We start from the raw sequence: 72089 nt of genomic DNA, 5'->3' as shown, positions 1-72089 counted from the left end.
AAGAGTTCAAAAACTACTTGAAGCACAAACACAAGGAAATGAAGTTAGAAGACTTGATTGTCCGATTACGGATTGAGGAAGATAATCGTGATGCAGAAAAGAAAAGAAACCCGGGATTTATTTTCAAAGCAAAGGCTGACATATTGGAGCAAGGACAAAAAAGAGAAAAAGAGACAGCGTCCTATGCAAAACTCTAAACAAAATACTGGTCAGAGTTTTAAGATTGGATCTATAAAGTTCAAGGGGAAGTGCTTTGTGTGCAATAAGGTAGGACATCGAGCCAAAGATTGTCGGAATCGCAAAGATTAACAAGGTCCTTCCAAAAAGACAATATATGAACAGGCACACATAACTGAATTAGAGACTTTGTCTGATGGAGTGACTGAGATGAACCTTGCAACAGTTGTGTCTGAAGTAAATCTGATGGGATCAAACTCCAAGGAATGGTGGGTAGACATCGGGGCAACACGACATGTGTATGCAGATAAGAAAATGTTTACTACCTATCAACAAATTAAGGATGACGAGCAGCTCTTCATGGGAAACTCCTCTATTGCAAAAGTTGAAGAACAAGGGAAGATTATGCTCAAGATGACTTCGGGCAAGGAGCTAACGCTTAACAATGTTTTGTATGTTCCAGAAATTCGGAAAAACTTGGTGTCTAGATCATTGTTAAGCAAGAATGGTTTTAAATTGGTTTTTGTTTCTGATAAATTCGTTCTATGTAAGGATAGTGTTTATGTAGGGAAGGGATACCTGTGTGACGGGGTATTCAAAATGAATGTACTGATTGTAATTCCTAGTATTAATAAAAACACCACATCTTTTGCTTATTTGTTTAAGTCTTCTCATTTATGGCATGGTAGATTAGGAAATGTTAACTATGATTCGTTGCGTAGATTAATTCACTTTGACTATCTACCTAATTTTTCTATTAACTCAAATCATAAATGTGAACATGTGTATTGAGGCAAAATTGACTAAGGCACCATTTAATTCCGTTGAAAGAAGTACTGAGCCACTGGATTTAATTCACAGTGATATTTGTGATTTGAAATTTGTTCAAACACGATGGGGCAAGAAGTACTTCATCGCTTTTATTGATGATAGCACGAGATACCGCTATGTATATTTATTACAAAGCAAGGATGAAGCCTTAGAAAAATTCATTGAATATAAATCTGAGGTTGAAAATCAACTTGGCAAGAAGATTAAGGCATTAAGAAGTGATCGAGGTGATGAATATGATGCTCCTTTTGGAACATTATGTTCACAACTTGGAATCATTAATCAAACTACTGCGCCTTATGCACCACAGCAAAATTGAGTTGTTGAGCGAAAAATCGTACATTGAAAGAAATGATGAATGCAATGTTGATTAGCTCAGGTTTACCCCATAACTTGTGGGGGGGAAGCAATTCTTTCCACAAATTATATTTTGAATAAAATACCTCACAGGAAGATTCTTAAAACTCCATATAAAGTATGGAAAGGTCGAGATCCTTCTTTCAAATATTTGAAAGTGTGGGGGTGTTTAGCTAAGGTGGCCATTCTCGATCCTAAAAGGGTCAAAATAGGACCTAAAACTATTGATTGCATATTCATAGGATATGCACATAATAGTAGTGCTTATCGATTTTTAGTATACAAAAGTGATAATCCAGATGTGCATGTCAATACTATAATCGAGTCAAGAAATGTATCTTTCTTTGAACATATATTTCCTTGCAAATCAATACATGAGTCAAATTCTCTTAAACGTTCTTATGAAAGTACAATTGATCATAGTCAAGGACAGATTAAGGAAAATCAAGAAAGAACAAATGAGGAAGAGCCTAGATGTAGTAAGAGAGCTAGGACTAGTAAATCCTTCGGTTCTGACTTCTTGACATATCTACTAGAAAATGAGCCTCGAACATTTAAGGAAGCCATGTCTACGCTAGAAGCTCCTTTATAGAAGGAAGCTATTAATAGTGAAATTGATTCCATCTTGCAGAATCATACTTGGGAATTGGCGGATCTTCCACCATGATGTAAGCCTCTTGGATATAAATGGATATTTAAGAGAAAAATGAAACCTGATAGATCAATTGAGAAATACAAGGCAAGACTTGTAATTAAAGGTTATAGGCAAACAGAGGGAATAGATTATTTTGACACTTATTCGCCTATAACAAGAATAACATCCATTAGAATGTTAATTGCTATAGCGACATATACAATCTAGAAATACATCAAATGGATGTTAAGACTGCATTTTTAAATGGAGATCTTAATGAAGAAATCCACATGGAACAACCAGAAGGTTTTGCAGTTCCAGGGCAAGAAAAGAAAGTGTGCAAGCTTGTAAAATTTCTTTATGGTTTAAAGCAAGCTCCAAAACAATGGCATGAAAAATTTGACAATGTTATGATGTCAAATGGATTCAAAATAAATGAATGTGACAAATGTATTTATATGAAAGACACAGAAAAGGGATATGTCATTGTTTGCCTATATGTAGATGATAAGCTTATTATTGGTAGTAATAATGAAATTATAAAAACTAAGAGAATGTTGAACACTAGGTTTGACATGAAAGACTTGGAGTAGCAGATGTAATTTTAGGAATTAAAATTACTAGAACTTCTGATGGATATGCTCTATCTCAAGGTCATTATGTGGAAAAAATTCTTGAGAAATTTAATAAACATGATGACCGTCTTTCAAAAACCCCTGTGGATGCTAGTCTTCATTTAATGAAGAACAAGGGTGAAGGTGTATCACAACTAGAGTACTCCCGAATAGTTGGAAGTTCAATATACCTCATGAATTGCACACATCCTGATATAGCATATGCTGTCAGTAAATTGAGCAGGTACATGAGTAATCCAGGGAAAGATCATTGGACAACCATAATTAGAGTCCTTAGATATCTAAGATATACTTGTAATTATGGATTGAACTATACAAGATATCCAGCAATACTGGAAGGGTACAATGGCGCTAATTGGATATCTAACACTAAAGACTCTAAGTTTACTAGTGGCTATGTCTTTACCTTGGGAAGTGCAGCAGTCTTTTGGAAATCACTCAAACAGGTGTGAATTGCCAGGTCCACAATGGAATCTGAGTTTATTGCATTAGATAAAACAGGAGAAGAAGCAGAATAGCTTCGAAATTTCTTATAAGATATTCCAATGTGGCCCAACACATGTGCCCGCAATTTGCATCCATTGCGATAGCCAAACAGCTATGGCTAGGGCACAAAATAATATTTATAACGGTAAGTCTCGTCATATACGTCGTAGACATAATACCGTTAAGCAACTGCTCTCAAGTGGAACTATTTCCATTGAATATATAAAGTCAAGAGATAACATTGCGGATTCGCTAACAAAAGGTTTGACGAGAGAGCAAGTTATGAGATCATCGAGGGGAATGGGATTAAAGCCTACCAATTAAGAATCGACTTAATGGCAACCCAACCTAGCTGACTGGAGATCCCAAGATCTAGGTTCAAACGGACAATCGAATTAAGTATAATTCCCGAACATCACTAAGGAGGTAAATCTCTTACCCATTTCTATGATAACAAGTGATGTCTGCAACGAGAATTAGGATAAGTTTTACTTTTAATGAAGTTTATATCTTGGAAAACCAAGTGGGGTATAGCAGAATACTCTTAATGAGCATCACCTATATGAGTACGAACTGGGCCGGTTCTATGAGAATGCCAAGGCTACATTCTCTAAGCACTCATGAAAACCAAGTACTGCCCAGGACCAAAACGGGCACAACCGAAAGAACCAAGTTGTGTATGAAAACAAAACTGTGTGAAAGCTGTTGTCTTGGTTTACACTAACGGCAGAACAGTTGAAGATATCATGTTCACTGATCAACCAGTAAACCTGATAGTTTCTCACAAGGAAAGGTTCAAGGCCAAAAGCTGCCTATCCTATGTAGGATGTTTTCAGTTTTGTACTTTCTCAGGTTGCATGTTGTTGCATGTCCTTTTCGTCAATTTCATTCATGTGGAGGATTGTTGGAAAAAATGGTTTCAATGCTAATTTTTCAGAAACTTTATGCTAATAATTTTTTAGAACCCATAAGTCGGTTTGAAGGGTCCAAGTAGCAATGTGTTCGTTGCCATGTGCTGAACAAGATTATGAAATTAGTGAGTCAAAACCATTTATAGGTGAATGGGAAATTGACTCCAAAGTGAGGTTCATGAACATTAAGTCATTCCTCAAAATGGTGTTGATTGTTCTTGTCCCACATAGGAAAGTTAGGAAAAATATTCTCCAACATACGACAATAGATCATAATTAAATATCATAATAATTATAACAAAAACATATGATACACACTTTAAAAGGAGTGTGTATCTTAAAATTTTCTAAATATATTAGCCTCCCTTCCAACCCAAAACCAATGGGAAAAAAATGCACACGTGTATAGGTTGAAGAAATAAATAAGGGACAATTAGTTAACAGAGGGGACACGAAGAAAATATCACAAATCAGTGAGGAATATTTTAAAATTTCATCAGCAGTGGCAAGTGTAACAATAATACCAAGACATGGTTTGTTTGTCTTTTTCCTCTCCTCACGTCACACTTTCTCTGTCATCTCTCTCTCTCTCATTTGACACACATCTACACATATATACACCCATATTCATACATATATAGTAGTGTTTTGAAAAGTTGGTAAAAAATTAATTTTTGGACTTTTTGGTGTAAAAAAGTCAAAAAAAAGGTCAAAAAAACTGACTTTTTTAACAACTTTTCAAAAGACCCCCATACACATTACAAATCACATTCGCATCCATCTCATTTTTAATTTAAAAAAATATATATATATATATTATTTTACTTTAAAAATAATATATTTGTATGGTTGTCTCTGTTAAATACAAAAGGGTTTTTTATTGATAAGTCACATTTAGAGATGTTCTAACCCAATAAGTCCACTAAAAAAAATTATAACTTAATTAGTTTCATATATTTATACTTTTATTCCATGTGATTCTTTTTTCCTTATTTATATTTGTTGGATTATTATGCCCTTATGTCTATTATTGATATACATTACATAGAAAAAAGATATACAAATTCTTTTTTGTTACTACCTCTATTTTGGTAGTTACCATTATTCACAATTTTCTTTATTGATTAGTTTCATTCACATTTATGTTATTGTTTCATTGTGCTAGGGATTCGAAACTCTCTATTTGATAGATTTTAGAAACTCTAGTTTACACATGGTGGTGAAATAATATTATGTTCCTTTGTTATTGCAGTGAAGTTTTGTGTTCCTCCATTGTCACTTTTGTTCAAAATTTTGTGTTCGTCCAGATAATGAATATACTGATTTGGGCTTAGACCCAATCCATTTATTGCTTTTGAGTCCGGGAAACCATATTCGTGATGGTCATTCTTTTCTCTTCATATTTGGTTTTGGCTTCGGGGTTGACACCGCCCTTGTTAGGGTCGACATTACCCTCTTTTCTTTACTTTTCCTCCCTCAACATCTTCAACCAGTGACGTTGTTTATATAAAGGTATCTACCACTCAAAGAAGAGGCATCTATTGGTGTCCTTTGTTGGAATTTATACCATATCCCGTCAATGCAAATGGAAGCACACAATGCACACACCAAAGAGAAAAACAATCACACACAGATTTACGTAGTTCAAACCAAATTAACTACATCCACATGAGAGAGAGGGAGGGAGAGATTTCACTATAAATAAAATAGAGAATATATATGAGATGAACAAAATACTCAAAACATACACTACTAACCGAACTTCACAATCAAGGGTAGTTGAGCCGTATGTTTTCTCTTGCCCTTTACATCTCTATTTTTCTCCCACCACTCTCTTAATCCCTCTCAAAAAAACCTTAGTGTACACATGACTATTTATAATAGTCTACCCATGATAATCCTAGTGATAGATGTAGGTCAGCTTGGTTTGTTGTAACTCTAAAATGCCGGTGATGAAGCAAATAGGGTGTGACAACATTCAGACCTCTTTGAGTTCCATACAATTAGGAAAATAATCCTACACATATTAGATTTTTTAGTAGATTATGGATTCCACTATCCTAACCCAAATAGATGTATAAATAACATAATAACTGTATAAAACTTATATTTATCACATGGGTGGATTAATTCTACCAATCACTCAAATGTTAGATACGCACCTCCAACCTGGATGCCCGATTTACTTGACATACTCCACCTTTACCTAAGGAGAAAATGAAAACTTGTTTTAAAAACCAGTAAAAACAACTTTTTTATGTTTTTAAAAGATTTGAAAATTTTGAAATCAATTTTATTTTTTCTGAAAACGAAAACAATACAATAAAGATGTTTTCGTTTTCAATTAAGAAACTAAAAATGAAAACAAAAAACAAGAAACAAAAATGTTAACAAACAACTCTCAGTGTTTCCAAAAATTTTGAAATCAATTTTATTTTTTTGAAAACGAAAACAATATATACCAAACAATTTTAAATTTTTGTTTTCAGTTTTGAATTTTCAGAAAGAAAAAAAAAATGAAAACATAAATTGAAAACAAGAAACAAAAACGTTAACAAATGACTCCAAATTGATAAAATTAAAAACTCTTAATTTATTGAAAAATTTGATGAAAAATCCATTTTAAAAATGGTGTAAGGCGTTATGGGTAAATTTTTTTTTTTTTTTTGGTGAGAAATATACTTTTTATAAAATATTGTGGTGAGAAGTACAATTTGTTATTTTAGAGGACATTTTATTTTCAATTTCACCTTTTAACCTATCTGTTGAAATCTTTTTTAACATTTCAGTTCAAATTTGTATCTATCTGTTCGTCCTATCTATTCAATTATTTTTTCCCTATCTGTTGAAATTCAAGCTTATTTTTTCTTATCTGTTGTAATTCAACAAGAATATTTTCTCTATCTATTGAATTTCATAAGTCTATTTTTTTCTATCTGTTTAATTTTTTATTTTTATCTGTTTAAATTGTGATATATACACACACATACATATATATATAGAGAGAGAGAGAGGAGAGAGAGACTGATCTGTTCAAAAAAAAATTTATCTGTTCACTCTTAAATTTTTTTATTTGTTCATTGCTTGAAGAATAATCAAAATACAACCTGTAATTCCATGGTGAATTTCGGCAATTAGAGCACATCATAATATAATTTCAAAGAGAGAGATTTTCAATCGTTTATAACTGTCGAATAGAGAGATGAATTGATAAGCGATTTTGTTTCATCGATAGGTTTTATTTCCTCATTTCCTGATGAATTTGTGTGCCCTAGTTTCTTCATTTTTCCCAACTCTCACCACAACTCTTTCTCTTCCTTACACCGTTATTGCGCCGCCACCACCACAACCACTACAACCATTGATCACCATAGCCACATTCGCTACACTGGTAAGTTAGTGGTCTCTCGTTCTTAGTCTTCTTTTTCTTTCATCTTCTCTCATCTCTATCTTTTTCCCCTTTAGAAACCCTTCTCAACATCTCTTCTCTCTTTTGAAACTCCTTCATGAAATTTTCCCTTCATTTAGACTATTTCTGTTCTCCAAGACATGAATCTGAAGCACTTCTTTCCAAATAGATAATCAACAACATTTCAAGGACAACAATTGCCAGGCGTTTCGAAAAACTCCAGTTGGTTGAGAAACGAACCAGAGGATGATTCCGGTGGCGATGCAAGTTTGAATAATACTCTAGAGAATGATTTCGGTTCTTAGGAGGCAGTTAAGGAATTGAACACCAACGACATTATAGACCTTGTGAATGGAAGCATAATCGTACTTGTTATAGAATTCCGTAACGAAAATAAAACCAGCAAGGCTTTGCTCGTCTCTCTCTCTTCATTAGCTTCAAGCAATCTTCAAGAGAGATAGATTTATGGTATGAGTAGGGTGAACTAGTAGAGAGAGAGAGATAGTAAAAAGAGAAAGATATGGAAACATGAAATAGAATGGTGATTTTGAACAGATATAGGCATGGTTCTAAATAAATAAAAACCCGCGTGGATTTTTGGATTAAAAGTAATAAGAGTATTTTGGTTGTTTTGTCTAAGTATGTATATAGAATTTTGGACAAATAAAATTTGAATTTAGATTTATCAACCAAGTATTCTAATTATTTTACTACAAAACTCAAACTTTAATAATAAATAATTTTTTAATTATCCATTTATTTATTTATTAAAAAGAAAACTCACTAAATTCCCAAACAGACCCAAGTAGTGCACTTGTTAGAAACCCTAGTTAGTGGGACGGTGGGTGGTAATATAAATTGCTCATTGGTGGTTCTTGTCCCATTGGCTGCTAGAGTGAAACCCTAAAGGAGTCTCAGCTAAGCCAAATCCAAAGCCATGTCTGACGAAGAGCATCAGTTCGAATCCAAGGCCGACGCCGGAGCCTCCAAAACCTACCCTCAACAAGCCGGTACTGTCCGCAAGAACGGCTATCTCGTTATCAAAAACCGTCCATGTAAGGTATATGGGATTGATCTGTATTTTAATTTTTTTTGGTTTTTTGTAAATAGTATAGTTGGGTTTGGTTTTAGATTTATGTTTGAAATTTCTGCAATTGATGTGGGTTAGATTATTTTGAGTTCTGTATTTTATTTATTTGGATTACTACTTGAACTTAAAAGTTGTAATTACAGGCATGCCTGCGTGTATATTTGCTTATCCTGATTTCATTGAACCATCTAATAAATTTTTTTTTTTTGTTAAGTGATTGGTGGATAAGGTTATGCATATGGGTTTTGATGTTTCTGTTGATTTCATCATATATTTTTTATGATATTCTTTTTGGATGATTCAATTATGAGTAATGACATACAGATAAGAAATTGTTACGGAATGATATGGCTCAATGTGTACATTTCACTTTAAAATGAAATACCATGGAGATGCTTTCATTTAGAAAAATAACATTAGCACATCACTCTTGTGGGTTTTTTTATATATGTGTATATATATATATAAATCTTCTATATGGGTAGAGTTTTCCTTTAATTTGCCAACAGAAAAGGTGATATAATATTTATTTAGTTATTCAGTGTCATTAGTTATTTGTAATTCTTGGATAATCCAGTACCCAGCCTTGTTGAAAAGATCTTGAGTGGTTGGTTTTGATTTTTTATGATTCTTTAGTTATTAGTTATTTCTCTTTTTATTGTGTTTGGTTTATGGATTTGGTAAAGGGGGAAGGGAATTCTTATCATCTTTGGATAAAATAGAGAAATTATATCTTGAATGGTCTTGATTTTTTCTTAACATGAGAATGTGAGAAATTTTTAGTCCCGAATCTTATTATTCTCCTTCTATAAGCGGACTGGGAAGGGTACACTTAAATTATAATTGTCTCAATCTATGTTTTTCATGTATGCGGAGAGGATAAGTTTAAATTGAATGAGCAAGGGATTTGTAATGTTTGTAATTGGATATTATTGAGGTATCATGTAAAAAGCTTATGTGATGAACTAAAATAGAGCTTTGTTTATATTTGTGACCAAGGATGAGTGGAACATGCAATCTAGGATCTGCATTGAAGATAATCTGTTGTCTATGTCTGTTTTTGGGCTTCTTGAAGACAAGACATATCCCTTGAGGTGCTCTTTGCACTTTGGTGCAGGTTTTATAAAAATATTATTAGTGCTTACGATAGAAAAAGTAAAATTGTTTGCAATGGTAAAATATGGGACATACTTAAATTAAAAGGGTATATTAAACGGACCTCCCATGGTAGATGACAAAAGTACATCTGCCTCCATTGTATGAGATAATTACACTGCACTCCACTCAAACAAGATAGACATTTATGGAGTTAACAGGAGAGGTAAATGGAGTTAACATGAGAGTTAACCGGAGGAACTCTAGTGGAAGGTGGTGTTGTGAGGGAAAGGTAGGGGAGGGCAGTTGTGGGAGGAGATAGAAGATTGATTTGTAGGAGAGAGGAATGCAAAGAGAGAAGAGAGAAGGCTTGGGACTGGGATCTAGGATGGATTATCGTGGGTGGTGGGCAGTGTTTTTAAAGGCTCAAGGCGCACTGAGGCGCTGAAGGTCTCTCGGGGCCTAGGCGCAAGGCGAGGCGTGGGCTTCATTGAAGCAAGGCGCACAGTCTAAATAAAAAATAAAAAAATTAACATAGACTAATCATTCATAGTACTAAGGCCAAGTTTTGCTACTACAAAATAATCCATCTTTTTATCTTTTTTCCATCACATCACCTCTCTACTTTTCTGCACATCTTTTCGTAAAAAGACAAAAAGTGCACTTATTTAGGTCATCCCAAACAACCCCTAAGACAATTTTTTTAAAAATAAAAAGTAATCAAGATTCAAGACAAAATATAAAATAATTCTCAAAGCCATGAAAGTGCATATTACATGACATTCCAGTTTTCAAAGATAAAATAATCCACATTCAATAAAATAAAAATAAAAACAAAAACATAATCCAATTTTCAAAGATGAATTAATTATTTGTAATTTTTTTTCCCTAACAGATAAAGGGAAAAAAAAGACCAATAGCACATTGTATTAATTAATTATTTGTGAATAATTAATTATTTGTAACTTTTTTTTCTATGTATTTTTTTTAGTTAATTAATCAGAATTAGAATCTATTTTTTTCCCCTAACAAATAAAGGAAAAAAAAGACTAGTAACACATTGTATTAATTAATTATTTGTGAATAATTATTTATTTGTAATTTTTTTTTCAGTGTATTTTTTTTAGTTAATTAATCAGAATCAAAATCTATTTTTTTTCCCTAACAGATAAAGGAAAAAAAAAAGGCATAATTGAAAGGCATAATCTATTTCAATTAGAATCAGAATCTATTTTTTTTAGTCTATATTTTTTTAGTTAATTATTTTGTATTTGTATTTTTTTTTTCTAACAGACTCAGGCATAATTGAAAAAAAAAAAAAAAAAAAAAGAAAAAGAAAAAGGGCAAAGTTGAAGAAGTCGAAGTAGAAGAGTCAAAGTCGAAGAAGTCGAAGAGAGAGAAGTCGAAGCCAAAAAAAAAAAAAACAGAACCGAAGACGAAGTCAAGCAGCAGCCCAGAAGAGGAGAAGAAGAAGTAGAATAAGATGGTGAACATACCTGCGAAGTCGAAGAAGTCGAGCAGCCCAGTCGAAGTCCAAGGCGAGACGAGAGAGGAAGAGACGACACAGAGTAGGGTTCATTTGAGTCGTATTTGCGTCGTATTGTACATGAGCTGTAATCCTCTGTGGTTAAGCGCCATTCGAACACACCCCCGCAGCCGTTAGATCAAATCTGTGGTTAAGAGTCATTCGAAAAATCAAGCGCGCTTGGTCGTGTGCCTTGCGCCTCTATCACCTGGTTCGAGTCGCGTCTAAGGCGCGCGCCTAACTCAACTCGCCTCGCCTGGGACCTGTCCAGGCGCAAACACTGCGCTTCGACTGGCCTTGCGCCTAGGCGCGCTTTTCACAACACTGGTGGTGGGGAAAAGGGTTGGTAGGGTTCATTGAAGGTGGTGAAAAGTGTTTTTTTGGTTGATAGTTGTTGTAAAGAATTAGTTTGGAAATAAGGGTAATTGGTTTTTGAGAATGAACAAAAGAGCAGTTATTTTGACATTTTAGTTCAATAGTTGATGATATCATCATATTTCATCCAATGGATAAATAGTAGACTAATGGGAGGATGATAAGTGTTACGCAACTCTAAACCTCAAGGGAGGTTGGTGTAATTATCTCATACTAATGGGTTAGGTTTATTTTCCAACTATTAGGGAAGGTGCATGTAGTTTACCTAAATTAAAAAATAAATGTTAAAGTTGGAGCGCGAAGTGTGATACTATGGTTTGTTCCAAGGAGCAACTTCTTTGCGCAACTAATGTAAGATTAGGTCTTTATCAAATGTTTACACTTCCCAACACCCTTAATTGACGTGGACATGAAGTGCATGCCATTCTTTTTGGTTTGACTTTTGAGGTTTTGTTTGCTGTCTCTCTCTTGAAGTGATAGATTGGATCGAAAAACCTCTGCCTACTAGTGCTTTCAAAGGAAGCCAGTCACTGGTGGCGTCGAAGTTACCATACCTAGGATTGTAGAGTGTTACATTTAACTTGAGTCGCTAGTAAATGTTTGATATGATTATGCCTCATGGTTGATAATTGGCATTTGTATGTCATTGTTGGTCTTACCCTTGATGATGTTGGTAATAGTTTAGGGTGCACTATTGCAACATGAGATTGGTTTTTTTTTGTTTTGAGCTAGTAGTTAGACGTTTCTCGACATCCTAATTGGAAAGATTGTTGAATGTGTAGAAAAGGCATTGTAGGGCATATTTGGAAGAACAATTGCCCTTGTTTGTAATTCTTTAGGTTAACGGCCATACTAAGAATCTAGGCTAGATGTTTTTTTTTTAAGGGATCAAGAGGTAATTTGGCTTCCAAAGTGAAGCTTAAAGTAAAGGCATGCTCTCCTATAATAAAATGCAAACAATATGTCCAACTTGCTTGTGCTCAATGATAACTTGTCCGAAGCATTGGATTTGTCCAAAGGTGTTAAAATGCAATAGGTCATCCTTTTCTTATTTTAATAAATTGGAGCTCTAAGTTTAGTTCAAGTTTGTGATTTCTTCTAAATTATGAGGAAATGTGTTGTGTGATGCAGAAATTTTCTAATTAAATCTAGAGAACTTGAAAGAGAAATTTGGATTAGCAAGGAAAAAAGTTTGTAATTGATGTTGTGTGTGCCATCTACATCATAAATAAATTCGGAAAATGTATGTTTATGACTATATCCATCCTCAACATCTAAATGGTGTTTGGAAGTGAATACAGTCTCAGTAAAGCTTTTGAGAATTCTAAACATGAGATAATGAATGAAGTTCAACTATGCTTCTTTTGAGTCTTCTAAAAACACTTTTTAAAAAATTCTTTTCTTATTTTTCATATTTTTTTGTTTTTGGTGAATTTTTTTAATATTTTAAGCAATTTTTAAAATTTTTAGACACACCTAACATAAATACACTTAAAAGTATAATTCTTGTGAAAAAAATCTTTAAAAAATTCACTAAATACCAAAAATACAACAAAAAAAAAAAATGAAAATTCAATACATTTTTCGTATTTCTGTGTATTTATTAATTTTTTAAAATATTTTTTCACAAATATTTTACTTTTTAGACACATCTAAGTAAGATGCATCTAAAAAAGTAAAAAAAAATACTTAAAATTTTAAAAATATTCACTAAAAACAAAAAAAGAAATGACAAATAAAAAACTCAATTTTCAAAAAACTTAATTCAAAAAACTCAAACCAAACACACTGATTGGTATTTAGTATTGAACTACAAACTACTAATAAAGGAAAATTACTTGATTCTCACACAAAATCATAATTTAATTATAATTTTGATACATATCTTAGCAAAAATTAAGAAATAAATTGATAGGTATAATATTTAGTAGTTTACCAATTGGATTGAGAAAAACTTGCTTCAGGTAGATAAGCTGTTGACAAGATCTGATATTGTTCTTTCAATGCTACACTATTTATCCAATATTCTCTTCAATTTTGCTGCATTTGTTGAATCAGACTAAGATCAGTTATTTTTCTGCTGATGATCTCTTTGGGTGAATTGTTGAACAGGTTGTTGAGGTTTCTACCTCGAAAACAGGCAAGCATGGACATGCCAAGTGTCACTTTGTAGCCATTGATATATTCAATGGCAAGAAACTCGAAGACATCGTCCCATCATCCCACAACTGTGATGTGAGAGAGCCGGCCAGCCTTTTTCAGATTCTTCTCTTTTCCTTCCGGATATCTGCTAATGCTCTGAAATGGCACACATGCATAATCATAGCTTTTGACTCCTTTATATTCTTTTACAGGTTCCTCATGTTAATCGTACTGATTATCAGCTGATTGATATTTCTGAGGATGGTTTTGTAAGTGGTTTCTTGTGAAAGCTTTGATTTTTTGCAATGTGAAACATGTTTTACTACTAATGGACCACAATGGATTTATCATTGGCGAATAAGAGTACAATGAAATGTTATCTGCTATTTGGTTAACTGGAATGAGATGGAAGGGTCATTTCTTAGTCTTCCCTATGGAATGATCTTTCCGTTACAATGGTAAATGATATTCCATTTGCAATGCATTTATTATTATTTTTTTAGTCAATCAAATATGGGAGTGGATATTTTGATGGAATGATAATTCCCTTTCACTTTATTTTAATGAACTAAACACTACCCTATTGTGTCGCCTTTGGAAATTTAGACTTGCTACGACTATTATTATTATGAATATATTTGAGAATGGGTAGGAGTAATATCAATAGAAGATAAGTTGAGAGAGAATAGATTGAGATGACTTAGTCTTATACAACGGAGACTAACAGAGGTAGTAGTGAAGAGATGCGATACAATGGCGGTAGATGGAAGTATTAGGGGAAGGGGTAGACCTAGATTAACGTGGATTAGTGTTGTAAATAGAGATATGAATCTCCTTAACTTGACTAATGAAATGACCTTGGATAGAGTCGAGTGGAGAAGAAGGATTCATGTACCTGACCCCATTTGATGGGACATAAAGCTTGGCTTGGTTTGGTTTAAGTAATGTTAACACTTAGATAGTGTTTGGTTCATTGGAATGAACCGGAATGGAATGAACATTCCATCAAAATGTTTATTCCCATGTTTGGTTAGACTAAAAATATAATGACAAATGCATTACAAATGGAATCTTCTTTTACTATGTTAAGGAAATGATCATTCCATAAGAAAACTTAAGGAATAATCATGCCATTTCACATCTCATTCCAATGAACCAAATAGTGTTTGTAATTCTGAAAATTTCCCTGGTTTTACTAGTGCATTGGCCAAGAACTATTTGTGCTTGTTAGAAATATGTAAGATTTGGAGTCAGGTTTTTTAAGGTTTTGGTCACGTTTTTATAAATTGTAATCTAACTAAATTTTGATCTGCAGGTGAGTCTTTTGACTGAGAATGGTAACACCAAGGATGATTTGAAGCTTCCCACTGATGATAATCTGCTGAGCCAGGTGCATTATTTATAATCATGTCTCATGCCACTGCGCAAATTGCATTTGCTTAGGAATGTGGTGGTTGTAAAATTATGGATTTACCACACCCGCAACCTAGCCCCCCATATTTACTGGTGCTTGTTGAAAGTTAGAGAAAGTCATGTGCATAGTTGTCAAATCGATAATCGTATCTTGATTCAAAATCTTAATTGTACAAATCATGAATCATATCGAATCGACAAATCTTAATATTTCTGTTATTCTCAACAATTCTTAATATTTTTATTATTAGAATCTTATGATTCACGATTCGATTTGCATTTTTTACAAAATCAATACGAATCTATTTTGGAAGTGAATCTCTAATGAATCACACAATGTACAATCGATTCACGATTCAATACACTTTTTACGATTCATGCAATTCCTGAAACTATCATATCTGATATATTTCGATTATTTTTTTCTCCATTTTTTTGTTGTTGTTGTTGTTGTTGTTGTTGTTTAAATGACATAATACAATTTGATATGATAGCCTAATTTGCATTCCTGGCGTAAAAAGGAATATTTTGCGTATGGTCTAATACAATGCATGGGAGTAAAAGTGGCTTGTGAAATTTATTAGTGCAGTGCAATTGTTATTAGAAGGGACACTTGCTTATTTCATGACGGTTATTGTGTTCTTAACTTATTTATTTGTCTTGTGGTTTGTGTGGTCAGATTAAAGATGGGTTTGCTGAAGGGAAAGACCTTGTTGTGACAGTTATGTCAGCTATGGGAGAAGAACAGATCTGCGCCCTGAAGGACATTGGCCCGAAGAACTAAAATTATTGGGTTCTGTTGTGTAATGTCTGCTTACAGCATGCATGGGATGAGCTCACCACAAATATGTTGCGTGGTGCCCTCAATTGCATAGTTGAAGTTATGGGTATGAACCTCCATGATTTTTAATTTCTGGAGATTTGGTTGGGGTCTCTAGACAGAGTGCCATATTACTATATGGTGTGCTTAAGTAGTTATTTATTTTAATTTTTTTGGGGTTGTGTGTAAGATACTGGTTTCATTTTGGTGGTGTGTGTTTTTCTTGACACAAGTTACATTTTCCGTGCAACTGAATTGAATTTTAGAATATGAACTGTGAAATCTCAATTTTCTTGGCAAATTGTCTGGTCAAAGAGAAATGATGTGAAGGGCGGCAGACATTAGAACAAGGGGAAATTGCTTAACAGGTTATTTTTATTAAAATAATTATAGATTAGTGAAAAACTTTATCAATATTAAGAATTAGAATCATAAGTTTTTCAATGATTTTGTAATTATTTTTCTGACATTCTGCTGTTTTGTAATTTTCCCTTAGATTGTTTGAAGGAGATTTGTGAAGATCATAGAATGTTTATACCACTTTTGAAGTCTTAGACCTCTTGCACAGGTGGCTAGTTTGAAATAACATTGGCTAGAAGAATATTGCAAATCATGCAACCCTACTATTTTAGTAAATTTTAGATGACAATATGTAGGGGATTCGGTGGTGGATCAGCTGGGCTTTGAAGTATATAGAATTAGCTAGATCGTCTGAAGCATGAACAGAATCGCCTTTGTTCCAAAGGCCTAGTGAGTTAAGCGAGATCCTTTTTTTTTTTTTCAAAGGCATTCTTTTTTTTTTTTTTCCCCAAAGGCATTCCTTTTCTTTCCCCGGACCAATGACTCGCTTATTCATGGGGACTATATTTCATCGAAGGCACATCCGTTTGTAGTTTTATTGTCCTTTTTTTAAGCCACTAAGCCTCTGACTTTTGTATCTTTATTGTCTTTTTTTTAAGCCACTAAGCCTCTGACTTTTGTATCTGCTTTTCAAGCCTCTTTTTCCGCTCCTCTAAAGAAAAGAAGTGAGTGATTAAAAGGATCAGTATGGAACCGTTTGTCCCTTGTTTCCCGAGTTAAGGTCTGTACAGATTCATTGAAGTTGGCTGCTGAAAGACTGGTCAATCAATTACTAAGTCGGTAGCAGCTAAACGCCTAAGTAGTAGCCGGGCAACAAGTACCCTTTACAAACAAGGAAGCCAGTCGTTAGGGTAGCTAGAGTGGCTAGCATCTAAGGAGTCTATTATCTCAGGTAGCCAATAAGAAAGAGTCTGTAGCTAGATTCAATAGAGGGACTTTCATTCTCTACTGCTTCTCCGGTTGGTGCTTCTATCGAGGTTGGCCTCGAAGTCATTGCCTTTCCAGGCACTGGGAGACAAAGAAAAGAAGGCTCACTTTGGTTAGAGGTGAGTGGATAGGTGGGGAGTAGGAGGAATCAAAGAAAAGAAGGCTCACTTTGGTTAGAGGTGAGTGGATAGGTGGGGAGTAGGAGGAATCAGTGAAGTGCATTACTCCTGCCCCTGAGGATGGAATAGATGTACAAGAGGAGAGCCTTGAGTGCTTCCGAACTGGAAGATTATAATTTTATTACCTGCTAATTGGGACCTATAAGAAGTGGACTTTCCTTGCTTTCTTTCATCACAGTAGTTGGAAAAAGTCAAAGCAGCAGACCAGTAGGCCGATTCTTACCAAGCTCTTTATTAATTGTGGTTTTGTTGGGGGACCTGTGTTTTAGCGATGCATGGCATTAACCAACACAAGCTGATCATAGGTTCTAGCTTTGTCACAAGTGATGTACACTGCCCTTGGCTTAAGGTACATCTGGAAGGCCTCCACACAAACTTGGATGGATCATTATGTTCGGGAGGAGATTGTTGTTCGTGGGCAGGTATAGCCCGTGTTAAGCGTAGCAATTGATCAATTGTCCCTAGTTTGTACCTATGTTGAAGTTGGATAGAGGAGTTTGTTGGCGATAGGACATCTTTATTTCTATCTCCTCTACCTTTTTGGTTTTAAACGTGTTTTACTAATCTGCAGCAGCCTCGCCTCCATTGACAGACTACAGCCTCTCTTGAATTTTCTAGTACACCGGTTGATGATATTTTACTGCATCTTTCCATCTTCTACTTGGTCCATTCCTCGTTTGTGTTGACTTTTCTTATATTCTTGTTTACTTGATTCTTGGAAGAACAAATTATTGAGAGAGGAAGGGATTGATCCAAGGGGGTTTGTAAGTTTATATTTCTACATTTCAGAGAGTTGGACTTCCAATTCCACCTATGGTTTGGGTGTCTGGAAAGAGTAATCAGTCTGTCAAGGAGTTTTTGTGTGGTGACTTGTGTATTATTCTGCTACTACTGCATTGGCCTACTGCTGCTTGCATAGAGGCTTTGAATGTTACCAGACTTCGTGTTGAGACCAAAAATGCTTGTACAAAAATTCTTTCAATTTGATCCCTCATCTAAATTTCGTCAATAGAGGCTGCTAAAATCAACTATAAATGTGTATTTTGAAGATTAAAATTAAAATTTTAAGAGAGGTTTTATTTAAATGACACATACATAAGTGTAATTTTTTTAGTGGATTTTAACATTTATCACTAATTTTAACGTCTTTTGACGAGGTTAGTTTAGTGGATTAAAATGAAATATTCCTAAATTACACTGATTTCTCTTGAGATTTGAAATATATATAGTAAATTTTACAAGTTTGGCATAACTATATTGAACTCTCATAAAGTTTTAATTCATATAACATTTAGTTTCTTTTTCATAAAAAATTTGGTAGTCTTACAAATGAAAAAATTATTTTATCATTCTTTTTACGTTGAAATATATATTTACCATGTGTATCTTTGTGTTTTCGTATCAGCATTATTTTGATCTCTTTAATCTTACCTTACTAAAAGGAATGTCAAAATTGAGGAACTTGTATTTTCTCCAAACCTCAAAAGAGGTCAGTGTATAATCTACCCTCTTTTTTTATTTATTTATATATATTGAGGCCAAATTAAAATATTTTTATGCATTGAGAATTAAATTATAACAATTTAAACATTTGAAATCAAAAATACATGAATTTTATTATTTAAAAACTAAAAATCTAATTGAAAATAGTCCTCTCCAAACTCAATTTAATAAAATAAAATACGATAAATTAATATTGATGATGCAGTTCGTCCTGGGTGGATGGATCGGGCTGGTCCAAGCTCTTTAAGTTCCGATTCAGGCGAGTGATCCCACCAGATGACCTGCAAGCAAGTCCAAAGGGGAACGGGGTAGTCCCCCAGTGAACCCTCCAGCGAGCGAATTAGTAGAGAAAGAAGGAAATATATAGAGAGAGAGAGATAGAAAAGCTTAACCTTCCCCTTGTCTTCGATTCTTGCTTATATCCTTTGGTAATCATTTCACTGTCCCTTGTGACGTGCCCCCTTCCGCCGAAAGCCTGTGCCGTAGCTTACCTTGTTCAGGGTGAGGGGGCTCTGTTCCGACGGGGAGGTGTTGTCGTAATAAATGCTGTGATGGGCTGCATTAATGGTGATGTGTTATGGCAATAACTCTGCAGATCTTTGTCTGCTGATGTGGCCTGTGTTTCACCTGCCATGTGCCCGAATGTCATTGGCCCTCCATGGCCAGATGGCCTCCAGCTGTCCTGGGCTTTTCCAACCGGGTTATGCTATGGGTCCCAAGCGATGGGTTTGGGGTTGTTTGTTGTGGGCTGTAAGCCTTATGAGCCTATCCATGTCAGTAGTCCCCCATTTCCGAGTGCAGCTTTAGTCCAACGAAGGGAATAGTAATAAGGAAGAGAAGTGCGAACCGGGTGGAGAGGCCGACCGGTAGGCGTGCCGACCGCAGGGGTGGCCGAGCGGGAGGGATCGACCGTTAGGTGTGCCGACCGCAGGGATGGCCGAACGGGAGGAGCTGACCGTGAGCGTGGCCGAGCGGGAGGGGTCGACCGTTAAGTGGGTTGACCGCAGGGGTGGCCGAGCGGGAGGGATCGACCGTTAGGCGTGCCGACCGCAGGGGTGGCCGAGCGGGAGGGGTCGACCATTAGGCGTGCCGACCGCAGGGATGGCCGAGTGGGAGGGGTCGACCGTTAAGCGTGCTGACCAGGATGGCGCGGGGCTCAAAAAAAAAAAAGGGGGGGCGTGCCATGTGATGATGTGAAATGGAAAGGATAGGGTAAGGGGAGGGGACAGTGCATCGTGGCCATACACGTGGCAATATCGTAGGGGAAGTGAAGCGTTGGAGCAGAAATGAAACGATAGGTCACGAGGGGGGGCTTTGAAAAGGCGGTTTTGGCGGTTGATTTGAAAGGTTTTTAAACGGGCGAAAATTAATGTGGATCCATGGAATACGGGTAAACCGTGGGTTTTTGGTATAATTCGTTTCATCTACCTTTGTACAAAAACTCAAAATACCCAAGTGTTAATTCCTTCATTGCGTACGACACACCTGTGCAAAATTTTCTCAACTTCCTTGCTCCTGTGTCAGAAGTGATTCGTAAGCAAACCCTAGAAATGGCACAAGAAGAAGTGGTGAATGTGAGGATGGACCCTTTGGGAGACGATGATGCAGATGAGCTAGCAGCGCGATATAGGGCGGAGACACGAATGGTGGGGGTGGGGGAACCGGTGGGACAATCGCAGGCGGCTGCCCTGATATTGGCTCCAAGGCCAATAAGCTAGGTAGAGCCGGATCAGTGGCACACGAAGGCTGACAAATCCACAATTACTGCGGCGGATTTGGAGGCTATCAGGGAAAAATACCAGATTCTGGCTGAGGTGGAGTTATTGCTGCCAACATCAAGGGAAAGGTCGTCTGATGCCAGGCCAGGAGAGTTTTCCCTTTACGAGGAGGCGCTAAAAGGTGGACTGAGGTTGCCACTGCCCCAAGTAGTGGTTGACGTACTGAACCGTCTGGAGGTAGCGCCGGGGCAATTGATGCCCAATGCATGGAAGATTCTGCTGGCCTGTGCTAGCGCGTGGTCCAAGGCGAATGGAGGAGAAGCCATGGCGGTAGACGAGTTCTTTTCCTATTATAAGGCGTCGGGGTAGCAAAAGACGTGGGTCACCCTACAGGCAGTGATGGGGAGGGGATTGGTGGTGGGGCTGCCGACATCGATCAAGGGGTGGTGGCTACGGTGGTTCTACGTGTCTGCCAATGGGGGATTGGGAGTGCGCACCGTCTAGAAGGTGCCCATTAGGTCGATGGAGTCAAGACTGGGGGCGGCGGCGGAAGAGAGGGTGAAGAAGGTGAAGGAGTGGAGGGAGAGAGAGACGGCCAAATGGGACGAGATTGTTCAACCGTCCGCATTGTTTGAAGCAGGGTTGAGACCGCAGCCGAGGGCTGGGGACCTCGACTGAGCAGAATTGGAGGCGAGAAGAGAAGTGCAGGAAGCAGAGGATCAGGCCATACTTGCCAAAGCCACGAAATTGAAGGAAACGCGAGGAGACCGACCGCCTCAATCGATCGCGCGGGAGAGGATCCGACCGCGCCCAAGGCCGCTAGGGGGGAAGGACTTAAGCAGTTTTGAGCCACGACCGCCCCCAGTAGATCCTGTAAAAGAACAGGCCAGAAAGGAGGGGGGGCTCTGAAGAAGAAGGAAAAAAAGAAGAGGAGTGCCTCAGAGGGAGCTGCAGATGAGTTTGGGGCCAAGAGGGCTAAGGTGGCCCCAACTAAGGTGGAGGCCCCCGTGGCCAAGGATACCCCAGAGGTGGTGGGGGACACCCCCGCACTAGAGGCTGTGGAGACTGCCCCAACGGTACAAGTAGGAGTTGGGTTGACTGAGGCTGAGCCGAGCAGGATGGAGCAGACCCAAAAAGGCCCTGCCGCCTAGGAAGGAAGGGTCCATCTGGCTACGGCAATCTATCACGCTCGCGCGGTAGCTGGAAGGTTGGAGGGAGAAGAAGGCCCAGCCAGGGCAGGGGCAGACCGCTTGGTGAAGATTGTGGAGGAGACAGCCCTGCGCTCGGCATTGAGATTCAATGAGGCTGACCTGCTGAGGAGGTTATGCTCCACCCAAATGGAGGTAACCACCTTGGCAGGGGCCCTTCTAAGGAAAGCAGGGGCTGCCAAGTTAAAGGCTGAAGAGGTCAAGGCCCAATTGGCCAAGTTGAAGATAAAGAGTGCCGACTGGAAGACTGCCCATTCTGAGCTGCAAGCAGTCAAGTTGGAGCTGGAGGACACACGCCGTAAGGTCGTGTCGCTCGAGTTTTAACTGGCTGGCGAACAGAAAAAGTTGGAGGAGTCTGAAAGAGCCTGCGCCGTTGCGATCGAGCGGCATGAAGAGGCCATGAGCAGCAATGAAGAGCTGGTCAGGCAAAAAGATGAGGCAGATGTCAGAATTAGAGATCTGTTGAAGGAGTTGGAGGAGGAGCGCGTCAAAGCAGAGGAGGAGAAGGGGAGGTTGGTGAGGGAGTTGGAAACAGAGAAGGCGATGGCGGAGATGGAGAGTCTGAGGAAGGGAGTGGAAGAGGAAAGGGCGACAGCGGTTGCTGAAAGGGGGGCCTTGCAGAGAGAGCTGGACGAGGAGAGGACGAAGGCGGCTTCTGAGAGGGCAGCCTACCCCGATCTGTGCGTCGCAGCAGTGGAGCAATACAAAGGGTCGTCTGAGTTTCAGATGGCGGTAGATGCCGCAGTCACCAGGAGTCTGGCTGGTCAAGAATCTGGGGGGGTGGGCCCATCAAGGACGACTGTTGGAGGTAGGACGGAGGCAGAAGTTATTGAGAGCTTCCAGCAGTCAGACTTCTACAAGCACGAAATGGCTGAGTTCTGGGACAGCGGTTGGAAGATGTTCAAACGCAGAGCTGAAGAGCTGTTCCCAGACTTGGACCTGAGTAGTGTAACGATTGGTGAAGATGATGTGGCCCAGACCCCCCTGGATGAGAGCATTGAAGAAGAAGAGCTTGTATCCAGCGAGGAGGAATAACCAAGATAGAATAAGAGCCCCCTCTCTGTGTTTGTTTTTGTTTTGTTTTTTGTTTTATTGTAATGAACTTGTGTACACATTGTAAATGAATAAAATTTCGTTTATGTTGTCAATTGACTTGTGTTGGCCTGTACTGGCTAAAATGTATTATGTCTTGTTATAAAAACTGGTCATAAAAATTGTGCAATAAAAATTTGTATGAAAATTAAAAAGTATTAAGTTAAAAGTTCCTCCCTGCAGAGTGAGATTGGATTTGTATGAAATTTGAAAGGATGATAGTGGTTTATTGAAAAATTGGATTATGAAATTGTAGAACATAATATTCGAATGGGGTTAGTACTTCCAGTTTAATGAGGACGAATGAAGAATCCATGAATAAGGACAGAGAAGTAGGTTGCAAATCGTAACTAAACAGCCAATTGTAAACTTGTAGAGAAGGGATTGGAGAAACAAACTGGGTGGGGTAGGAGATAATCTGATTAGCAAGTGGAATACGTGAGAGCATCTTTGGAATCTAACTAAGTAAAAATGTGGTTCTGGAATTGTGAATAAGCTTCAAAATGTGACTAAGTGTTAAAAATGTGGTCCTGCTTGGCTTTGAAGTGCTCAGTCTGGCTGAGGCTTCGAGTGCTCGGTCTAGCCGAGGCTTTGGAGTGCTCAGACTGGCTGAGGCTTTGAAGTGCTCGGTCTGGCCGAGGCTTTGAAGTGCTCAGATTGGCTGAGGCTTTGAAGTGCTCAGACTGGCTGAGGCTTTGAAGTGCTCAGTCTGGCTAAGGCTTCGAGTGCTCAGTCTGGCCGAGGCTTTGGAGTGCTCGGACTGGCCGAGGCTTTGGAGTGCTCGGACTGGCCGAGGCTTTGGAGTGCTCAGTCTGGCCGAGGCTTTGGAGTGCTCAGACTGGCTGAGGCTTTGGAGTGCTCGGTCTGGCCGAGGCTTTGAAGTGCTCAGACTGGCTGAGGCTTTGGAGTGCTCGGTCTGGCCGAGGCTTTGAAGTGCTCAAACTGGCTGAGGCTTTGAAGTGCTCAGTCTGGCTGAGGCTTCGAGTGCTTGGTCTAGCCGAGGCTTTGGAGTGCTCAGACTGGCTGAGGCTTTGAAGTGCTCGGTCTGGCCGAGGCTTTGAAGTGCTGCAAGTGAAAGTGTCATGGGAGCGACATACAGACAGTTGAATTATAAAAGCTGAAAACTTCAGTCGGAATGTGCATTATGCATTAAAGAGGGAAATACAATAATGTTGACAATTCAAAAGTGTGAACTTATTGGTAGTAACGCTTCAAATGTTCCGCATTCCAGGGAAGGGGAAGGTCTCGGCCTTCCATATCTTGAAGTCGGTAAGTGCCTGGCCGTGGTCGAGCTCTCACAACGTAGGGTCCCTCCCATTTGGCTGCCAGTTTGCCCTCAGTTGGATTCTTTGTGGCAAGGGTCGCTTCTCTCAAGACAAGGTCACCTATAGAGAACTCTCGTGGTCGAACTCTGCGGTTGTAGTGTGTTCTCATTTTCTGCTGGTACGAAGCCAATCTGACGGCAGCAGTCTCTCTGAGCTCTTTGATAAGGTCCAGGTCTGTTCGATGGAGCTCTTCGGTTGAGGCGAGGTCCGGATGTAAAACCCTGGGGGTGGGCAGACCGACTTCTACCGGAATAACCGCCTCAGCGCCATATGTTAAGCGAAAGGGGGTTTCCCCAGTGGGAGTGCGAGCAGTGGTTCGGTAAGCCTAGAGTACACTTGGTAGTTCCTCAGCCCAAAGGCCTTTAGCAGCTTCGAGCTTAGTTTTAATGATTTTTAGAAGAGAACGGTTGGTGACTTCAACTTGGCCATTTGCTTGGGGATGACCGGGGGAAAAGAAGCATGGTTGAATCTGGAGATCTGCACAAAATTTTCTGTACTTCGCGTTGTCGAATTGTTTGCCGTTGTCGGAGATGATGGCTTGGGGGATGCCAAATCGGCAAACGATCGATTGCCAGATAAACCTGGTGGTGTTCCGCTCGGTGATTGTGGCAAGGGGTTCGGCCTCGACCCACTTGGTGAAGTAATCAATGGCGACAATCGCGAACTTGGTCTGGCCTCGACCGGTGGGAAGTGGACCAACCAAGTCGATCCCCCATTTGGCAAACGGATAAGGGCTGCAGAGTGTGATTAACTCTGTAGGAGGAGCATGGGGGATATTGGCGAAACGTTGACATTTATCGCATTTGAGCACGAAGTCGGTTGCATCCTGATTAAGAGTTGGCCAAAAATACCCAGTACGGAGTATCTTGTGGGCAAGGGACCTGCCGCCTGAATGATTACCACAAATTCCCTCATGGATCTCCTGCATTACATAAGTTGCTTGAGCTGGATTGAGGCACCGTAGATATGGCCGGAAAAAACCGCGCTTGTACAATATACCATCGACAATGATGTAATTGGATGCTCGGGATCGGGCTTTGGCTGCCTACTGTTGGTCATCTGGTAGTGTCCTTGTGGTCAAGAATAGGAGAATGTCGGATGCCCAAGGAATGGGTTCATTTTGGATGAACTGTACAGCTTGCAGGTCGGGTGAAATGGCCGGGTGGTGTAGATATTCGAGACGGATATCATGGCTGAGATTAGGATGGTCAGCAGAGGCCAGTTGAGCCATCTCATCTGCTTTGGAGTTTTCCGCCCGAGGTATGTGCCTGATGTGGAAGGTATTGAAGAGGTGAGCGAGGGAGAGTGCCATATCCCTGTAAGCTCGCATTGTGTCTTCCTTGGCGTCGAAGTCCCCCGTCATTTGACCGACGACGAGCTGGGAGTCGCTGAATACTCGAAGGTGGCTGACCCTAATGTCCTTGGCAAGTCGGAGTCCTGCTATCAATGCCTCATACTCAGCCTCATTGTTGCTTGCTTCAAACAAGAAACGGAGGGCACATTTGAAATAGCCGCCCTCGGGAGAGGTGAGGATGAGGCCGGCCCCACTTCCTTCTTTGCGAGACGAACCATCGACATTGAGAGTCCAAGAATGAGGATCTTCTGGCTTTGTTGGAGTTGGTGGGAGTGGTGGGGTAGTGGTCGAGGCCGGGTTGGTGAACTCCAGGATGAAGTCAGCTACAGCTTGCCCCTTGATTGTTGTCCGAGGGCGGTAGGAGATGTTGAACTGGCTGAGTTCTACGGACCACTGCATTAGTCTGCCTGAGAGTTCTGGTTGCTGCATGATCTTTTTCAGGGGCTGGTCGGTGAGGACCACTATGGAGTGGGCTTGAAAGTATAGGCGGAGTCGTCTGGAGGCGATAACCAAGGCCAGGGACAGTTTTTCTAATAAGGGGTAGTTCTGCTCTGCTCCCCTGAGAGCCCGACTGATGTAATAGACCGGCCGTTGGATTGAGCCATCTTCTCTGAGGAGGGCTGCACTGACTGCGGTGCTCGACACTGCTAAGTAGAGGAAAAGGGGCTCGTCCGTGATTGCCTGTGAAAGAAGGGGAGGATTGGCCATGCATTGCTTTAACTGTTGGAAGGCCTCTTCGGATTCAGCTGTCCATTCAAAAGTCTGCCGAAGAACTTTGAAGAATGGTAGGCACTTATCTGTTGCGCGGGAAATGAAGCGGTTGAGGGCCGCCACTCGGCCGGTCAGTCTTTGAACTTCTTTGACAGTCCTAGGGAACTGCATCTCAATCAAGGCCTTGATCTTCTCAGGGTTAGCTTCAATGCCGCGCTGACTGACCATAAAACGCAAAAACTTCCCAGATCCTACGCCGAAGGCGCACTTCTCTGGGTTGAGCTTCATCTGGTACTTGCGCAAGGTGGCGAAGGTCTCTCGTAGGTCAGTGAGGTGATCGGAGGAATATTTGCTTTTGACTTGCATGTCGTCGACGTAGACTTCTATATTCCGGCCTATTTGGTGATGGAAAATGGTATTAACCAGCCGTTGATATGTGGCCCCAGCATTCTTTAATCCGAACGACATTACACAATAGCGGTAGGTACCTCGGTCGGTAATGAATTATGTGTGTTCCCGATCAGATGTGTGCATCAGGATTTGGTTGTACCCCGAGAAGGCATCCATGAAGCTGAGCATTTGATAACCGGCCGTGGTGTCGACCAGTAGATCTATACGGGGAAGAGGGTAGCTGTCTTTGGGGCAAGCTCGGTTCAGGTCAGAGTAATCGACACAGAGTCGCCATTTGCCATTGTGTTTGTGGACGAGGACCACGTTGGACAGCCATCTAGGGTAGTCCACATTTTTGATGAATTGGGCCTCGAGGAGCTTGTCAACTTCTGCGGCTATAAGAGTGTTGCGCTCCGGATGGAAAATGCGTTGCTTCTGGCGGTGGGGTCGAAAGTGGGGCTCGATGCTGAGGCGATGGGTTATGAAGGAGGGGTCAATGCCTGGCATGTTTGAATGGGTCCAGGCGAATACATCTCTGTGCTCGGTCAAGAGAGCGGTAAGGTCGGCCTTGTCTTGGGAAAGTAGTTGGCTACTGATTTTGGCAGTTTTGAGTGGGTTGGTGGGATCGATATTAACTTCAACAAGTTCCTCCACGGGTTCTCCTCTGACCAGCTCGTCCTCGTCTCGGACGTCAAGCCCTTCGATGATCATGGCCTCTTTTAGCTTGACTTCTTTGAGTGACGCGACATAACACTCCCGGGCCACGGTCTGTTCTCCTTTGACAGTTCCGACGCCGAGATCGGTAGGAAATTTGATGGCAAGGTGGTAGGTGGATGTGATGGCTTGGAAGGCGTTTAGGGCTGTGCGGCCAAGGATGATGTTGTAAGCTGAGGAGCAGTCGACCACAAGGAAGGTGAGCAACTTAGTGGTCTGCCACGGGTGTTCGCCAATGGTTATAGGTAGATCAATGGAGCCGATGGAGGTTACACGGTCGCCGGTGAAATCGACCAGAGGGGTTTGGAGGGGAGACAAGCTTTCTTCCCCAATCTTGAGCTAGCGGAAGCAATTGAGGAAGATGATGTCTGAAGAGCTGCCGTTGTCTATGAGGACTCGTCTGACCTTGTAGTTAGAGAGGATGGCGGAAATGACAAGGAGGTCATCATGTGGGTAGCGGATTCCTACACAGTCGGTGTCCATGAAGGTGATGGGTTCGATCCACTGTTTTGACTGTTTGGAAGGTCGGTCCACTGTCGCCACTGCTTTGTCTGAGCCCTGCCTTATTTTTCTGAGCTCTGCCTTCTGAGCCGAGCGAGATGGTCCCTCGCAAGCAAGGCCGCCTGAAATGACTCTGATTTCTCCGACTGGTGGAGGGGGATTGCCTGGAGGTCGAGGCTGTGGCGGTGGGCGATCATGGCCTTGGTTAGGTGGGGCTTGGTTCCGGGGTGGTGTATGCCGGCGGTTGTTCCCGGGGAGGTCGGTTCTTTGCCTCTGCTGAGGGCGGGTGTCTGTGAATCGGCTGAGGCGGCCCTGACGTATAAAGGTCTCGATCTGATCTTTGAGGTTAATACACTCGTCGGTGGTATGGCCATGGTCTTGGTGGAAACGGCAGTATTTGGACTGATCTTTCTGATTGGAAGGGTTTCGTGAAGGCAGGGGCCACTTGAGGGGGTAGTCCCGCTGAATCTGATTGAGGACGTGTTCCATGGGGGAGTTGAGTGGTGTGTACTGCTCGAACCGACAGGGCGGTTGGGTCGGAGCCGACCGGTCGGCTCGGTGGGGTTGGTCATGATAGTGGGGTGTTTGGCTATTATACTGGGCGGTCCTGGGTTCCGAGTCTTTCCTCTTGTCTCTGGGGATCGGATTTTTAGTGATTGGCTCCTGCCAAGCGGCCAGGGAATCTTCAGCATTCATGTACTTCTGGGCTTTGGATAGTAGGGCTGCTATGGTGGTTGGAGGGTTTTTGGAGAGGGAGAAAAGAAAATCGAACGACCGCAGGCCGGCCATGAAGGCCGTGAGGATGATCTTGTCGTCGTTCTCCGTTACTTGAAGGGCTTCGGTATTGAATCGGGTGACGAAGCTGCGGAGCGACTCCCCCTTGGTCTGACGAATGTTAAGGAGTTTGGTGGCTGGGCGTCTCTAACGCTGGGCTCCGATAAAATGGCTCAGGAAAGAGTCACTGAGGTGTTGAAAGGTGGAGACAGAGTCTGCTGGGAGCTGGCTAAACCACAACCGAGCTGATCCCTTCAGTGTCACGGGGAAAGCTCGGTACATGATCTCGTCAGGGAAAGCATGGAGGATCATGAGGGTGCGGTAGGTTTCCAGATGGTCGACTGGGTTCGTCGTGCCATCGAAGGAGTCAATGGTGGGCATTTTGAACTTGGCGGGCAATGGTTTGTCCCGGATGGAGGCAACAAAGGGCGAGTTGGCGGTGACCGAGGGCTTGTGCTGGATGTTCTGCATGACCCCTTGTAGTTGGAGCTTCATAGCTCGAAGTTCAGCGTCCCAGAGGGGAATGTTATCGCCATGGTCGGTCAACGGAGGTTGGACGCTGCTGGCTTCCCCCTCAGGGGCTAGTGCCACGACTGACGGGCGTGGAGGTGGAGGTGGTAGGCTCATATGTGGAGGAGGAGGAGGTTGAAAACCTTCTGGGTTGAGCAGAGGGGGTTGTGGAGCAGTGTGGACCGGGGTTCTTTCTTGGTTGGATGGAATATCTGGAGGTGGAGCGAGAAGGTTTCTTTGGAGCAAAGCACTGATCAGGGCCTGGTTTTGCTCGGCCATGCGGTTAATGCTATTAGTAAGTTTGATGATGTATTGTGGTGGGTTGTTTGGATGGGAAGGGTCTATTTGATGATCGGTGGTATTATGGTGAGAAGCCATGGATCTAGTCGTGACCATACACTTAGACGGGTGAGAGGAAAAGGTAACGGTGAGAAAGGGGGGGCTCCGGCGGTAGTGAACACAACTAGCGCACAAATAAACCACAATTTCCCATAGACGGCGCCAACTGATGATGCAGTTCGTCCTGGGTGGATGGATCGGGCTGGTCCAAGCTCTTTAAGTTCTGATTCAGGCGAGTGATCCCACCAGATGACCTGCAAGCAAGTCCAAAGGGGAACGGGGTAGTCCCCCAGTGAACCCTTCGGCGAGCGAATCAGTAGAGGAAGAAGGAAATATAGAGAGAGAGAGAGATAGAAAAGTTTAACCTTCCTCTTGTCTTCGATTCTTGCTTATATCATTTGGTAATCATTTCACTGTCCCTTGTGACGTGCCCCCTTCCACCGAAAGCCTGTGCCGTAGCTTACCTTGTTCAGGGTGAGGGGGCTCTGTTCCGACGGGAAGGTGTTGTCGTAATAAATGCTGTGATGGGCTGCATTAATGGTGATGTGTTGTGGTAATAACTCTGTAGATCTTTGTCTGCTGATGTGGCCTGTGTTTCACCTGCCATGTGCCCGAATGTCATTGGCCCTCCATGGCTAGATGGCCTCCAGATGGCCTCCAGCTGTCCTGGGCTTTTCCAACCGGGTTATGCTATGGGTCCCAAGCGATGGGTTTAGGGTTGTTTGCTGTGAGCTGTAAGCCTTATGGGCCTATTCATGTCTAATATAATTATCCATATCTAATTAAATTAATTTTTTATGCAAGATAAATTGTTCAAAAATGAGATCAACAAAATAAAATCTTGAACAGTATGGGGAGATGGCTGCCGTTTGGCAGGTGAGTTGCCTTTGAGTTGGGACTGAAAAAGCATTAATAAATAAATAAATAACTAAATAAGTTAATAAGATAAATGTTCGTTTTGGCAATAAAATCAAAAATTTTTTTTTTTTTGATCTATCTTGTTGAAATGAATCTAAAAAGTATATTTTTTTTTGAAAAATATACTAAAGACGAAAATAAGCTTAAAAAATTTCTTATTTTGACTTATTTTTGTCTTTTCTGGATATTTTTAAAACAAATTATAATTTTTCGATTTGTTTTGTTGAACTAAATCTAAAAATTTAAAACCTTTTGAAATTTTTTTATAAAAATAATCACTAAAGACGAAAATAAGTAAAAAGAAAAAAGTCAAAAAAAGCTCTTCTTTAAACACTTTAAAATATTACATCTAAATCATAATTATTTTTTTACAAAAATATAAAAAATTAAAAATTCTTATTAAACGAAACTACCTAATTAAATTAGTAAAAAAGTCAAACAATTCAACTAAAATAGTTTTTCCCAACTGAACCCATAGAGATATGGAAAAGAGTTGATCCCAATATACTTCGAGATTGTTTAGAATAATTTAAATAAATATATTTTTTAAGTTTTTATAATATATATATATATATAAAAAGAGATAGTCTGATTTAAAAAAATAAAAAATGTATAATTTTAGTACATCCGAATCAAAATCAAGATCATCTTCTTCATTTCTCTCTTTAACTTCCTACTTGTTAAGTTATTGGGCTTATTTTTTGATCCAAATTCGATGATCCAAACCGTTCACATTTTAAGATTTGTTGAGTATATCATACTTGTAAAAAATCAAGTTAATCGGATAACAAAAATTACTTATTCGCATCATCGAACTATAAACTATTTGTTAAAAAATTTAATAAATAATTTTCTAAACACATATTATCTGATATCCAATTAATTTAATTTTTTACAATTATAATATATTTAACAAATCTTAAAATATGAATATTTCGAATCATTAAAATTAGATTAAAAAATAGGACATGGCTTCTGTCCAGTCCTTAATCGGACTGGACCGTACTGTTGGGCCCGTGGGGGCTTATCACGGGTCCCGTTTTGATAATCCGAACCGTTCAATGTGTAGAACTCGTCGAGTACTATATGTTTGTAAAAAATCACGTTAATTGAATATCGATAGTTATGTGATCAAATCAGTTTTTTATAAAAAATTAGACGGTGAATAAATTAACGGTTGACAAAAATCTGTTTTGATTACATAGCTATCGATATCTGATTAACGTAATTTTTTACAGACATATAGTACTCGACGAGTTCTACACATTTTAAACAGTTCAAATTATCAAAATAAAAGCCATGATGAATCTCTATAAATTCAACAGTATGATCCAATTCAATTAATGACTAGACAGGAACCATTCCCTAAAAAATAAAACCAATAACTTAGCAAATAAGGAGTTTAAGGAGGGAGAGAGATCTTGGCTCCTTCTGAAATGATACCTACCCAGGCATGTGAAAGGATAGTGTGTGGGGACCGCGTTGTGCGTGAGCGTTACGGCGGGAAAAGCAAACCGTACACGGCAGGAGGAGGCGCCCAAATTTCTCATTGAACAATGCTGTAGATCATTAATTTATCATCACTAATATCACTATTATTGAGATGATAATTAAAAAAAGAAAGAAAAAACACAACACACAAAATACAATAAAAATGCTTTAGAGCTTTAATATAAAAGCTCTAATAGAAAGGTGAGTCCTACCCTCATGTGATATTTATTTATTTATTTATTTATTTTTTCACTTTGACATATCATTAAAGCTCAAATTAGAACAGAACTCTATATTTAGAGCTCTCTATCATTCCCCCAAAACACAACGCGGCCGTGGGTGACCCACCACAAAACACAATGTGGCCGTGGGTGACCCACCACACCACTAGTTAGTTAGTGGTGTAAAGCATTTTTGATTTCCCATTTCCCACTTTTCTGCGATTTGTTTGGCTCCTTCTGTTTCTTTCCTTCACATTCAAGTGTTTTGCAAGGACAATTGAACCCACCCACCCAATTTCCCCAAATAAATTCATTCCATCTACTTCTTCATCATCATCTCTTCCTTCCTTCATTCTCTTGATTCCATCATCATCTTCTTCTTCTTCTTCATCTCTTCCTTCCTTCATTCTCTCTCTCTCTCTCTCTCTCTCTCTCTCTCTCTCTCTCTATATATATATATATAATTTAATTTAATTTCAATGGAGAAGGTAGCTAATACTAGTGATTCAGATAATAATGGTTTGACGCTTGAATCTGTGAGACAGAGTCTGATACGCCAAGAAGACACCATCATTTTTTCCCTGATAGAGAGGGCTAAATACCCTTTCAATTCTCCTCTGTACGATCATGATTCTCTTGTTTCGCCTTCTATGGTCGAGTCCATTGTTAAGGACTCTGAAGCTCTTCAAGCCAAGGTCTGTTCTTTTTTCTTTTCTTTTATTTTTATTTGAATTATTCTTGCATTTTTTATTTTTTTTTAAGGTAGATTACAATTTAAGAGTTCGCAGCTCCCCATTGGGCGCAACCCAATGTCTTATTCCTGCAATTTACTAGCCCTTTTATGTTTTGTGTTTTCCCATACAAATAAATGAGTTTAGTTTTGTCCTTTTCATTTTTATTGTGTTTGTTGCCAGGTTATAAAATTTATATTTTATTTGAAGGAGACTGTAGATTGGGCCAGGCCAGACCCTTCTGTTTTTTTTTTTTTTTTGTTTTAATTTATTGACTTTGGTTATAAAAATTCTTAAATTTATACTTCAAAATTGTATGGAAAAAAAGATTCAACCCTACTGGAATGAGCAAATGAGTACAGTTGAGGTCAACACTGGTGAACTTTTCCAATGACCTTCAACCATAAACATGCGAGTCCTTGATGCTCAAGTCAGCAGGTGAAACTCTTAGTATAGTGTAATTACTAGCTTTAAACGAGTACAGTTGCGCCGTTTTTGCTGCCCATTGACTCCCTTTGGATTCATTATGGCGCGACAATTCTTGTCACGACCTTATTCCACCACAAAACATAGAGTAGTGACTGGCCAGTAATCGTAGACTACCAAGTCCTAGCTAAAATCAATTGGTAGTACTGTTGTAGTTTACTTTGATTAGGTACTGGGAACATTTAATTCTCCTTAACCTGATTATCCCACAAGCATCCATTCAGAGTAAGTGTTTAAGTAAATTACAAGTTTACAACCATCCCAGGCTTTAGTTATCGAAGGAGTACAAAAATTTATATGAAAGAGAACAAGCTGTTCGTTTCAAACCAAGTCTTTCTACCAACAATTAGGCATATAGGTCACCACATATGCATATGTGCATAGCTTGAAATCCTTGGCTATCGAACCTCACCATCATTACCTACATATAGGGAAGAAGGTTGAGTCAAACCTTAATGAATAGTGATATATCAAAATTGTTTGAAAACAAACATGGATATCTCCATTTTGCTTATCATAGCTAAACAAAAAGCTTAAAGAAACTTAATTCGTATTGGAATCAAACTAATACATATGCATTTTCGTTTCCAATATGATGATAATATCCATCTCCGGCTACGTCAAAACCACCATACATGGTAAGAGTTCTTCACAACAAAACTATTAGTACATTTTACATCCCCTAATAGTATCTGAGACCAAAACCATAGATGGCATCTTTATGCATTGAGCGTAACAAACTTATGATATCCTTGAATGAAAACATTTCATAGTCAAGGAACGTATCATGAGTTTGAATTCCTAAAATTTTTTTACAAAAAATAAACTAAGATATAGCACCACTCATGTCTTCCTCTTGAGGGTAGATTAGTTCCACAAGATAAATCAACATACATAGCCTTGAAAATACAATACATTGTTGATTCTTGCTCTAAATTTAGTGAGTGGCTTTTCATTTTTATCATAAACTTTTCCAAGAGAGGAAAGAGTCAACTATTAAAAGAACTAAAAAACCAAAAAAATTGCTAAAAAACAATTCCAATTAAGCTGACTTACACTTTTAAAAAAATTTAAATTAGGGTAAATTACATTGACTTGAGGTTTCTGACAGTTACAATCTCCCCTTAAAATGGAAATATTGCACCATGCTCTGTTAATGTTTACAATTGCATTACCTTTACATCCATGCCATTAAGAAAGCGTTAGTCTTTTTTTGGGCTAACCATGAGGTCAACAAAAAATGCATTGAATATTACCCTTAATTGACCAAAATTGAATATACAAAGTAGTATGTATATATATAACAACATTGTCTTTGACTAAAATGCCCATAAATGACATTTCATATGCATTTCACAGTTCCTCTTTGATTCCTACTCCCTTTCTACATAGTCAAACCAACCCATCCCAATCGCCACCATGGCACCTCTACTCCATTCTCTATCGGCATAACGATGGTGATTGTGAAGGTTGAGGTCTATGAAACACGGGTACAAGTATGATTACTAGTACTGATATAATACGGTAAAATCCAAAAAAAGTAGAGTACGAGTACGAGTACGGCTTGGGCTTGGTACATTTGTAAAAAAAAATATTTATTTTTAATATAGAGTAATGCAAAAATTGATTAAATGGTTTAATTTGTTAAAATCCAACCTACAATTAATATTTAATGCCAAAAGTAAAGATATAAATCAAAATTAAATGTCAATATATTAACAACTTCCAAACCATAACTTAATTTTAAAATCATGCTAAGTATAAATTAAAAAATAAAAAAGAAGTCTAGTGAAAGGAATTTTATCTCTGTCGTAGAAGAAAATATTGTTTCAATAGGTATGCCAAAAATTAAGAAGAAAAAATTTAGGTATGTGTTACGTGTACCCAGTACGTATGTAGAAATACCATACGAAATATCATACGCCGGTAAGTACCCAGTAAGGGTATGACATGTTTTTTGAAGTACCCATGCTTCATAGGTTGAGGTGCCTCCTCACATTATCAGCTTCAGGCTTTACCCAAAAAGAGAGAGAAGCTCCACCACCACCGTTACCACATGAACAGTCCACCTATCTCAATCCACCAAAATCTCCACGTCCACTACACCACCTGAACCTATCACCTCCACCAAATCAAAGAAATTTTTAATAAATTAGAGCTTCAATTTCTCAATTTGATTTGATCAAAAGCTTCTCAATAGTAAAGAAGCAGAGAAAGACACCCAATCATCCACCATTGTTGTCCAACACCGACACCGCCAACACTACCATTGTTATCCAACATAACGATTGGGAATTTACCAAAGATGGGCTCTAGAGTGGGAGGTGACAATGGGGTGTCAAGTTGGTGCTAGTGACAGGGATGAGTGAAAGGTATGGTGATCGTCGGTGAAGGCTTCAATAAAGGTGTAGAGATTTATCCCCCCCCAAAAAATGGTAAATTCATTAGTTATGAAGAAAGGTACTTTTTTCATTTAACATTAAAGTTAGATTTGACTATTAATTTCTATATAGAAATTTAAGGGTTAAAAACTAATTTCATCTCTTTTGTTGTCATACTCTGGGGGTTTGTTGTAATTTTCAGCTATATTGGTCTTATATATAAGATCAATATATATATATATGTATATATATATTTCGGTAAATTGTATATAAGATAAATATAAATGTCTATACATATGAAACCAACTAAAAAATGACCTAAAAGAGCTTAGAGCCACATTTATCGCATCTTTCTTGTTAAGAAAATGGAATATGTTGACAATTTTCATCTAGTACTCCTAACTCTTCACTTTTTTGCTAAGTCATTTTCAACATTTCATTGGTGGTAGTTATGGATTTTTTTAATATTAGTTGTTGAGTCATTTTCAATATCTGGTTGGTGGTAGTTGTGGCTTCTCTCTATCTTTTTTTTTTGGTATCGTATATATCTTTGTCTAAATGATTAGGTATCATCTCAGTATAGCATCATTACCTTGACCAAGAGAAAGAGAAATTATCAAGATACAAGACATATCTCACTATAGCTGCAAAGCATAGCATGTGAAGTTTTGTGCTTAGAGCGTAGTACTATAAAATAAAATAGAAAAACTATTTATTATTTATTGCATTATTAAATGAAATTTTATTGGATTAGTTGGAACTACTCTTTTTTTGGGGTGGGGATAAGCTGTAGCTATTTGGTTTAGAATGAACATGGGCAAGATTGCACACAGTGAGTTTGAAGCTAGTGTCTCTAATTTGTTAGGCTCTCCCAATGATGGGAAAAAAATGGTATCGGACATGGCTGCAGTCTCACTGTGAAAATTTATCAAGGAGTGAACTTCTTTGTAATTTCAATTTTATCGAATGCCATTGAGTGAAGTTAGCTATGAACTTGAAATTAATTTGGAAACATGAAAATACTTATTACTATAGTTGGAACTACTCTTTTTTTGGGGTGGGCATAAGCTGTAGCTATTTGGTTTAGAATGAACATGGGCAAGATTGCACACAGTGAGTTTGAAGCTAGTTTCTCTAATTTGTTAGGCTCACCCAATGATGGGAAAAAAATGGTATCGGACATGGCTGCAGTCTCACTGTGAAAATTTATCAAGGAGTGAACTTCTTTGTAATTTCAATTTTATCGAATGCCATTGAGTGAAGTTAGCTATGAACTTGAAATTAATTTGGAAACATGAAAATACTTATTACTATAATTGAACAAAAATTTGTGGGGTTATTTTGACAGTGGGTATTTTGCATGTTCTTGATGTTTACATTAAATATGCACGAGTACATTGCATATTTTTAACTTTTAGAAGAACGAAAGAAATACTCCTCTTATTGTAAAGCCCAATTATTTCTCTTATTAGTGAAGAAACCTTCAACGTCAAACAACCTTGACAACATACTTCTATTTTTTATTACTTAAAGGGTTACACATTCTTTATGGTACGCACTTTATTAAGAATATACAACTATTTCAAACTTGTTCCCCCCCCCCCCCCCCCCCCCCCCCCCACAAAAAAAAAGAAGAAAAGAAATTGCTCTCTAGAGCAAAAGGTTTTCCTGTGTTCTTTTATTTTTATTTTTATAAATAAAAGTTGATATACAATGACAAAGCTCTTTGCCATGTAATTGGTTGCAATATGATTTGGGGTGAATTATGTACAGTTTATCTGCACTGCACATGCCATTCAGCACACACCACATCACTTTATACATAATCAATTGGTCAACTCTTGTTTAAAGAAATAGCAATAAAAAACATTCGAAAGAATCTTTTGATTCTATAATTCCTAATAAAAACAAATGAAAAGATAAGAAAAGAAAAGAAATGCTCCTCCAAATTGCTTCCTAAATACTTATCATTGTAGCAGTCAAATCACAAGTTCCTTTTTAATTTGTTTTTATTATTTTGAAACAAATCGTAGCGGCTCACTATTGTGTGGTGCATGCTCATTGGCTATACATAAACCCTTGAGGTCAGCATACCATCTTTATTGAATTTTATGTGTGGTGTAATTATGTTTTATTTCAAGTTCTGGTAGAACTTTCCTTTTTGCCCAACAATTAGTACACATTATTTTAATTCAGTTGGAAGGTTAGGTGGTGAAGTAACTGGAATTGTGACATGTAGGGACACTAGGTCATCAGCGGTGGATTTTCACATAATTTGGTTGAATAGTGAATTTTTAAAATGTAATTATGATATGTGGACTCAACTACGTGTGTTGTGCGTGTAGGTATGTGTTACGGGTGTTGGGTGTAGCTGTTTGTCTAAATGTCAGATTCATCTAATTTTCATGGGACACCTGTCGTTAGCACTCTCATTTATTTGGAGTAAAACAATGTCATACAAACTAACATATAGCTTTTATGCATAAAATGAGAGTATTATTCATAATTTCATAATAAACTCTACTACTTGAACATGTGTTGGTTGTATGTTCAACTAGACATGTCAAACATATCCTCTATTCTAATCCAAGTGCCAAAATTGTGACATGATACTTCAGAAATTTAGAAGAGTTCAGGCCCCAAACTCACCATAATTAAAATCTTGGCAACTAATAGTAGTGAAGTGCTAAAATATAAGCATGAACATTTCTATTCTATTCATATATAATTATGGACTCCAATATATTGTGAACAATTTAAAAGAGGATTCTTTTGTACTAAATTTTGAGGATGCAAGCATAAACTCCAATTGGGTGCTGTGAATTATGAGGTTCAGTGCAAACTACAAAAATATATTCTCCCGAACTTTTGAATTCTATAGAAAACATAACTTGGTATGTTACAGTTTGGTAGATATGAAAGCCCAGAAGAAAATCCTTTTTTCCCGGACAGTTTACCGCCTTTGGTGGTGCCGCCTCACAATTATCCACAAGTAAGCATTTACCCAAATCTATCCATCCCTTTTCCATATATTTACAATTTCATAAACAAAACCCATTTTCTTTCGCTACTGATTCTGGTTATAGATTTTGCATCCTTCAGGGGCTTCCATTAACATAAATAAGACCATATGGGATATATACTTCAAACAACTGCTTCCGTTGTTTGTTCCCAAGGGCGATGATGGAAACTATGTACCAACTGCAGCTTGTGATCTCCAGTGTTTGCAGGTAAAATTACTTGTAAACTCTAATGTGTCCTCTTATGTGAAATTAGTTTGTAAACCGCTCATATCCTTTTACTTTTCGGATATTTCACTTCTACAGCATAGTGACGAGCACAATCTTGGCTTTTTAGGCTAGTTACCCTCTTAGGGGCTGTGCAGCTTATATGAGTTGCTTATAGTCTTTTTATTTAATTTGGGAGCCTGCTAGACTGTTTGGTATAGCTTGTGGTTACAACTTATGAAGCATAAACAATTTAAACTTTAAAAAGATGATTATCTGGAAGCTTGGTGAGTGGTGTTTTTAGCTTCTTTTTGTAATTATCATCTTTTAGCTTCCAAGAAGCTGCACCAAGCAGGCCCTTAGTGGAAAGAAAAATAAAGGTTCTTTGCATGTTTGTTATATGTCATAAATCAGATGGCAATCTTATAAAGATTATGGGGTGCTAGGTCAGTGGCACAAATGGTATGATTCTGACTACGAAAATTAAATGGTTTCTTGTAGGCCCTTTCTAGAAGAATTCATTACGGAAAATTTGTAGCTGAGGTTAAATTCATTGATGCCCCAGAAGATTATGGACAGGCAATTCGTGCTCAGGTATTGCTAGTATTTAATTTGAAGTAGTTATCCCATTAAAAGATCACTACAAAGACAGGAAAACAAAAACAAATATACGCTAATCTCTTATAGTATGCTTATGACTAATTAATTTGCAGTAGGTTATCTCATTATAGAAAAATAGAAAAAAGTAAAATAAGTATAAGCTAATCTCTTATAGTTTAGTAGCTTCTCCAGTCACATTTCACCCACGGTGGTAAGGAAGAAGACTGCTACGTTTATCTGAAAGTTAGATGTTGTAGTCAGTCAGTTTTATTGAAATAGGGAACCACTCTTTCAACAAGAGAAAATGATGTAAATTGTAATATGTGAACTGAAGAACTGAAAAGCTCAACGTAAGCCAAGATTATTGTGCAGCATTTGTAATACACCCAAAGATTATACTGTGTCTATAACATGACACATACACAATTGAACCCATTTGATAATGGTAGGAAATAAAATTGACTATTATTTGGTGTTTTTTCCCCCCTTCTAAATTTCAATTGAAGATAAATATGGCAATAAGCCTTGCTGTCCTTCTCAGGCAAACCTTATAAGCAATGGAAAGAATATTCCAACTCATGTTTTTTCCTTGACTTTATTGACATATTTGAAAGAATAATTCTAATAAAAGATATTCTAATTGCTTTCTACCTGGATGATAATAAGATAATGGCTTTTATGAAATCAACAAGGGTAAAATACACTTTAACTCTCTTGAGGTTTGGAGAAAATACAAGCAACCCCATAATTTTGGCATAATTACGTTGGGCTTCAGGTTTACTTCCATTCTCATCAATAATTTGTGAATCATAGAGATAAAATAATGTTGGCATCTCTTTTATATTAAAATGTATAATTTTTATTGTTTATCTTAGTCTTCACACCATCGGCATTATTTCTGGTCTCTTTAGCCTTATTAAAATAGAGGTTGGTGTAATTATGTCAAAACTGTGGGGCTTGTATTTTCTTCATCAGGGTAGGTCGGTGTGTTTTACTCAATCAATAATGCACCCATCTTCTTACTAATTTGCAGTTTATGATTCAAATAACTCTAAAACCATGTGAAGCTTCCACCTTTATCAAAATTTTCTCAAAACAAGTAGATCTTCCTTCTTTCTTGGTAGTGAATAACATATTTGTAAGGTCTTTCATTAGTTTTTGTTGCTTCTTGCAGGATAAAGATACTCTAATGAAACTATTGACGTTTGTGAGTGTTGAAGAAATGGTAAAGAGGAGGGTCGCAAAGAAAGCCATGATATTTGGGCAAGAAGTGAGCCTCAATGATGATGACAAGAAGGGAAAATGTAAGGTTGATCCATCAGTTGTTTCCTGCCTCTATGACAAATGGGTGATGCCCCTCACCAAGCTTGTTGAAGTTGAGTACCTTCTCTGCCGTCTTGATTGATCGAAACCTTATGAGCATTTCTGTGCTTACAATTAATTAAGCTTCTTCTAGCAGTCTTTCTCGCAATGTAAACCCATAATAAATCTTGCAATATTTTGATTAATAAAAGGTATGCTTTCTTAAAAGGTGGCATTGTCTGTTGTTATTTGTGCATAGAGCTAGAGCTGGTTACATCTTATATATTTTTGCTTTCCATTCACAGATGCATGTCGCATATTGATTTTAATTTTCAATGTGTCGTGGTACATGCAACGGTGTTAAAAGAATCAGAATCAGAACCAATTTGTTTTATTTAGACTTGAATGCATCAGAATCTGATCCCACAATGGCATGCCTTCCAAGAATGTGATTACTGATATCCGAAAGAATGTGATTACTGATATCCGATCATTCTAATCGAAAGAGAAAAAATGTTTACTATACATAACTGAAAAACTAGAAGAAATTTATATATATATATATATATTATATATGGATTGAGATAATGGTACAATTGACAGCAACAGATACAAGAAAAACAAAAGCCACCCAGGAAACTAACTACGACTCTGTTGCAACAGAACCCTCCAACTACAGTAAAATCCCTAGCAACTTTTTTAATACTTTCAGCAGTAAAAATCTATTTGGGCAGTTTAAATGGACTCGAAAATACCAATCTATGAGATCGAATGCCTCCTGCACCTTGACGATGAACCAGAGGACTTGGTCGTCTCTCCCTGAATCATTGTAGTCAGGCTTTGAGAACTACCCGATGTCTCAGAGCTCCTATTCTCCCCGTGCCCATGCCCTTTGCCGACTACCCATAACTTATCGAAGATTCTCCTTGACCTAGACGGGAGCAACTTCACACCACTTCCTCGGCTTTTGCTACCCTTCTTAATCAACTTCCCATTTTTGGGGGCCCCGCCATCTGTTATCTTCATTTGACTCATCTGCTTCCCAAGGGAATCCGAATTGCCTTCTTCCGGAACCATCTTCTCCCATTCTTCTTCAGTTTTAGTCACCGAATGTGAATTCTCCCGAGGAGCTTGAACTGCTGAAGCTGCTGCTCTAACTTGCTCGAAGAATAGAACTTGTACCACAACTCGGAGTGGGAGGAACTCATTCTGTGCTGCATGCATCGATACGTCCATCGTTAATTTCTTCACATCCATCAGCCCACAAATCTTCTTCCTTTCCGCTTTTGTCAAGTTCGGGTGTTCCTGATGAACATATAATAATAATAACTGATCAGTGACTGCATGATTGAGTCATAGTCAAAGCGATCAGACTTGTGCATCTATTTTACATCAACTTTTCAACGGATTACACATGTAGATGAACTCAAACAAAGGTTGTTTTACTTAATAAAAGTTCTAGTTCCTCTTCTTGTGAACAGAACTTAAGTTCCACCACTTAAGTTACCACATGGATAGCGCATATTAGTAGCAAGAACCTTCTAAAAAAAATAAACTTGCTTGGGTCTAAATAAAAAGTATGCATGCTTTATATCAAATATATAGTATGCATTATGAACAATATTGGAATCAAATCAGACATAAAGCGCCTTAAAATATAAAAAGTACCAATTAAAAAGCACACCTACCTTGAGATAGATGTCTATAGCCCAGTATAATCCATCATGAATTGGTCTGGCTAATTCAGGAATTGACTGTGACAATAAAATGAAACTGGACAGAGTAAGATTTGGATCACGAGCAATTTCTGCAAGATACCCGTCAATCAGTTTACCAACATTCAACAAGGACCCATGCCCTAAAACAAAATCACCAGTGATTTTCTCATTCTTCTCAGCAATATCCAAATCCCAGCAACGTTTCCCATGTATCATAAATCGATTTACAAGAGACAGAACAAGTTCAACATCGTATTTTGTAGTTTGGGGAGACCTCGCGGGGATCAATAGATCATTAACACAAGCCCCATCCAACTTCAGACTGATCTTCGTTATCAAATCTTCCCTCGGCGTATCATCTACTCCAACCAGAACGGAAAATTTCAATAATTTGAGCAAGAAACTACAAGAACAACACACGCCAGTGTCAGAAGGCAATAAACAAATTATCATTTCAACCAAAGATTTGTTCCTCCTACTATGAGCTTCAGAAGCCAAAGCATCGACAGAATCTGGCAACCATCTTATTACGTAAGTCTTTAGTGCCTCCCCAATCACATTCCCATCCATTCTTCCCTTTGACCTCACAGCAACCATAACGCGCTTATAGAGGTCAATATCCAATTCACATATATCTTCAACCCACCAATCCTTTGGAACAGATTCAACTTTTTCTTGGAATTTCATCCCATTCTCAACTATTCTATCAAGCACCAATAACTTCCGGTTATAAGTATAAGACCAGTTGATATTTGATGGGTCTACAGAAGTTTTAGATGCAATGGAATCTATACACCTACCAACTACCTTCAGATCTTCAGACCATGGAAGAAAAGATTCAGTAGTTTGCAGAACAATGATGGAATCTTTCCAGCTACGGAAAAGACTAGAATTGAGAAAAACTTCGATTTTGAAAACCAGGTTTCCTCGGTCAACAACCTCAGTCATCTCAAGGTACTCCGCTGCACAACGGGCAGCCACAACGTTGTATGCATTGAGAGTGACAGTCATTCCGTAACAGAATTTTGCACAAATTTCAAAGGCTTTTGGACCACCAGGAAAGTCAGCCAAATGAATTTCATCAGAATTTTCCTCGTTGGCTTTCAGTACAAGCTTTTGTAAGCAATTGCTCTTTGATAAGAGAGGGAACTGCAAGCATAAGATTAGAACATCATTCTATCATCATTCTATCAACCAAACTAGAACAACCAACAATAAAATAACCAACAATAAAATAACCAGTTGGTCGAGCTTTACAATTATGTAGAAATTTGTTTCTTTCTAACCCCATAATCTCATTACCAACAATTTACTAGGTGTACTTTCACTGGTATATTTCATTGAATATGGTAAAAAAATTTTAAAAAAATAAAAATAGCAGCATGCATTCATAATCCTAGAAAATTTGTGAAAGCTAATATCAATAACAAGGAGAAGGATTACTGCATTTGCAAGGGAGTAGCAGAAAAAAAACAAACAAACAAACAAACATGGGCAAAATATGATCCACGTGATTAATCATTCTCAATAAGTGGGAAAACACATCTCATGGTTGTTTCCGGGGTTCGAAATACAAGCAGCATACTTAAGACAGTGCTCTCACAGACAAAACTCCATTTCAGTGACAGATTTGGCCCCAACAATGATAGATCAATTTCATTGCCTGACCATGAAACTAGATGCTATGCAATTTTTCACAAGAATATAATCCAAATTAAATTCTGTACATTATTCTTTCATGGTTTCTTTCTTTTATTTATTTATTTTTTATTTTTTGGGAGCAAAGCATAACATCAATTTGAACACTAACTGTATAATAATTACATATGTCATCATAGTGTTTTCTGAAGATCTAATTGTACATTTCAAAGTACCCATTCTCTTTGGATTCAAGCAAGGACTCAAACAACTGAATGAGCCACATCTTAACCAAAGTTTTTCAAATCGAGCTCGAACTGACTTTAGCTTGGACTGAGATTTGAGCCAAGCACAAACAATATCCAACCAAACCCATGTACTTGAAGCTTGAACAGCCCGATTACCTCATTCAGTCACACAAAGTACTCTGATCTTCAATATGTTTACTGGCTCGTCAAATTTTTTAAATTGCATCCAAACATTTCTAAATTTAAAAGCCAAGTTGTGGATCTAAAATGACAAAAATCCACAGTTCCACACAGTCTCTGAAGAAAATGGAGATCTACTCACTGTGAAATTTTTTCCATGAGTTTGGATAATTTCATAATTGAATATAGCATAACATACAAACAAAAAACAGAGATCATAAAGCTTAATTCACCACCGAAAAAATAAATAAAATTTGAAACAATGACATACCTTGTGAAGGTAAAACTTCACTTCACCAACATTTATGATAACATCTGTTGCCAGTTCAGATGACACATACCTGCATGAATACATAAATTATTCTAAAGCTAAGACTAATGGGGATCGCTGAAAATTTAACTTGTGCTTACTATAACAAATGTAAAAAATAAAAAATAAAAAATAGAAGACATATACACAGCTATACTGTATTGTGTAATATGTATTAGTATATCACATTGGGAAGAAAATGTATATAATTATTAGTATATCACACATTGGGAAGAAAATGTATATAATTAAAGATGACGTGGTCATTCTGCTGCAGCTCATTAAGACACTAAAATTGTTCCATATACAAAGAACTAAAACAAAAGTTAACTATGCATCCAGTGAAGAGACATGAAAGTTTGGCAAGTTAATTTTGTGACTGAACTTAGTCGTCCAAACATACATCTCTCTCAGAAAGGGGTCAGACTCAAGTAAAACTAAACTAAACCCAGAAAATAATAGATTGAATTTGATTGCAAAAAAAAATAAAAATAAAAAAAAAAAAATTTGAGAATAATGGAGCACCTAAGTTGTGCCAACCATCAAGCTTTGTGAAGCACATGTTAAATTGTTAACCACCAACTCATCTAGAAGCTTAAGTTGTTAAGCTACCAGTCAAATGAGTCTATCAATTGGTATTTAATACAGTGCTACATAAATGTTTTTGAAAATGTAGCCAACAGCCACATTTGATAAATAAAGACATGAAAATGTAATAAATTTTTCTTTCACAAAAGCTTTGAGAAAGAATAATGGATGTAGTATTTTGCAAGACAATGTCATACACATGCAAAAAACACAGAGGAATAATTGGACAATTAAACAAGAAGATTGGCTTCCAGTGTCCCAGGATGCAGTGTGATCTTCAGATATATCTAGACAAAACACCACACGGAAACTAAGTCCACAATACATTACAGGAAACAAGTCGATTAAATATTGGGACAATTACAAAAAAAAAAAAAAAAACCCAGACTTTGAGCCTTGTAACAAAATAAACTTTTGAGTTGTTAATTTTGTCAATTTAAACCCTAAACTTTTGATTTGTTTCCAATCTAAACCATATTTTCATTAAGTATAATTGATGAAAAAATGAATATTTTAATCATCAAACTCAATGAAAAGTGTATTTTATACATTTTATGTATACTTACATTGAGTTTAATAACTAAAATACTCTTTTTGTCGGTTTTACTTAACGAAAATAGGCGAATGATTTAAATTGATAACAAACCAAAAGATTAAGGCTTAAATTGACAAAATTGAAAACTCAGAATTTATTTTGTTACAAGGCTAAAATCCTGGGGTTTTTTTAATTGTCCCTTAAATATTTATTCAGTCTTCAAAATGTGGTGTTAAAAGAAAAGATGCTATTTTAAAAACATGAATGCCAACATCAAAGCCTCTTGCATCCAAAATATTTACCTTTTGCAAACTGTTTGATTTGTTGTATGATAAATCCAAAGCCACATGCATGATATATCCAATTTGACATTGATATGAGGCACAAGTTCATAGTGGTAAGTGGGGTGAATTCTGCCTCATATTGGGACAAAAAAATGTTTTTGCAACAATTAGAAAACTTGCATGTGATACATGGCACAAATAAACATGTAGACCATCAATCACCAAAGTCAGCACTTTTAGGGCCAACATATATGGCCTCAAACCACCATCCTAAAGTAGCCTCACACGGCCTCTATAGATTATATTGTCAATGAAGGGTAAAGATTGAGTGAAATTAATGAGACCAAATTTAAAAAGATTTATTGAACATAGTTACACAGCACAATCTGGTCACCATTTGTCATCTAGCAACTTTCTTTGTTTTAAAAAAAAAAAGCGCATTAGCCATACAGATATCATGAGGATTCTGTACCAAAGCAATGCAACTGAGAACAAAATTTTATGACATTAAATTACTATAGCACAAAATTTTGGTAGCTAAGCTCCCTAGCCCAAAGAACTAGTGATTGCATTGGCATTTTATCTAAAACTGTCAGCAAATGAACAAAATATCAAGTGGATTGAATTGAGTCACCATGCATTGACACAAAAAGAGCATTTGCTTAGAAACATGGGAAGTCATCAATATACACATTCAAAAATCACAAGTTGGATTAAATCTACAAGGTGCTTATCAACGCCACTCGCTGACAAATAAACATGCTCAACTCTATATGTGGAACAGCATTTAGCACAATAATTTTTAGTTGCACAGAAAGTGAGACTTTCAAGTTAGCTAAAAGCTTGGTCAAGGTTTAATTTTGAATGGCCAAGTTTTGATACAGTTCTCATTCCCCCACAAAAGGCAAAATGTGGTTGAAATCCATTAATGGTGCAAGTTAAAAGACATAAGCCAAAATTAATGCAAAAGTAAATTGCTAGATGACGCAAAATGGCCCGTTTAGTAGAACTTATTGGCAGCTTTTTTAGCTTAGTTTTGAAAGTGTTCGCTTTTTAAGCGCTGTACTTTGGCATTATTTGATGTTTGATAAAACTTTTTAGGTTTTCAACTTATTTACATTTCCAACTCAAAAATCTGCAAATAACCTCAAAAAGCTCTTTTTTCTCTTTTTTTTAATGCTAGATCTAGAATGTTTTAACTTTAAATTCTGCCAAACAGGGCTGGATGAGTAGCATACCCTTTAGCAATGCTAGCAAGCAACCACCTAAAGGAAGGTCAAAAAGCCACATCCTTTTTGGACTTGAAACGATCTAAATTTCATAGTATCTTCTTCTGGCCTACTTCATCTATGATCTATTTGAGCTCTCTATCATTGCAAAGCCATTCAAAATAACACAAATGCACCTTCAAAACCACACCAATGAACCTACCAAAACAGGGTAACCTACAATGACAACTATTCTCTTCTCAATACACAAACTAACCACCAATCTAATTATGCTTCTGCTTGGTACTCAAATATGCAGCTAAACATATGTAAGAGGCGATGATACAAAACAGATGGGACCACTTGAGAGATGTTGGGGTAGTGTGGATCTTAACAAATACTGATAAATGTAGTGTTAAGTGCCACATCTCTTCGTACTGTAATTGTAACCCTTTTGAGATCATAGCAAAACCACGACTGTGAACATTCTAGGGTGAACCATGTACTTGATTTCATTTCTTATTTTATTCTTGTTTGTGTTTCGTGTCTCATTGATCCTGGTTAGGCATATCAAGAGAATGAATGTTTGTGCTTATTGTGATCCAACTAGCCCTATCTTGGCCATAGCAGAGGACAATGGTAGGTGGTAGAATGAATGTTTATCTATTGCAGGAAGAATTATATATGCTGTAATAATTAAAGGCCTTGACCATCCAGCCCATCTTATCTTATATGACATTACTACAATTGGACCACGAAATTATCAAAATCAGTACAGTTCAATACCTGGACCACCGCATGTGTGCCCCGTACAAATTACAACCCAACGCAAACAACCCAAGAAAAAGACATATCTACCTATATGAGAGGAGGATAATAATATAATCATTAAAAAAAAATAAACCCACATAATTAAGCACAGCTAACAACATTTAAGCACTTCAAGGTTAATTATATACTGTATTTATCTTTCTATACATTTAAGCACTTCAACAAGAAGAAGAAGGAGGAGGAGGAGGAGGAGGTTGAGATGATATGCATTAAAAATAAGTTTAAAAAAACATTGATGTATATAATTCGCACAGAGAACACATTTATTAAGACCAAGAATCAAAAGAATCTTAAATTCATCACACTAAATATACATGAGCATACAATACATAAGATATGTATATAAAATGTGTCTGCACATAAAAATACAAGAGAGAGAGCATAAAAACAGAGACAATCAAAGCAAGCAAAGCAAGCAAAGCAGAGTTATATATAGTACAGAGGCAAATTTTGTTTGTTTGTTTGTATTAAACAGAACAAGAACAATATAATGAGAACCCACTGCACTGATAGAATCAAGAAACCAAAGCAGAATGGTAAATTTCATTTGTTTGTTTGTTTGTTTGTATGGAAAAATAACAAATACAAAGGAAGGAAAACCCACTTACCTGACAGAGTTTCCATCAGCATGGAACGCATCAGGCTTTGATCCCAACTTCATAAACTTCATTTTCTTCCCAAAATACAAACAACCCACAAAAATGCCACTGAAAAATCACCCAAAAAACCACTCTACATAACCAACCACCTTCAAAACCCAACCCCAACAATACTGCCCACAACTTTCTCTTCTCTCCAAAATTTTAATTCCTTACAACAGTGACAAGAAACGCAGCTTTCTGAGTCTCTTTCTCTCTCTACACCCAGAACACGTTTTTCATTTTTGACTCCAATACAAGCACAAAGAAACAACCACATCCTCCTGTGCCGCGAATCTCGAGACAAATTCAATTCCAATATTAATAAGGCTTTTAAAGGCTTTTCCTTTCCTTCATGATGACATTGATGATGCTTACAGACATACACACCAACCAACCCCTCTCTACCAAAGAAATTCAAGGATAAAAAACACACGCACACACACAAAAACAAAACCCAGTTTTAATTCTCGCCGCCTTTGCTTTTAAATCACCCTGATCCGCAAAGATCTCTTAAGAGGTGCAAATCTCAAGATCTCTCTCTCTCTCTCTATTCTATTTATTGCTTTCTCTGTGTATATTATTGTATTCTGGTGATGAATGATGATCTTGCCACTCCCCCTCCCTGGCTAGCTAGGCTGGTGTAGTTGTGTGTTTGTGTGTCTGTCTCTCTCCCTGTCCCTGTATTTGGAGCAGAAGAAGAAGAGAGAGAACGTAGAGAGGAGATTGTGTGTATACTACTTCTGCCTCATGAGAGTGTGAGAGAGAGTAGGAGACTCTGCGTGTATACAGAAAGGAGGATCAGAGACCTTTTCGAGGCTTATTTTTATGCCGTTGAAGCACGCCACCCTTTTAAGGACCACTTTGCCCCTCTTCATTCTTTTGATTTTCCATGTTACCCTTTTGTTTTTTTTGGGGTGAGGAGGGAGGAGGGAGAAAGCTACCATCAGCTGAATTATATATAAAATAATAATAAAAAAAAATTATGAATTTAATTATTAATGTATATAAAATTTATTTTTTAGCTTAATTTTTTTTAAAGATTTTCATTGAATTGAAATTCTCTTTTTTTTTTTTTTTTTTTTGATATGTATTGTTTCGCTTAACAATTTGCATGCACAAGACTAAGTGGCAATTTGTTACAACCTAAAAAAATTAAAAAATCACTATCTTATTTAAGTCATATTATTTTAAGTTACATCACATTTTTATCACATCACTTCAAACACAACTCATACTCAATCCATATTTCATAAAAAATAAAAAAAGTGTACTTATTTAGATCATCTCAAACAATCCCTAAATCTCTCCAATCTGAATATGTGACACACCAAAACAAACAAAAGTCCCGGGGAAATTTTTTTTTTTATAAAAAAATTATTAATTATTTTAATTATTTATTTACCTAATTAATTTCTTTACTACTTTATCTTGTTTCTGCCTGTGCTACTTAATTTGTTAAAATTAAAATTAATTAGCTAGTTGCGAATTCAGCCCTAAGCACCCGGGATTGGATTGTGACAAAACAAACCTTCTGAAATAAGGTATATATACTACGATTTGTGACTCTACGAATTTTTGCTGACGATGAGAGTTGTAACGGAGATACTAGAGTGAGCCAATTCCAAAATCCTAAGTCTAATGAGTAAAAATTCAATGTAACAGTGAGATATCACCAACACAACAAAACCACATGATGTGATAAGTAAATCCTAATTTTTAAATGTTACAATATGCGGGGTAAATTATACTTTGTCCTCATTATGTTTAGTCATTTTCTCATTTTGGTTCTTAAAATTTATTTTTTCTCACTTTGACCATTCATATACAAGTTTTTATCATTTTACTCTTAAGATTAACTTTTGTTCAAAATTGATACAAAATGTCACGATAACTGTCACATAATGTAATAACCGTTGGAGAATTTTCAAAACAAGTTTTCAAATTTATAGTTTATTTTTTGGGTGTTTTCAAAACCTTCCATGTTTTTCTTTGGAAAGCATGAAATAAGCTTGGGGCTTTGTCCTGTATCGGAAAGAAAGGAAAACATGGAGTACTTAATAAAGTGCTACATGGAATATTCCTTTGAATATGGTATTATGGGATGAATGCTAGTGTATATTAACTCACATTGCAAGGATGGTGCTTTGCACCATCTGCGTGCGCGCGTGGCATGGGCAGTGGGCTGTGTGGCACTTGATGACGCACTTTGCACTTAGCAAGGCGCCATGAGGGCACTTTCCTATTTGCATCGGACATGTTGGAGGGATGACATGGAACCGACGTGGCATGGTTAACGTGGAATATAGTCAGCTTCACGTGGCGTCCGTTGGCGATGAGTCAACCAAACGATTGAACAGTTGTATGTTTGATTTGGAGCGATCTGATCATAGCCGTTGATTGGAGATGCGCGTGATCATACGGATGAGATGGCACTCGATCGTGATCAAGTGTGATTATTCAAGGCATTTATTCGGTATGCGAATGATCTGTACCGTAGATCGTTAATCCAACAGTCAAATCTGATTGGATGCGATCAAGGGGCATGACCATTCGATCAGATGCATCAAGGCCTATAAATAGGCTACGAAATCAGCCATTTCATTTCATCCACAAAATTAAGAAGCATTCCTGCAATTATCTATCTCTCTCTCTCTCTCTCCCTCCCTCTTGATTTTAAGTGTTCGATCAACAGTTTCTTTAAGTAATTTCTGTTTTTCTTACTGGTAATCAAGTTCTGCAGTGATTATCAGTGTCTTGGTTTTTTTGATTATATCAAGAGTATTCTGATCTATTGTCGTCAGTGTAGACACCGATAGACTTGATCTTTAGATCACGTTTCATCGTATCCTGGAGGCAAATTTGCTGTAACCCCCTACACACCTTTTTGTGGGTGCAAATATTGTCTTTAGGAAAGCGACTTGAAGTATCAAATTTCTGTTCTATATAGACAAGTTCATTGCTAAGTTTTGAAGACCCAAAGATGACCAAATGAAGAATTCAAGACGAATTGTTCCAATAATCTAAAGACAATATCTAGATATAGCAATGTCTATTCAGAAAATGACTCAAGATTTCATGAAGCCTAACCGTTTTGATGGAGGAAATTTCCAACACTGGCCAAAAAAGATGCACTTTTTGCTCACCACTCTCAAAGTGGTCTATGTGCTAACCACCCCCTATCCGGTGGAGCAAGAAGACGAGACTATGGATCAAACCCGTATCAGAACCAAATGAGAGAATGATGACTATATTTGCCGAGGACACATTCTGAATGCGTTGTCAGACTCTTTGTTCGATGTGTATCAACATCTGGAAACGAAAAAACAACTATGGGACATATTACAGTCAAAGCACCTCACCGAGGATACCACCAGTAAGAAATATCATGTTAGTAATTTTATGCGTTTTACTATGATTGATACAAAGCCCATTACGGAACAATTCCATGAGATCCAACGTATTCTGAGTCAGTTTTGACAAAAGAATATGAACATGGATGAATCTATTGTAGTTTCATCTATAATAGAGAAGCTGCCATCTTTTTGGAAGGATTTTAAGAAAACTCTAAAACACAAAAAGGAAGATCTTACTTTAGAGGAATTGGCTCAACATCTTCGAGTTGAGGAAGAGTCAAGGCTTCTTGAAGGTAAAGATAACCAATTGGCTCAGACTTCCAAGATCCACATGGTGGATTATGGCAAGAGGTTTAACAAAAAGAAGCGTAAGTGTGAACCCCAACCCGAGAAACATGCTAAGAAGCAGGAAGGTGCTTGCTGGCACTGTGGCGAGCCAGGGCACTTCAGAAATGAATGCCGGTTATAGAAGAAGAAGTCAGAAACATCAAATGCCAAGAACAAGTTTGTGGCTATTATATCTGAGGCGAACATGCTCGAAAATGCTGGTGATTGGTGGATTGACTCAGGAGCAATAAGGCATGTCTGCAACGACAAGAGTCGTTTTACTACTTATGAACAAGTGAGTGATGGAACAGTTCTCTACGTGGGCAACTCTTCAACTGCTGATATCAAAGGCAAAGGGGCAGTGGATTTAGAGTTCACATCTGGAAAAGTCTTAAGTCTTAGTGGTGTTTATCATGTACCTGATGTCAGGAAAAATCTTGTATCTGGAAGCCTGCTTAATAAGCATGGTTTCAAGTTAATATTTGAGTCGGACAAATTTGTCCTGTCTAAGGGTAGGATTTTTTTTGGGAAGGGCTATATGTATCAAGGAATGTTCAAACTTAACATTATCAATAATACATCTGTTTCTGCTTATATTGCTGATTCTCTTTCTTTATGGCATGCTCCTTTAGGTCATGTTAATACTAGGAAAGTGCATGATATGGTTAATTTAGATTTAATTCCTCAGTATGATATTGATATGTTTGAAAAATGTAAATTTTGTGTGCAATCTAAAATTACTCGCATTCCATTTCCTAAAGTAGATAAAATCACATCTCTGCTTGAATTTGTGCATAGTAATGTATGTGACATGCATAATACCCCCATTAGAGGTGGTAAGAGATATTTTTTAACATTCATTGATGATTTTTCTAAGTACTGTCATATATCTTTTGCATTCAAAAGATGAGGTGCTTGATAAATTCAAGATTTTTAAGACAGAAGTGGAAAATCAATGTAATGTCAAAATAAAAAGACTTTGGTTTGATAGAGGCGGTGAATACCATTTTCTAGAATATTGTGAAAATGTTGGCATTATTCATGAGAAATTTGTACCGTACACGCCATAACAAAATGGAGTAACTGAAATAAAGAATAGGATATTAACATAAATGATTAATGCTATGCTTTTTTACTCCAGTTTAAGTTCGGGTTTTTGGGGTGAAGCCTTGCTCACTGCTTGTCACATACTCAATAGAATTCCTCTCAAAGGAAGAAATGTTACTCCTTATGAACTTTGGAAAAACAAGAAACCTAATCTAGGTTACTTGAAAACATGGGGCTGTAGAGCAATAGTCAGATTGCCTGAACTTAAAAGGAAGAAATTAGGTGAAAAAGGAATTGAATGCATATTCCTTGGCTATGCTATACATAGCAAAGCATATAGGTTTCTAGTAGTAGAGCCCAATGGTTTAGTGGAAACAAATACCATCATTGAATCATGTGATGCATTATTTTATGAGAACCGTTTCACAACCATTCCAAGGTTGGATTCTAATAAAGAAAATGAATCAACTCCTTTGATGTATACAGAGGAAAGTGAACGGCATGAACACATTGAGCCTGTTGAGCTAAGGATGAGTAAGAAGGCTAGGACTGAGAAGTCATTTGGCCCTGATTTCATTGTTTACCTTGTAGAAGGGAACTAGGAAAGCTTATTGTAAGCAAACAATGATTTCTTTGAATATGGATTCAGATCCATTAACTTTTGAAGAGGCTATGAAGTCTCAAGATGTTTCTTTCTGGAAAGAAGCAATAAACGATGAGATGGATTCTAGCATGAGTAACAATACCTGGATACTTGCTGATTTGCCACTTGGATCCAAACCAATTGGTTGTAAATGGATTTTCAAAAAGAAAATGAAAGTTTATGGCACAATTGATAAGTTCAAAGCCAGATTAGTTACTAAGGGTGTGTTTGATTGGACGGACTGGAAAAGGGGGGATTAGAATCCATCGGACTTGAGTCCTGGGACTGTGAATCCCCCGGACTATTTGGTCGGATTGGATATGTATCCTGTGTTTGTTTTTTCATGGGATTAGATGTCTGAATAGGACTATTTTCAGTGAATCAAACGTTTGGTTGGACGGACTGGATAGGATAAATGAACAAAAGACTATTTTACCCTTTTTCAATTGTTTATTAAGTAATAGCAATATTAAACATATCTTTAATATTTTAATTATTTTTAATTAAATAAATTCATTTTTTTAAAATTAAATAAATAAATAAATAAAATATCAATAAAATTTGTTTTAAATCATTATTGTATAACAAATCATTTTTTTTTTACATGCAAAACTTTACTGTGTTTGTTTATTTACACAATTAAATAAATAAATAACCACTAAATTTGATTTAATAAAATACTGTATAACCTGTATAAAAAATTTATATTATTTTTTTAATTAAAATTTTAAATAAATTTTAAATAAAACACATATTAAAATTTAAATAATGAAATTAAATAAATTATAAACAAAATTTTAAAATAAAACATCAATAAAATATCTATAAAAAATTATTTTAAAAATTTAAATAAATAAAACATCAATAAAAAGTTAAATAAAATTATTTTATTTTTAAATTGAGACATTTAAATTTTATTGAATTTTATTAAATATAATACATAATTAAATAGTAGAGGGTCAAAATGGTCATTTTCGCATTTAATCCCAACAGTGAATAGTCCCCCACATTCTATCCCACCCCCCCTAGGACACAATAGTCCCCCATCTGGGGGACATGGAGTCCGGCCGGACTCCATGTCCGGCGGACTAAAAAAAAATCAAACGGCGGATAAGGAACACTATTTGGATTGTAATCCAAATAGTGGATAGTCCCCCCTCCAATCCCCCCAATCAAACACGCCCTAAGGGTTTTACTCAAAAAGAGGGTATCGATTATTTTGATACATATGCTCTGGTGGCCAGAATTGCCACCATTCGAGTGTTGATTGCCTTAGCCTCAATCTATAAGCTTGAAATCCATCAAATGGATGTTAACACCGTTTTCCTAAATGGAGAGTTAGATGGGGAAATCTATATGCAATAACCGGAAGGATTTGTTGTACAGGGTCAAGAGCACAATGTGTGTAAACTCATGAAGTCTCTACATGGACTAAAACAAGCTCCAAAACAGTGGCATGACAAATTTGACAAAGTAATAGTGTCAAATGGTTTTAGGATACATCAATTTGATAAGTGTGTATACAGTAAGTTTACTGGCAATAGAGGTGTAATCATATGTTTATATGTAGATGACATGCTTATTTTTTGTACTAACAATGATGTCATTGCAAGTACTAAAAGTTTCTTGTCGTCTAGCTTTAGTATGAAAGACATGGGCTTGGCTGATGTAATTCTAGATATTAAGATCAAACGGGAGGACAATAATTTGATTCTAACCCAGTCACACTATATTGAGAAAATTCTTAAGAAATTTAATCAATATAATTGTACACCCATGTCTACACCTTTTGATTCAAATTTGAAATTGTATCCTAATATTAGAAGGGTTATTGATCAGCTAGAATACTCAAGAGTAATAGGTAGCTTGATGTATGCCATGACTTGCACTAGACCTGATATTGTTTTTGCAATGGGAAAACTTAGTAGATACACTAGTAATCCCAGTAATGTGCATTGGCATGCTGTTAACCGAGTACTTAGGTACTTGAGGAAAACAATAGACTATGGAATAGTCTATAATGGCTATCCAGTAGCGCTGGAAGGATTCACGGATGCTAGTTGGATAACTAACTGTGAAGATCACTCGTTCACGAGTGGTTGGGTTTTTACTCTTGGAGAAGGAGCTATCTTCTAGGGTTCTAAAAAGAAAACGTGCATAACAGACTCAATCATGGCGTCAGAGTTTGTAGCATTGGCTTCTTATAGCAAAGAGACAGAGTGGCTAAGGAATCTCTTGTTAGAGATTAAGCTATGACCAAAACCTATGTCGCCAAAACTTATGCCACCAATATCTTTGCATTGTGATAATGAAACAACTCTATCACTGGCCTATAGCCATGTCTATAATGGAAAGTCCAAGCATATAGGACTGACACATAGCTATGTTAGGCATTTAATCACAGAAGGTGTGATTACCATTAGTTCTGTATAGTCAAGTGAAAACTTGGCTGAGCCCTTAACAAAGGGATTTGTAAGGGATTTGGTGTGGAAAACATCAAAAGAGATGGGTCTTAAGCCCACTTAACATAATCACTCCTGGTGGAAACTCGACTCAACGCTTAAAGAAACATCAAGTCTTGAGTTCAATGAGCCCAAGTACATCATATGTCGTGATTGCAAGTGTAAGAACCCGAATATACAAATAAAATAAATAATTAAATAATAATTATTTTACAATCTCAAATATTTTTCTTGTGAATCTTTAAGTGAAAATTAAATAATATTTGGAGGGTCTTTTAATTAATTTTAAAACATAAAATAAATTTATGGTGGAAGTCTTTAATTTAGAGGTAAGATTTATTATTAAAAAAATAGGGGACCAATTAGTAAGCATATTTGATCTAATAATATTTATATGTTATTTAAATTAATTAAGAGAGAAAATAAAATAAAATAAATGATAATAAACTAGAGCCTTTTGGTTAGATATATATATAGGAACCCTAGGTTGTCTAACACAATTTATTCACTAGCAGCCTAATACAATTTTTATAGCAGCAGCAGCAGCAGCAGAGAGAGAGATTGAGAGAAAAGAAGAAGAAAAAAAAAGAGTTGCAAATAAGGAAGGATTTTTGGGTGTGGTAGGCCTTTATCTCTCTTCTTTCTTTTGTTTTTGTTCTTTATCCTTACCTTATTATTATTTAGTTCATTGATGGAGAGGTTGTAGGTTTATGTATTTTGTATATAGATATCCTGTTAAGAAATCTGAGGAGTTAAATTTGTATGTAAAGAATTGGTGTAATTCTTAGTTTAAAAATTCTGTACAAAACCATAAACTTTAAAAATCAAGAAACCATATCAAATGGATGAATTTTGAACTGAAATTTGTAAAGTAAATTAATTACATATTGAATTGTATATCAAGATTTTCTTATAATTTTTGGGAGTCAAAATCTATATTAACTGGTGCGTTCAAATTTGTCCAGAAAATTGGTTTAAAATAGTAACTTCGGAAGTATCGTTCTCTTTGGGTATAAATCCAAAAATTGTCAAATCAGCGTCATTAGAACCGGTTACGAGTCTAGTTTCTTAAATTTTTGGCCTTGCATTGATTTCTTGTGTATACTAAGAGAACCATTAATTTCTTTAAAGTATTGCAGAAAACAACCTATTTGGGTGTAATTAATTGTAAATAATTATTTTAATAAGCAAATCAAGTAAAACCAATTGGGTTTGAAACTTAGGATATGTTAGTTGATATTTGGAGGGTTTTGGAATTTTTCAAACAACATGGAGTGGGTTTTTAATTTTCAAAGTTAGCGAATAGATTGTGAAAACTTGTTTAAAATTCTATTTTATCTTAAAGTTACTTTTAGTTAAGTTTCAATCGGAACCCATGTCTTGGGTAATTTTAGACCTTGAAGAACATGAACTTAGATATTATTTAAGAGTAACAGTGAGTGGGGCTGAGCTATGTTAGTGCGCTTTAGTGTGGGGTATTTAGTTTATTATTCTCTTTAGTATTTTTAAATTAGTAGTGACGTGTAGTTTTCATACTTGATTCAGGGCGCTAGTTGGACTTTCATATTCTATTCGAGGGTTATATTATTTTGTTTCAGGTGAGTAGTTGCATGCTACATATTTTTATAAATGTTCCCCTACCCTAAATTGTTGGAAAATTGAATTGTTGTTTCAGGACTAAACTGTTTTGATAAATTATTATAATATCAATGAAATTAAATTATTTTTGAAACATGTGTAAACCTGGCATACTGTAAACTATTTGTTATGGTCTCATGTTTATAATGGTGAACTACCATGTTTTGCGAAACTGAATTGTATTGATTATTGGGACCATCTGTATATTTAGTTTAGGGAAATTATTCCACTGTGTGAGGTGACTCTGGCCACCAGAGAAAAGATCTGGGTTGAGCCGTGATGACTCTAGTGCTCAACGATTGTAAGGAAAAGACCTGGGTTGGGCTGGATGACCTTTAATTGGATCATCTTAGAGAAAAGGCCTGGGTTGTCACCTTGAGGATAACTCTTAGTTCGGTATTGGATCCAACGGGCTTATAGCCTTGAGAATTGTATGGCATGTTACTTGTTATTCTTGGTATCCAGAAAATTATCAGTGTTCATGTTGTAATCTGTTTTAAGTGAAAAATGTCATTTATCATGTTCTTGAGAGACATGAGTATTTTAACTATTGAATGGTGGAACCTTCTTTTTGAAACATATTATCTTTATCAAAACTGTATGCCAATTTAGTTTCTGTGATATATATGTTATTTTGGAATTGATCCCTGTTTTTCAAAACTATATATACTATCCATATTGCTATTCACTGAGCTATCAGCAGACTTAGTTGTTTACCAATTCCAAGTGTTAGAAAGACTTAGAGTAGACTCATGGCATAGCGGGGACTCGACTGCATGGACCTTTTAGGACATTCGTTTATTTTGTTTTAACTTGTTATGTCGGGTTTTGTGCATATTTTGTGGTTAGATTTTTTTTATTTAGAATTATTTTATTTTGTGGGCAGTTTGTGTTCCATTTAGTATATATTTTTGGAAGTTGGTTATGGTTGGTTTACCATTTATACTTATGACTTGTCACTGGATTGAGTTTTGATTTATTTATTTATGGGCTATCATCACATTTATTCTTCGTGATTTTGGGTTCATGTTTAGGCTTACGTGTGCCTTGGGCTGAGTTCCTGTGGGCCACTGCCGGTCATGCCCGGATTTGGGGTGTGAGCATTATGGTATCAGAGCTATAGTTTATCGAGTTGCATATCTTGCATTTCATCATTTAGACGAGGTCTGAGTCCCTATAGCCCTTAGTAGGGTATGGTTAAATTAGTTTTGTTTAAGCTTGTGTTGAGCTTTTCTTGATTTCATTTTGAAGGTTAAGAGATGCCACCTAGATATCTACATTGTTTGACTATTTCTTGTGCGCCTTTGGATGCATGTATTGTTGTGTCTACTCTATTAGGAGAAACGATAGTATTAGGGGATGTTTGTAGATCTTGTGAGATAGAGATGGATGGTAGAATTTTTTTCTGGTGGATTTGACTTCCTTAGAGACGAAGGATTTTGACGTGATTTCAAGGATAGATTAGTTGATGAAGCATGTTGCCTTTGTTGATTGTTTTAGAAATAGGGTAGTTTTTGCTATGTTAGGACAATATGAGTTTTTCTTTCAAGGAGATAGGAAAGGGTCTTCTATCTGTTTTATCTCTTCCCTTCAGGCTAACCGAATGTTGAGGAAAGGGTGTCATGGTTATTTAGCTTGTGTGGTGAGTACCCAACAACCAGAGCAGAAGTTAGAGGAGTTGCCTGTAGTGAGGGAATTTGTTGATGTTTTTCTAGAGGATCTACCTAGTCTTCCTCTAGACTGTGCGGTAGAATTTTCCATTGACTTGGTCCCCAATACAACACCTATCTCTAAAGCGCCCTATAGAATGGCACCATTGGAGTTAAGGGAATTATAAACTCAGTTACAGGAGTTGCTAGACAAAGGTTTTATTAGGCCTAGTGTCTTACCTTGGGAAGCACCTGTGTTGTTTGTGAAGAAGAATGATGGGTCTATGAGATTGTATATTGATTATAGAGAACTGAACAAAGTCACAATGAAGAATATGTATCCTTTGCCACGCATTGATGACCTATTTGACCAGTTGCAGGGAGCTCAAGTATTCTGTAAGACTGACTTGAGGTCAGGCTATCACCAGTTGAAGGTAAGGGATGAGGATGTTCCTAAGACTATCTTTAGAACCCGTTATGGGCATTATGAGTTCTTGGTGATGCCTTTTGGTTTCAGAAATGCACCAACCACATTCATGGATTTGATGAGCAGAGTCTTTAAACCCTAGCTGGATAAATTTGTGGTAGTGTTTATTGATGACATCCTAATTTATTCGAGAAGTAAGGAGGAGCATGAGCAGCATTTGAGTGTAGTACTGCAGATCCTTAGTGTGATACCCCCAAAATATAACACAAATAATCCATTTCATAAGATCTGTGAACATACTGAAATGATATACTTCATTCATCAGTCTCTATTACAAAAAAAATATTACATGCATTATACATTCATAAGCATTTATTCTGAATCTACAGCATGTAACACAAGTTAATGATAACAAAATAAATGCCCGACGGGCTTACATCTTTTCAAAATATCACTTGGTTATAACAAAAGAAAGAGTTTTAAGCTCTCTATACATGTAAAGCCCTCAGCCTGAATAAACATATAAATATAAATAAAATAAAATAGAGCCTTCAGCTCCTAATCCTCCCAAGCTATGTCCTTGAAGGTGGCATGTCACCAGTACCTGAAAATGGTTTCCCAAGTAGGGTGAGCCAAAGCCCAGTTAAAATAGTCTAATACAATGTATGAAGTTTAACTAAGATATAAGTGTCAGATAAATGTTCAATATTCATGATCAACTTACGTTCTTTCCATAACCATTCAATACTGATATTCATACCTCAATCCATTCTCAACTATTCATTTCTAGTTAATTCATTTCATTTCAAGTCATATGGAAAGTATACATAATTTTCCAAAATGATCCAATTGAGACTACAACTCAATGGTTCCCTATCCACATAACCATCATACAAACACTTCAACTTTGCCATTTTACGAAAATTTCATCCGCGGGATCGACACCCATGTATTTATAAGATTTCGGGACTTTCACCCTGGACACTCTAGCCAACTTAATTCTCAATGGAGTCCTTCCCCTATCTCCTCCCAAACTATGGAGTACATCCTATTTCTTCTCCAAAAAACATTATACATATACAATGTATTTAAATTCATCGTCATATACAATGATTATCCATAACACATGTTTAATGCCCTAATCATACCATCATATTCAATGACAACTTAAATGATTAGTTTCAATTTACCTAATCATCATACAATTTTTACAACAATCCTGGCTATCCTCCACCGACAGCCCTATATAGATATTTCTAAACAGATATACAATCTTTATAATAGATAATTTATCAAATTGTCCAAGAATGAGTGATTAAATAAATCCAACTACACCATTCATTTACAACTTTTCCCAATTCCACATTTCTCACATTAATTTCATTATTTATGCAAAATAATATTCAAAACACATTTAGGGTAAATCTCCCATTTTATTCAAATATTAATCCAAAGACTAAAATTTACCATTTTAACACAAGATATCATCATATTCAAAACCTCATAATCATCTATGGAACACAATATAGAAACCCCTCTTTCAATTTGAGAACAAACCCTAAGTTTACCCAAAAACTCCCATGTTTTCCACCATTTATACATACATAACCACAAATAACTAAGTAAAAACTCATACTAAGGTATAGAATATCCCTACCTCAAAGAGAGAACATGAGCCACGTAAGAGAGAAACTTCAAAAGTGCCAAAATCCAACTCTAATTGGTTTAAAGAGAAGATCTTGAGAAGCTCCACTTTTTTTATCAAAGGGAGTAAGGTGGAAAGATAAAAGAATCTAAGCCAAAATATATATATATATATAGAGAGAGAGAGAGAGAGTATTTTAGAGAGAGAGGCTCTCAACTTTAAGATTTTGGCTGAAAAGATATGAAAAAGTGATGTAAAAAGTGCTTTTCGCAGTCTGATATATGCGCAGTCCGCTCGAGCGGAGGGTTTCGCACTCGAGCATCAGACACAAAGATTTGTTCCGCTCAAGCGTAGAATACATACCTCTAGTATTTTGCAGACGACAAACCAGCCGCTCGAGCTCAAGAAAGGGCGCTCGAGCGCCTACCCGCTCGAGCGTGAAAGACACTCCTCCAGCACTTTTGTAGACGTGCAAAGTACTGAGGGCTTACAACTCCCGCTCGAGCGTAATAAAGTCTGCTCGAGCGGAGGACCAAAATTTACATATCCTGCTCAAACGGAAAACCAAAATCTGGGCAATACAAAGTTTAAAAACTTAAGTAACCAACTTGTTCCAAACACAACCACAACAACCCAAAGACTAATTTCAAAGGTATACAAGGGAAAAAGAGGTAGATAACAATATGAAAGCATTAAACTCGAGCCCAGAACATCACAAGAGTCGGGTAAAAACCATAATCGCTATAATTTCCCCCCTTTAAAGAATTTCGTCCCCGAAATTTACGATATAAGTTTCAAAATCAAGTTTAGCCAACTTCCAAAATGATTATAACTCAATACTCAACACCATGATCCATTTACCGGTCATTCAATCTTTTCACAAGATGAACAATTTCATAATATACATCTCTCGAAATTTAACCAATTTCAATACGCAAAACTCATATTTCCAAACATATTCAATGTTTATGATAAATTTGCATTTCCGAAACATATTCAACATATATAATGTTCTTACAACTCAAAACATATACAATGTCTTTATAGTTCATACACAAACTAAAATCTCAACATATAATCAAACATCAACAAATAAGTCCAGATATTTCTTGTGGACTTCCAATTCATGCTCCCAAGTTGCTTCCGTGATGTTTCCACAATACTTTGACCAAGGGAATTGTCTTGCCTCGCAAGACTTGGTCCCGTATATCCAAGACTCTCACCGGTCTCTTCTCATATGAGGCATCCTCTTCTACCCCCAAGTTGGTCCAATCCAACACGTGCGATGGATCCAGCTCATACTTCCGAAGCATACTAATATGAAACACACCATGCACTCCGCCAAGTTGTGGTGGCAACATCAAATGGTATGCAAGCTCCCCAATCCGCTTAAGGATCTCAAAAGGCCCAATAAACCGAGGGGACAACTTCACACTCTTCCTAAATCTCATCAAACCCCGCCTAGGTGATATTTTCAAAAGTACATGGTCTCCCATCTCAAAAGATAAGGGTCTTCTCCCACGGTTGGCGTAACTTTTCTGGCAGCTCTAGGCTGTAACCAACCTCTTACGGATAAGTGTAACTTTCTCCATCGTTTCCTGAACCAACTCTGGGCCCAACAAAGGTGCATCACCCATCTTGGCCCAACACACTAGAGATCTACACGATCGGCCATACAAGGCCTCAAACGGTGCCATGCCAATACTCGATTGGAAGCTATTATTGTAGGCAAACTCCACTGAGGGTAAGTATCTCTCCCACGACTCCTTAAAATCAAGGACACAACCTCGAAGCATATCCTCAAGAATCTGAATTGTACGCTCGGACTGCCCGTCGATTTGAGGATGGTAAGCCATGCTAAAAGTCAGTCTAGTACCCAAGGCACTCTGCAAACTCTGCCACAGTTGAGCTGTAAAACGCGAATCTCTATCCGAAACAATAGTTACAGGGACTCCGTGCAACCTCACTATGTCCCTGATATACAAATCGACAAGATAGTCTATTGAGTTATTTACGCGCATAAGTAAGAAGTGCACGGGCTTGGTTAACCGGTCAACTATCACCCAAATGGCATAAAAAACCATTGAGTGTAGAAGGTGGTGCCACTTCTTATGAATCCATGTGTCGGTTTGTTTGAATAGTAGAGGTAACCTGTATTGTGCGTGAGACATGTCCGGTTAGTCGTATAAGATCGCTAGTTCAAAGACAAGTCTACTATGCCATCTTGACTAACTTTGAGATGTCTTCACTAAGTGAATTATTCAAATCGAAAGATATCTTCACCTATGCATAAGGCTTCCGAGTGAACCAAGAATCATCATCTGATACTTTGAAAATGGTGGGGGAATGTTAGGGAATTTTCAAAATAGGTTTTCAAATTTATAGTTTATTTTTGGGTGTTCTCAAAACCTTCCATGCTTTTCTTTGGAAAGCATGAAATAAGATTGGAGCTTTGTCCCATATCAGAAAGAGAGGAAAACATGGAGTACTTAATAAAGTGCTACATGGAATATTCCTTTGAATATGGTATTATGGGATGAATGCTAATGTACATGCACTCACATTGCAAGGACGGTGCTTCGCACCATCCGCACACACATGCACACGCACACGTAGTGTAGGTTGTGTGGCGTTTGATGGCGCACTTTACACTTAGCACAAACTTATCGGCGCCATGAGGGCGCTTTCCTATTTGCATCAGACAAGTTGGAGTGATGTGCGCGGTCGTATGGATGAGATGACACCCGATTGTGATCAGGTGTGATTAGTCAAGGCATCTATTCAGTGTGAGAATGATCTGCACCGTAGATTATCGATCCAATAGTCAGATCTGATCGGATGTGATCAAGGGACATGACCATTCGATCATGTGCATCAAGGCCTATAAATAGGTGTAGACATCCCCCGAACGCCCCGGGAGGAACGAGCTCCCCCGTTCTGTTCATTTAGGGTTCACTACAGCTCAGGACTCTCAAATTGTCACGGTTCACAATCTGAACCAAAGAGTTCAAATCCGGCAAATCGTTTTGAGAAAACAGATTTTGAAAGAAGTGCCAAACATGGACTGCTTTGCCAGATACAGAGTCGCCACCTAAATGTTTTATTTTGGGGAAATTTAGGAAACCCTGACTCGTTTGCCTAAGGCCACGTATCCGTCATCACCAAAGTTGCCTCGGCTCGGGAACTTGGGTACGATTGGGAAAGGTCATTTCGTGAGCACCCCCGCTCGCCCGATCAACGATCGGCCTCTACTAACCATGATATCTATTTTTGAAAACGTTATGCGTTCTTATTCCGGTTATTAGCCTAGATTACTATGTAATGCGCACAGCATACAAGTATAGACTGGATCACCTGAATTGGAACAAAACATTTCATGTTTGTTTTTTGAAAGATGGTTTGCTACTCGCAAGTAGGCTTAAAATACAGATTTTGCCACCCTCAGGTGGGCTTAAAAAAAGATGGTTTTGCCACTATCTAGTGGGCTTAAAACTCACAGTCAATGATTTGTTCCAATTTAAGTAACCCAACCTTCACCCATAGGCATTCAGGCAGTTATATCACATAAGCAAATAGCCTCATGGTAAGTATGCTATTCATGGCAGTCACTCACACGCATGCAAGGATGCTAAAGCATAAAACTCACCAGGTACTCCAAGCCAAAAAAGAAGCTAATTAGAAATCTATGCATGATCCTAATTATACAGAAGTGCCTAATGCAACACATGCAAAAATGCAACTATAGCAGGCTCAGCTATTCTAAACATGGCATATGAAATGCTACAGCTAACATGTATTCAATTTGGAATTGAAAATACAATGCAGTTAGTATGATGCGCCGAGCCCGGTGCATGCAATACAGATGAATGATGCAAACATGTTGTCATACTGTATGCTAATTTAAACATGCCCTAATCTAACCATCATAAGCAGGTAAATAAAAGGAAGAAAGACGTGGGGTTGGAAGACATACATCACACGCACGCACACTTATTACAATTACGCCCTCGCGCAGAGGGTCCGAATAAATAGTACAGTCCAAATATATACAAAAATCCTAATTAATTTACAAATTAATCTAGGAAAGCTATAAACTTGCATGCAAGCCAGGGACTGCCTTGACTCTGATGAATGATGTATGTCTGGGCTGCCTTGCGCGGAAATCCACTGGGATGCCCCAATTAGCCTCTATTTTGCAATGATTCTTGGAAAGCACGCCAAGCTCCGGAAGGTTGCTAATTCTTGATATGCTGTAACAGAGAGCAGGAAAAGGGCATAGCAATGTATTTTCACAAATGTATACATGTCTCGATCCTCGTGCCACCAATCACGCATATCGATGCATGATGGCCGAGGAGTCGATTTGCATTACTCAATATAGAATGAATGCACATGAAAACTCAACTAAAACCTAACTCCATCATGGATAATCCGAAGTGTCGGTGACTGGGAATTGAGACACGTTCCGTCACTCGGAGTACGAAACGTACCTCGTTTCCCGTGCTCGAGGTAACCCCTATCCCAAGCACGATGCAATATGCATGATATGCATGAAATGCAACTAAAATAAAACCTAGCATACGCAATGCTATGAAATGGCATACACGATGCACGAGGTAACATGACATACACAATGCGCTAACATGCAACCTAGCATACACAATGCTATGAAATGAAATGGCATACACAATGCACAAATGGACTTACACCAACATAAGTGGACCTCAGCCACACTCACACAGGAGGCCATTAGATGAAAACAAGACAACTCGAAATGCGTGCACGCGTGCACGCAAACCGAGGACCGACCCTCAGGCACCGAAATGCCACTCTAATGAGACATGGCAAAGACATGGAATATGATATGCAAACATGCAAAAATCAGTAGTAAAATGAGGGGCAAAACAGCCCCGAAACAAGGCGAAATGACACCCGATGCATGGAATTTCTCCCGAAATGCAAAACTAGGTACATGAAATGGCTTACAGCTATACAAAGCATGCATTATTTGATCATGACATGTGAAGACAGATTCAAGGCAGCCCCAAAAAAAGCATGTTTACAGTTCTAAGCGAGGCCAAACAGCAAACACAAAAAGGGCAAAACTAGCATGCAAAAATAGCCCTAAATGTGAGATAAAGAAGCAACTCACAGCTTCTGACCCCAAACAGATTAGGGCCCTTCAACAATGTTGAAGAGGGGCCCAAAATATGATGTTTTACAGTTTATGGAAAACCACAAAAACCAACACAGGTATGGCTAAGCTCTCATGCAAGAAAAGGGCCAAAAGATGGACAAAGAAGCAAGTAGTGGTTGCTGGCCTTAAACACAAAGGGGCCCTTCAACAATGTTGAAGATGGGCCAAAAATAATGCACTTTACAGTTGATGGCCGGACCCAAAACAGTATGCAAGAATGCTCAAAATGCTATGCAAAATAAGGCCAAAAATAGGGATATAACACAAAGTATATAAAAGATACCTCAAACCATGAAAGACCCTTAATGAAACATGAAGAGGGGGTCAAAATAAGACTATTTTCAGTTCTGAAAAGAGACTAAAAACAGAAGCATCCGAGGCTAACAAATCATGCAAAAAAATGGCCAAAAGAGAGATATAATGGCTAGTAAATGGAGGCCACAAACAGCAATGAGCCCTTCAACAATGTTGAACAAGGACGCAAAATAAGAAACTCTTCAGTTTATGACATGCCTCAAAACAGATTATACATAAGCCTAAAATACTACGCAAGAAATAGGCATACAAGAGGGATAATGAAGCAAGTGCAAGATGGGGACCTCAAATGACAAAAGTCCCTTAATGAAACATGAAATAGAACTAGAAAAAACACTACTTTCAGTTATGGCCGGAGCTCAGATATACAAGAAAGAGAGGCTAAGAAATGTTGCAAAAAATGAGCTAGAAAGAGGGAAATGGTAACTCATCCTTGTAGACCAATCTTTAGCAACTTCTTGGACCAAATTTGCTGCCTCCTAGCCTCTGAGAAGACCTCCAAGCTGCTGGAAATTTAAGTGGTGGTGTGGTGCTAGGTGATGGTGTGTAAAAATGGTTAAGAACTTAAGGGGTTTTGAGGTTTAGAGTAGAGAGGGAGAGAGAAATTTAATGAGAGAGCTCAAAACCAAAATTTTCTAACCCCCCAACACAGCTGGGAGCTGCTGGTTTTATAAGCAAAAGAGTTGGAAAAGAGGGGGAAAAAAGGGGGGGAAAACAATTCAAGTTTCCCCCCCAAAAAGGCCAAAAAGTGGGATATAAAGGCAAGTGGTAGCTGCTGGACACAAATGGCCGAGAGCCCTTCAACAAAGTTGAATAGGGGCTCAAAACAAGACACTTTGTAGCTTATGACCAAGTCCGAAACAACTCACAAGTAAGCCTAAAATATCGTGCAAAAATAGGCCTAAAAGAGCGTTAAAGAAGCAAGTGATAGGAGGGGATCTCAAACAGAAAAACGTCCTTAATCAAACATGAAAAGGACCTCAAAATATGACTATCTCAAGTTCAGGTCGGAGCCCAAAAATTTAGAATGAAGGTTCGGGAGCCAAAACACGCAGTTCGGGGCCCCGAAAGTGGGCTGTTAGACACCGGAAGTTGTGTTCGACCACAAAGTTGGTCTCTCGGACCGCAGTGTCCCTCAAAAGGGAGTAAATAAGATGCATGCCAAAAACTGGAGCAAACGGAGGTGGTTAAACGGTCCCGAACCGCGGCACACGGCCAACGGCTCCGAAAAACCGGAAACCGGACTCCAAACGGGCAAAACAGCCTACGACCACGAAACGTAGCCTACGGCCACTGAGAGATGATCTACGAGACCTCTCCCTCCCTTCGGGAAGAGAAAACAGAGAAAACGGAGCCTGGTTCGCAAACCGAGGCAAAGCAGAAAAGAGTCCAGAAGTCCGGAGGCAAGGCTCGCAGCCGAGACTCTGAAACTTCTGAACGAGCACAATATGCAATATCACCGAGCGCTCAACTGGTGACGTCTGAGTCTCAAGGTCGGTCAAAAATGGGGTGTCTACAGTTGCCCCTCTTTGACAGAACTCGAAAGTCATAAGTGACGGGAGTGAATGTCAAAGCCCAGAGCCGACCCATTTTTGACAAGGCCGAAGACTTAGACAAACATGCAAGATAACAAAGATGTGCCCGCAGGCATGCCCGCAGGCATGGGGCAAGATGCAAAATGATATGCAGGAAGATTTTGATAATTGGACTTATACACTACGCGAAGCCGATTTGAAAATTGGACTTATACGCTACGCGAAGTCGGTTTGAAGATTGGACTTATACGCTACGCGAAGCCGGTTTGATAATTGGACTTATACGCTACGCGAAGCCGGTTTGAAGATTGGACTTATACGCTACGCGAAGCCGGTTTGAAAATTGGACTTACACGCTACGCGAAGCCGGTTTGATAATTGGACTTATACGCTACGCGAAGCTAGTTTGAAAATTGGACTTACACGCTACGCGAAGCCGGTTTGATAGTTGGACTTATACGCTACGCGAAGCCAGTTTGATAATTGGACTTATACGCTACGCGAAGCCGGTTTGAAAATTGGACTTACACGCTACGCGAAGCCGGTTTGATAATTGGACTTATACGCTACGCGAAGCCGGACATCGCTCATGAACATGCAAAGAGAGCTGTAATGAAGCAATTATGCGAAATAAATGCAACATTTTAAGCGAATGCTAGGCATGCAAGTAAACTCGAGCCAAACTACACCTCGTGCAGAAAGGATGTAAGAAAATTATGGAATTCTCACTGCGAATACAGTGTGCATGTGTGATAGATATACAGAGCGAACATGTGATTGATACACAAAAATGTGAGCATAAAGTGTGATAGATGCACTAAGTGAACAAGTATGATAGATACACAAAGCGAGAGTGTGTGATTGATACACAGTGCGAACGCGTGTGATTGATACACAAAGTAGGCATAGTGTGAGCATGTGTGATTGATACACAAAGTGTGATAGATGCACTAAGTGAACAAGTATGATAGATACACAAAGTGTGAGTGTGTGATTGATACACAGTGTGAACGCGTGTGATTGATACACAAAAGGGTGAAGTGAGCAAAATGTGATGGATACACTAAAGGTGAACACAAAGTGTGAAAGATGCACTTAGTGAACAAAGTATGATTAATATACTAAATGTGAACACGAAGTGTGATAGATGCACTTAGTGAACAAGTATGATGGATATACTAAAAGGGAACACAAAGTGTGATAGATGCACTTGGTGAACAAGTATGATGGATATACTAAAAGCGAACACAAAGTGTGATAGATGCACTATGTGAACAGAGTGTGATTGATACACTAAAAGCGAACACAAAGTGTGATAGATGCACTATGTGAACAGAGTGTGATTGATACACTAAAAGTGAACACAAAGTGTGATAGATGCACTATGTGAACAGAGTGTGATTGATACACTAAAAGAGAACACAAAGTGTGATAGATGCACTTAGTGAACAGAGTGTGATTGATACACTAAAAGTGAACACAAAGTGTGATAGATGCACTATGTGGACAGAGTGTGATTGATACACTAAAAGTGAACACAAAGTGTGATAGATGCACTATGTGAACAGGTATGATGGATATACTAAAAGTGAATACAAAGTCTGATAGATGCACTATGTGAACAGAGTGTGATTGATACACTAAAAGTGAACACAAAGTGTGATAGATGCACTATATGAACAGAGTGTGATTGATACACTAAAAGAGAACACAAAGTGTGATAGATGCACTTAGTGAACAGAGTGTGATTGATACACTGAAAATGAACACAAAGTGTGATAGATGCACAATGTGAGCAGAGTATGATTGATATACTGAATGTGAACACGAAGTGTGATAGATGCACTTAGTGAACAGAGTATGATTGATATACTGAAAATGAACACAAAGTGTGATAGATGCACAATGTGAGCAGAGCATGATTAATATATTGAAAGTGAACACAAAGTGTGATAGATGCACTATGTGAACAGAGTGTGATTGATACACTAAAAGAGAACACAAAGTGTGATAGATGCACTTAGTGAACAGAGTGTGATTGATACACTAAAAGTGAACACAAAGTGTGATAGATGCACTATGTGGACAGAGTGTATTGATACACTAAAAGTGAACGTGAAGTGTGATAGATGCACTTAGTGAACAAAGTATGATTGATATACTGAAAATTAACACAAAGTGTGATAGATGCACTTAGTGAACAGAGTATGATTGATATACTGAAAATGAACACAAAGTGTGATAGATGCACAATGTGAACAGAGTGTGATTGATATACTAAATGAATGAAGTGTGATTGATACGCTAAACGAGAATGTATGTGATTGATACACAAAAGTGAATGAAGAAAGTGTGATAGATACACTAAAGAAATGATCTTAAACCGAACTTCTTTAAATGAACCGTACATACAATATCGTGCATGAATGGGAAAGAAACCTGATAGGTACAATGCAATATAATGCATGACGTTTAAGGAACGCAATAAACAAGCATAGCGGCGCTTTTAGAAAGCACCTCATGGGGTGAGTGGCGATGAACCGCTCTACTCTGACGGGGATCTCCCCTCGTGCTCTTCGAACACTTACCTTCAACTCACAGTACAAAGGCTTTGAAATACTGACAAGGATTCTTCATGTAGAACACTTTGGACGTTGCCTTTCTTTCTGATCATATTCACAACTTTCCCTATTCTCCAACGGGGTGACAGACTAGGTTGGTTCAGTATCCAGAATTGAGGTGCATACACGCGATCTCAACCTATGGGGCTTCCATACAGATTTCAAGCCGAGGACGCGCCTCTGGGTA

General features: G+C 37.8%; 3 protein-coding genes across 4 annotated transcripts; 2 read left to right on the top strand and 1 right to left on the bottom strand.

Moving 5' to 3' along the window:
• Positions 1-8054: 8054 nt before the first annotated feature.
• Positions 8055-16201, top strand: LOC114258405 (eukaryotic translation initiation factor 5A-2). Its single transcript, XM_082892388.1, has 5 exons — positions 8055-8500; positions 13638-13760; positions 13880-13936; positions 14983-15057; positions 15760-16201. Exons 1-5 carry the CDS (start codon positions 8378-8380, stop codon positions 15862-15864), a joined length of 483 nt encoding a protein of 160 aa, XP_082748514.1. The 5' UTR covers positions 8055-8377; the 3' UTR covers positions 15865-16201.
• Positions 16202-32292: 16091 nt separating this feature from the next.
• CM2 (chorismate mutase 2) lies at positions 32293-41090 on the top strand. The gene is made up of 5 exons (XM_028198366.2): positions 32293-32830; positions 38639-38725; positions 38820-38963; positions 39462-39554; positions 40735-41090. The coding sequence occupies exons 1-5, from the start codon at positions 32615-32617 to the stop codon at positions 40963-40965; spliced, it is 771 nt and encodes a 256-aa protein (XP_028054167.2). The 5' UTR covers positions 32293-32614; the 3' UTR covers positions 40966-41090.
• A 311-nt stretch (positions 41091-41401) lies between these two features.
• On the bottom strand, positions 41402-49862 carry LOC114258406 (phototropic-responsive NPH3 family protein NPY1). 2 transcript variants are annotated; one of them, XM_028198365.2, is made up of 5 exons: positions 49011-49174; positions 48358-48429; positions 44918-44987; positions 42551-43729; positions 41402-42167 (listed from the first exon to the last, which is right to left on the bottom strand). In XM_028198365.2, exons 2-5 carry the CDS (start codon positions 48369-48371, stop codon positions 41622-41624), a joined length of 1809 nt encoding a protein of 602 aa, XP_028054166.2. In that variant the 5' UTR covers positions 48372-48429; positions 49011-49174; the 3' UTR covers positions 41402-41621. The 2 variants fall into 2 exon arrangements, with proteins under 2 accessions (XP_028054166.2, XP_028054165.2); XM_028198364.2 differs by lacking the exon at positions 48358-48429 and having other exon boundaries at positions 49011-49862.
• Positions 49863-72089: the final 22227 nt, after the last annotated feature.

This window comes from Camellia sinensis, chromosome 10 (assembly GCF_055761805.1).
Source record: "Camellia sinensis isolate YWXY chromosome 10, ASM5576180v1, whole genome shotgun sequence".
In the NCBI taxonomy this organism is placed as follows: domain Eukaryota; kingdom Viridiplantae; phylum Streptophyta; class Magnoliopsida; order Ericales; family Theaceae; genus Camellia; species Camellia sinensis.
The sequence above is the reverse complement of the archived record's forward strand: the minus strand, read 5'-3'. Positions and strand labels throughout refer to the sequence as shown.

Coding starts and splice junctions, on each gene's coding strand:
- LOC114258405 (XM_082892388.1), top strand. CDS start 8,378: ATGTCTGACGAAGAGCATCAGTTCGAATCCAAGGCCGACGCCGGAGCC. Junction 8,501..13,637: donor TCAAAAACCGTCCATGTAAG/GTATATGGGATT, acceptor ATTGTTGAACAG/GTTGTTGAGGTTTCTACCTC. Junction 15,058..15,759: donor ATGATAATCTGCTGAGCCAG/GTGCATTATTTA, acceptor TTGTGTGGTCAG/ATTAAAGATGGGTTTGCTGA.
- LOC114258406 (XM_028198364.2), bottom strand. CDS start 49,072: ATGAAGTTTATGAAGTTGGGATCAAAGCCTGATGCGTTCCATGCTGAT. Junction 44,988..49,010: donor GCTGATGGAAACTCTGTCAG/GTAAGTGGGTTT, acceptor GTATTCATGCAG/GTATGTGTCATCTGAACTGG. Junction 42,168..42,550: donor CTATAGACATCTATCTCAAG/GTAGGTGTGCTT, acceptor TATGTTCATCAG/GAACACCCGAACTTGACAAA.
- CM2 (XM_028198366.2), top strand. CDS start 32,615: ATGGAGAAGGTAGCTAATACTAGTGATTCAGATAATAATGGTTTGACG. Junction 38,964..39,461: donor GTGATCTCCAGTGTTTGCAG/GTAAAATTACTT, acceptor GGTTTCTTGTAG/GCCCTTTCTAGAAGAATTCA. Junction 39,555..40,734: donor GACAGGCAATTCGTGCTCAG/GTATTGCTAGTA, acceptor TGCTTCTTGCAG/GATAAAGATACTCTAATGAA.